Source organism: Nicotiana attenuata, chromosome 10, assembly GCF_001879085.1.
Source record: "Nicotiana attenuata strain UT chromosome 10, NIATTr2, whole genome shotgun sequence".
NCBI classification, from domain to species: domain Eukaryota; kingdom Viridiplantae; phylum Streptophyta; class Magnoliopsida; order Solanales; family Solanaceae; genus Nicotiana; species Nicotiana attenuata.
The window spans coordinates 34,490,328-34,562,416 of record NC_031998.1 but is presented as its reverse complement, the minus strand read 5'-3'; the positions used below and the strand labels follow the sequence as shown (position 1 = coordinate 34,562,416).

Here is a 72,089-nt window from a genome sequence, read left to right as displayed (position 1 = left end):
AGTAAATTCTAGCCCTACATACTTCACGAAATACAAACGAAGCAAATTTTAAGCAAGTAGGCAGGTAGGTCAACTAAACATGCTTCTCTAAACTAACACAGACTATAATTGCATGTAAAATAAAGCAAATAAGAAAGAAACTCAGTCTAAGTATATAAAGTAAAGCCGGATTTTCAACAATTAGATCCAAGTACGCGCTCGTCACCTCACGTACGAGGCTTTCAAATATCAAATATCATGTCCTAAGGGGAAGAGGTCCCCCACACAAGGTTAGACAAGCCACTTACCTCGAACCAGCTCAATATCACTAGAAACTGCGCCTTTGCCACGAGTATCCGACTCCAAATGGCCCAAATCTATTCAATTCAATTACATATCGTAAATAATATTGCAAACAACTGATTCCACTATTAAAGTTAAAGCTAGGGCGCGAAAAAAGATAAAATGACCAAAACGCCCCTCAAGACAACGTCTCGGAATTGAATAATTTTTATATTTTTAGAACCCTCGTACTCTCACGAGTCTAACCATATAAAAATCTCCCAAATCGGAGGTCAAATGCCCGCTCAAAACTCAATAGTCTAGCCAATGAAGTTTTATCCCAAATTATCCAATTTTTGGTCCAAAATTCGAAATCCAATGATGTATTTAGCTATATAATGATGAAATATAATGAAAAGGGATCAAGGAAACGTTACCCAATAATTTTCTCTTCAAAACCCACTCACAATCGCCTTCTCCCGAGCTCTCAATCGATTTTCAAACTTATGAAATTAAACCCTCGAAATTGATATTTCTGAACAGTCATTTCCGCTTCTGCAGGGACCGCTTCTGCGGTCCCGCTTAAGAGGAAAGCCAACCGCTTCTGCGGTTTTCATTAAAAGGGGCAGGACCGCATTTGCGGTAGCTGGGCCGCTTCTGCGGAAGTGGCACCGCTTCTGCGGCTCCTGAGGAAGGGGGCACAAGCCGCTTCTGTGGCTCCGCTTCTGCGGTTCCCAAACCGCAGAAGCGAAAATACCAGAAAGAAAATACTAGCTGCAGCAATTACTTAGAAATTTCTCCGTTAATCACCCGGAATCATCCTGAGGCCCCCGGGACCTCAACCAAAAGCACCAATACCACCTAATACCTTATTCAAACCTGTACCAATCTTTTAAACACCTAAAATAACACCAGAAACTCGATTAAATCAAAGATTCAAGCCTAAGAACTACAAGTTTCTTCCAAATATGCTTTCGATCAAAAGCCTAACCAAAACACGTCCGAATGACCTGAAATTTTGCACACACATCCCAAATGACATGACGGAGCTACTGCAACTTCCGGAATTCCAATCCGGCCCTCGGATCAAAAACTCACTATCGAACCGGAAACTTCAAAAATTTAAACTTCGGCATTTCAAGCCTAAATGAGCTACGAGCTCCCAAAATACATTCCAAACACGCTTCCAACCCCGAAATCACCTAACGGAGCTAACGGAACCATCGGATTTCCATTCCAAGGTCATCTTCATACTGTTCCGACTACGGACCACTTTTCAATACTTAAGCTCTCATTTAGGGACTAAGTGTCCCAAAACTTTCCAAAACTCAACACCGAACGTCCCGGCAAACCAAAATAGCAGAAATGAACTTAGGGGAAGCAGTTAATGGGGATCGGGGCGTAATTTCCAAAAACGACCGGCCGGGTCGTTACATCCTCCTACACTTAAACATTTGTTCGTCCTCGAACGAGCATAGAGAACATACCTGAAGTAGTGAAAAGATGAGGGTACTGGCTGCGCATATCCTGCTCGGCCTCCCAAGTCGCCTCCTCGGCCGGCTGACCCCGCCACTGAACCTTTACTGAAGCTATGTTCTTTGCCCTCAACTTTCTGATTTGCCTGTCCAAAATAGCCACTGGCTCCTCAACATAGGATAGATCCTTATCCAACTGGACTGAACTGAAATCCAACACGTGCGACGGATCACCGTGATACCTCCGGAGCATCGAAACATGAAATACCGGATGAACTCCGGCCAAGATGGGAGGTAAGGCAAGCTCATAAGCAACCTCCCCAACTCGCCTCAAGATCTCAAAAGGGCCAATAAACCTCGGACTCAGCTTCCCTTTCTTTCCAAACCTCATGACGCCCTTCATAGGCGAGACCCGAAGCAGAACCCGCTCACCAACCATATATGAACATCACGACCCTTCCTGTCCGCGTAACTCTTCTGTCTAGATTGGGCTGTACGGAGTCTATCCTGAATCGTCTTAATCTTTTCCAATGCATCCTGTACCAAGTCTGTGCCCAATAGCCTGGCCTCACCCGGATCAAACCAACCCACCGGAGATCTACACCTCCTACCATATAGAGCCTTATACGGCGCCATCTGAATGCTGGATTGATAACTATCGTTGTATGCAAACTCCGCCAGTGGCAAGAAATGATCCCAAGACCCTCCAGTTCTGTGATTCAATGTTTAACTCCTCATGCACCTTACCGTGCTACCACAACTCAGTTGAGCACACCAGCTCGATCAATTCTGAAGATATTCCTTTTTATTCAAGCAAATAAGCCTTAGAGCGCAATTCCAACATCCGGAATTCTATGCCCGACCTGTTTCCAACATAAGATCACCATACCAATCACTACACGCTATACTCAAACATGGCTGCATAACTTTGCTGAAGTTCACACCTCGCATCACTTTACTCACCGGACCACAGTAACATTCCTGATCGGCTTAGTCAAAAATTCCACGAATCTGATGCTCTCATTGCACCCCATGACATACACAGGACTCACTCTAACTCTTACAATGCCGTCACAATGGAGAGAGGTGCGGAAATTCATAATCGACTGCCGAGTCAACTAATCGTTGAGTCTATACTCCTGACAAGAGACATTACCTCATTCTGAACCAATTAATGATCTTTGCCTCTTAATATATTTCACGTAATCAGATTGCACTGATCCTAAATCCAACAATCTCGTCTCACCCAGTACGAATACTCAGACAATAAGCCACCCCAACATAACCAAAAGTCTCATATGACGTCACAATGCGCCAATAGGCTACCAATTAGAATGCGATACAAAAAGGAAAAATGAACTCTGAAAAGAAATTTCAATTACCCCGCTTGCGAATCATACATGCGACACAGGCGCACAGCTAATATGAGCTTCCTCCAGAAAATAGGAAACAGAACACAATAAACAGATATGGGAAACTGTACTGAACATCACACTGCTGCGGCGTGCAACCCGATCCGAGCAATCATAACCATGGCGGCGTGCCACCCGATCCAAATAACATACCCGTGGCGGCGTGCCACCCGATCCAAATAACATAGAGCTCACATAAGGAGATGTACATCGAGCTAAATTGCTCCTTACAACAAGATACTAAACATCAGTCATAAGCATGCTAAGTGTATAACACCATTCCCTGGGGAGAGATATAACGCTATAATCCACAAACTCGGACACAACTGGGTGCAATACAAGATCTGAATCTCGAGAGCCATTCTGCTCATATAACATCATCGCCACGTGGAACTTCAACACATAAAAATTTACCAAGCCGTCTCATAACTCATACGGCGCAATACATCATTTCCTGGAATAGCTGATGACAAAATAACACCCCGACTGTTCCTCCATAAGGAACGCTCGCTGAAACGAACACAACTGGCCTGATATAAAGCCCCGTTCACATATAAATCAATCCACTGATCTCAAACCGATTTCTGATTGCACCAACTTGGCTAATAACCTTTCAAAGGTCCATAGTAATTCCCTTTTCCTCATAACACATAAGAACAACCATCATAACCGGAGCAACCTCCTCAGTTCACAACCCAACAAACAAAGTGCCCTCCCGGCATAAATTCTCAAATTAATGATATTACCACAATCCTCATACTTGGTTTAAATCTTTAGTCAATCAAGTGACTACATGTCGCACTTATACAATCTTCCCGTGGGACACGCTCCCACAATCTTTTGAAATGAATAACGGGTCCGCACATCTAAACCATCGGCCGCACTAACGCTGAAAAGCGATCAAGAACCCTTAACCAGGATGCAAAGCCTCTTTCACAACACATCGATCTCAGGTGACGCTGAAGACAATACCAATTTGTTTTAAACATTCCACCCCTTGTTCTTGCTCATCCGAGCTCGTGACATCTTTGTCCACACCGAGCTGTTACCTTGATCTTTACTTCGAATCCCATACCACTCACTGCACCTAACATGCCACATTTTCCATCATAGCATCGGAACCGCTAATAGGCTAACACCTCATCACTTAAAAGCTTTTCACTTAATTCACTTCAGAAGAACCATAGCTACACTTAGGTGAACTCTCATGACCGTAGAATATGCAAACCTCCAAGTAGTGGCCTGAGCCACCAAGGCCATTCCAGGATCCGCCTACACACTTATCAGAAGAGTGCTTCTGAACAACATTAATTTCAGCGACCGACAAGCCTCACACATGCCGCCACAAATCACACGCATGACTTGATCACGCTGAAGGAATTGACCTCTACCACCAATACGCCAACTCAACTATGTTTAACCAATAAATCTTCCTTCGATTTACCCCGATTGCCTTAGTAATAACAATAACTCCTTCCAACACATAACACACTCCATCCGCACTCACCCCGGGTGACCTGGAACCGCGGGACCATGCTGTCTCAAATCCCATGAACCATTTCATACCTTCCCTGGGCGTACATTTGCACCCTCAACTGACATGCCCATTTCGCTAACCCTTCTACGAATCCGAAGTCCTTTCTCATCCTTCTCTCAAGTCTGAACATGAGCCAATGAGGCCAACTATGGCACCCTTTAACAATTCCTTTCCTCCAATTACCACTTATGTTCTTTTCCCGTCATATCAATTCTCCCGCCGTATAATAGCTCATACTTCTAATTAAATCCATAGACCCCAAATCACCAATCACCAATATTCTCATATCACTCCAAACTCTCCTTAATCGACTACTCGGCCTTTGGCTGCTTATACTCGGACTCCTAGAAATTTTAGCCACCGCCTGACACTTCCCACGTGTCTTTCCTCATCCTTTGCTGCTCAGCCGCTGCCTTAAATAGAGTTTATCTTCGTGGAAATTGAACCCGCAATTGTTGCTGACTTTAAACCTTTCCGAAGGTCATCTTCCTCGAGTAGCACGCGTCCTCACCATCCGTGAGAGAATAGAAGGCAGAAGTTTAGGATTGTGATGTCAAAAATCTCGCACGACAGGGAATCAAATGAAGTGAAATTTTTCCTAACGGTTACATAGCCTCTCGTAGATAAGTACAGACGTCTCCGCACCGATCAGCGAGACTCTAATAAACCGGCCTGTGTTCCGTGACTCCTATGAACCTAGAGCTCTGATACCAACTTGTCACGACCCCAGTTCACCCTCCATGAACATGTCGTGATGGCACCTAGTTCCTACAACTAGGTAAGCCTATCAATGCGGAAATAACAACTTAACTTGTGAAATGGTTAAATAAGGCTAAACATATTAAAATATTAACTGCAATGAAGGCCGCTCGGCCTATACAACCCAAAAGAAATGCGGAAGTCTATAATTCAATCCCAAAACCCGGAAACTTACGGGAACCACAGGCTAACAGAAACATAGTACGCTGCTCTAACTCCAGAATATCTAAACAACTGAGCGAAAAGGGATAAACTAAATACTAAAGCTGGAACAGAATAGAGACTCCTGGTCTGCGGACGCGGCAGATATACCTCGAAGTCTCCGTGTATCTCCTCGCCTCAAGGATAGTACGCCTGAGAAGAGGTACCTGGATCTGCACATGAAGAACATGCACAGGAAGGGCATGAGTACACCACAGCGATACTCAGTAAGTGTCAAGCCTAACCTCGGTCGGGTGGTGACGAGGAAGGTCAGGGCCCTACTAAGATAAAACATAATAAATAATAAGATAACGGAAACAGTTTAAATAAAGTCTACGGCGAGAATCTAAACCAGATAAATAAGGAAGAACAGTAGTAGAAAGCAAAGGTAACAATACAAGGAATACCGCTCTCAACAAGGAATAATAGCCGGGGATCTCTTAGTATCCCGAGGATCTCTTGGTATCCTCATCACATGCACCAGGGATCTCTTGGTATCCTCATCATAAACATTGGGGGTCTCTTGGTATCCTCAACATATACACTAGGGATCTCTTGGTATCCCGAGGATCTCTTGGTATCCTCAACATATACACTAGGGATCTCTTGGTATCCCGTGGATCTCTTGGTATCCTCAATATATATAAATGTGCCAGGGATCTCTTGGTATCCCGAGGATCTCTTGGTATCCTCAATAATATGCCAGGGATCTCTTGGTATCCTCAATAATATGCCAGGGATCTCTTGGTATCCCGAGGATCTGTTGGTATCCTCAATATATATAAATGTGCCAGGGATCTCTTGGTATCCTGCACCTCAGTCCAGATCGTAAACACGTGCAGGGGATCTCCCGGGATTCCATCTCGTAGTCCCAAATTTAAACACACAATAACAGCTCAAGAGTATCGAAATAAATGCTCAACTCATAACAAGTAACAGTAAATTCTAGCCCTACATACTTCACGAAATACAAACGAAGCAAATTTTAAGCAAGTAGGCAGGTAGGTCAACTAAACATGCTTCTCTAAACTAACACAGACTCTAATTGCAAGTGAAATAAAGCAAATAAGAAAGAAACTCAGTCTAAGTATTTAAAGTAAAGCCGGATTTTCAACAATTAGATCAAGTACGCGCTCGTCACCTCACGTACGAGGCTTTCAAATATCAAATATCATGTCCTAAGGGGAAGAGGTCCCCCACACAAGGTTAGACAAGCCACTTACCTTGAACCGGCTCAATATCACTAGAAACTGCGCCTTTGCCACGAGTATCCGACTCCAAATGGCCCAAATCTATTCAATTCAATTACATATCGTAAATAATATTGCAAACAACTGATTCCACTATTAAAGTTAAAGCTAGGGCGCGAAAATAGATAAAATGACCAAAACGCCCCTCAAGACAACGTCTCGGAATTGAATAATTTTCACATTTTTAGAACCCTCGTACTCTCACGAGTCTAACCATATAAAAATCTCCCAAATCAGAGGTCAAATGCCCACTCAAAACTCAATAGTCTAGCCAATGAAGTTTTATCCCAAATTATCCAATTTTTGGTCCAAAATTCGAATTCCAATGATGTATTTAGCTATATAATGATGAAATATAATGAAAAGGGATCAAGGAAACGTTACCCAATGATTTTCTCTTCAAAACCCACTCACAATCGCCTTCTCCCGAGCTCTCAATCGATTTTCAAACTTATGAAATTAAACCCTCGAAATTGATATTTCTGAACAGTCATTTCCGCTTCTGCGGACAAGGGACCGCTTCTGCGGTCCCGCTTAAGCGGAAAGCCAACCGCTTCTGCGGTTTTCATTAAAAGGGACAGGACCGCATCTGCGGTAGCTGGGCCGCTTCTGCGGCTTCGCTTCTGCGGAAGTGGCACCGCTTCTGCGGCTCCTGAGGAAGGGGGCACAAGCCGCTTCTGCGACGTCCAAGGCTGCTTCTGCGGTTCCCAAACCGCAGAAGCGAAAATACCATAAAGAAATACCAGCTGCAGCAATTACTTAGAAATTTCTCCGTTAACCACCCGGAATCATCCCGAGGCCCCCGGGACCTCAACCAAAAGCACCAATACCACCTAATACCTTATTCAAACCTGTACCAATCCTTTAAACACCTAAAACAACACCGGAAACTCGATTAAACAAAGATTCAAGCCTAAGAACTACAAGTTTCTTCCAAATACGCTTTCGATCAAAAACCTAACCAAAACACGTCCGAATGACCTGAAATTTTGCACACACATCCCAAATGACATGACGGAGCTACTGCAACTTCCGGAATTCCAATCCGACCCTCGGATCAAAAACTCACTATCGAACCGGAAACTTCAAAAATTTAAACTTCGGCATTTCAAGCCTAAATGAGCTACGAGCTCCCAAAATATATCTCAAACACGCTCCCAACCCCGAAATAACCTAACGGAGCTAACGGAACCATCGGATTTCCATTCCGAGGTCATCTTCATACTGTTCTGACGACGGACCACTTTTCAACACTTAAGCTCTCATTTAGGGACTAAGTGTCCCAAAACTTTCCAAAACTCAACACCGAACGTCCCGGCAAACCAAAATAGCAGAAATGAACTTAGGGGAAGCAGTTAATGGGGGATCGGGGCGTAATTTCCAAAAACGACCGGCCGGGTCGTTACATTCCATTTCCTTGTGTTGTGTTAGTTTTTGACATTTTTCATACGAAACTCTAAGGATTGGTAATTTTGACCTTCACTAGTTTTCTTTGAGGATTTAGCTATTTTCTTTAGTTAACTGCCTTATTTCGCTCCGTATTTTTCTTTCATGTCTTTATTTTATACTGCGTACAGGTTATAGTGTAAGTGACCCGCCTTAGCCTCGTCACTACTTCATCGAGGTTAGGCTCGACACTTATAGAGTGCGTGGGGCCAGTTGTACTCATATTACACTCTGCACTTCTTGTGCAGATTTTGGAGTTGGTCCCAACGGCGGTTGTTAGCGTGCTCGGGTTGGCTAGCAGTGTGGAGACTTGAGGTACAGCTGCTCGGTATCCGCAGCCCTTGGAGTCCCTTTTCTTTAATTAGCTGTGTATTTTCTCTCATACAACTTTATTTTTTATTCAGACCTTTTATTTATACTGTTCTAGTAGCTCTTGCAATTGTGAGTTGTACTAGATATTTCAGTTGTTATGATTCCGCACTATATGTTAGATTATTGTAGTTATTCAGTTCCTTTCTTATCATTTAAATTGAACTATTAAAAATTGATAAATTGTTTTAACGTTGGCTTGCCTAGCAAGTACAATGTTAGGCACCATCACGATCCCGATACAAATAACTCAACTTTTATAATATTTAAAAATAACAATCCAAACACTAACATTTATAGCATATTTAAAGAAATATTTACATGCCTTTTGTAACTAATTAAAGCAGTCATGTAACGACCCGACCGGTCGTTTTGAGCTCTAGTGCATCGTTCAGCAGTTTGAGGCCATGAGCAGCTTCAATTCAAGCATTATGACTTGTACGCGTGGTCGGAATTGAATTTCGGGAAGTTCGGAGTTGACTTGGGGAGGAAATTCTCATTTCGGAAGCTTTAAGTTGAGAGAATTGACTAAGATTGGATTTCAGAGTAAACAAACTCGGAATCGGGATCTGAAGGTTCCAGTAGGTTCGTATGATGATTTCGGACTTGGGCGTATGCCCGGATCGGGTTTTGGATGACCCGGGAGCGTTTCGGCTCCTATCGTGGAAGTTAGCATTTTGGAAGAAATTTCATAAGTTTAGGTTGAAGTGCATTTCAGTGTTATCGATGTCCGTTTGGATTCCGAGTCTGGGAGTAGCTCCGCACGGTGATTCTGGAGTTGGGAGCGCGATCGGAAGTGAATTCGGATGTCCGTGGAGCATTTTGGAGCCATTTGGCTAAAGATAGAAATTTGAAGGTTTTTTAGAAGTTTGACCGGAGGTGGACTTTTTGATATCGGGTCGCAATCCGATTTTGAAAGTTGGAGTAGGTCCGTAATGTCGAATATGACTTGTGTGCAAAATTTGAAGTCAATCGGACGTGATTTGGTAGGTTTAAACATCAAAAGTAGAAGTTTGAAATTCTAAAGTTCATAAAGCTTGGATTGGGGGTCGATTCGTGGTTTTAGCGTTGTTTGATATGATTTGAGGCCTCGAGCAAGTCCGTAATGTGTTTTGGGACTGTTGATAGTTTTGGTTGAGGTCCCGGGGTCCTCGGGCGTGTTTCTGATGCTCAACGGGTCGATTCTTGCCTTGTGAGGATTGCTGGATTTTTGGTATGAATGCAGCAGGTTTTTACTCTATGCGATCGCGTGAGAGGGCCTGCGATCGCATAGTGCAGGATTTGGAGGCAGCTGGTATTGGCTTATGCGATCCCAAGGCTGTATATGGGATCTCGTAGAGGAAGAAAATTGGAGGGAGCTAGAATTTGGCCTATGCGATCGCAGGAAGTGCAATGCGATCGCGGAGGAGGAAAGGCTGGGGCTACTGGTTGAAGGCTTATGCGATCGCGGGGTTGGAGCTGCGATCGCACAGTGTGCGTTTGGAGGCTATGATGCATTTGGCCTATGCGATGGCGAAGCATGCCATGCGATAGCATTGGAGGGTCGCCTGGGCAGTGCCATGTTTTAAACGAGAAATTTTCACTTCTTCTCCAAATTTCATTTGGTGTGAGCGATTTTGAGGAACTTCAAGAGGGGATTTTCATCACGCATCACTAGGTAACTGATTTCCTTCCATTCCTAAGTTAAATATGTGATCTTACATGGAATTAGACTTGGAGATTTGTATAAAAATTGGGATTTAAAGGGAAGACCTAGAAATTTATATTTTGGATTTTTACCGCGAATTTGAGCATGAAAATTTGAATAAATCATATATTTGAGTTAGTAAGGCTGTGGGTAGAGTATATCTTCGAGAAATTTTAGAATCCGAGAACGTGGGCCCGAGGGCAGTTTGGTCAATTCATTGAGCGAAGTCGGGAATTCATATAGTTCGAATGTTAACAAGTATTAGAGTATATCCTCATTGGTTTGCCGTTATTTGGTTAGTTTTGGGGCGTTGTGCATCAATTTGAGTCTTCGGAAGGGCGTGGAAGGCCGGTTATGGATCTTCGGAGCGAGGTGAGTCTCCTTTCTAATCTTGTAAGAAGGAATTGTCCCCATAGGTGAAATAATTAATTATGTGCTCCTATTTGTGGGGGCTACGTACGCACGAGGTGACGAGAGTCCGTGCGTAGCTACTAATATGTGTAAGTCCGGGTAGTCTAGGACCCGAAAGCATGTTGTACTTGGAATATTCGTGATCTTATTGACAGTTTAATTTCTTAAATCCTATCGAATTGGTAAATGAATTTCTAAAAGGATTAAACTTCATTTTATTAAATTATTAAAAGAGAATTGGCTTTTATTTGGATAAATGTTCCCCGATAAATTCCCAATTTGCTGCTTGAGCATGTATTTCTATGTGTACCTGCGTCGCATGTACGGTACGCGAGCAGGGTGATTGTTTGTTTAAATCTGACCGTGTTGCATGTATGATTCGCGAGCGGGGTAATAGATGCATCTATGGTTCGTGCCGCTCGACTCTCGGCAGTGCACATTTTACATTTATGTTGGATCGGGCCGTACGACCTCGGTATGAGTTGCGCATGTTTGAATTTCTTGTCTTGAGATTTATTGATATTGCCATCTGCTCTCCCCGACTTGAGATAATTGTTAATTAATGGACTATGAATCCGGAAACTTTGAATAAAAAGGAACTTTTACCTGTTTAGTAATTCATCTGAATCTACTGCGGTCCTTAATAAATCCGTGAGTCATTGCTTTAATAATATTATTATTTGACCATTAGTAAGTGTCGAAGTTGCCATCTCGTCTCTACTTCTTCAAGATTAGGCGGGATGCTTACTGAGTACACGTTGTTTTCGTACTCATGCTACACTTGTTGTGCATTTTGTTGCACAGGTATAGGTATTCCTATTGCCCCATTGGGCGTAGCAGCACGGGCGACCCGGAGACTAGATGAGTTGTATTTCCTCGAGGCGACCCGCAGCTAGTATAGTCTCTCTCTCAGAATTGTATTTACTTTCTGTCCAATTGTGTTCCGGACAGCCGTTGTACTTTATTCAAATTCTTAAAAATTGCTCATGCACTTGTGACACCGGGTTCTGGGATGGTTACGAAGTATTTTGTATTAATTGCTTATCATTTAATTTGAATTGAAGCGATTATCTTTTATTTGGTAAATTTGGAGGAAAATCATAGATTTCAAGAGTATTAAAAAAAGAATTTAATTAAGTATTTTGGTTGGCTTGCCGTACAGTGGTATCCGGCGCCATCACGACCCTTAGTGAATTTTGGGTCGTGACAAGTGAAAACCCGCTAAAACATGTCCTATAAATCATTATATCTCCAAGATAATCTCCACATTGTTAATGCAACTTTCATTGGTTGTGTTTATAAATTATGCGAGAATGTAATTTTATGCTGTATAAAATAGGGAAAAAAATATATGTTGTAAACAAGAATATGGTTATCCAAAGACAAAAGTTCTCCAAATTAGAGAATTCATGTTTTTCAACAACCACAGTATAATAACTCACTCGACAACAAAATTTATGTTGTGGTAAGAAATGACAGTAAAATAGAACAATATACTAATTGAGACAAAATAAATATGAGGGAGAATGATTTTGTTATTTCTTTTCTTGGTATATCTTTCATAGGGTCAAAAGTTCTCTATTTATAAAGGTACAAATCCATTCACTGGTTATACGTTAATGTACTTCTTAATTGAGTACATGAATAAAGAGTACGTTAAATGGACATACAATGCATTCATCCATTCACATGCATTCATCTCATTTATAACACTCCTCCTTGGATGTCCATTTAAAAGATAATGTGCCTCGTTAAAACTTTACTAGGAAAACCCAGTTGGAAAAAGCCTAGTGAAGGAAAAAGAGTACACATATCTTGTAATACGCATCGAATGCTGCCTCATTAAAAAACCTTACCAGAAAAACCCAATTGGAACAAAACCTTGGTTAAGGGAAAAAGAGTACAGCGCGTATTATACTCCCCCTGATGAAAGTTTTATTTGATATATCGGAGACGACGCATTCCAATCTTATGTCTCAGCTTCTCAAATGTTGATGTTGGCAATGCCTTAGTGAATAATTCTGCTAGATTGTCACTTGAACGGATTTGTTGAACATGTATCTCACCATTTTGCTGAAGATCGTGTGTGAAAAAGAACTTTGGTGAAATGTGCTTTGTTCTGTCTCCTTTGATATATCCCCCTTTAAGTTGAGCTATGCAAGTAGCATTGTCTTCATACAATATCGTTGGAATCTTCGTTTTTAAAGAAAGATCACACAGTTGTTGAATATGTTGAGTCACTGATCTCAACCATACACATTCTCGACTATCTTCATGAATAGTTATTATCTCTGCATGATTCGAAGATGTAGCAGCTAAAGTCTGTTTTGTTGAACGCCATGAAATAGTTGTACCCCCACAGGTAAATAGATAGCCTGTTTGAGATCGGGCTTTATGTGGGTCAGACAAATAACCTGCATCTGCATAACCAATCAGCTGTGAATCGGATTCATAAGAATAAAAGTCAATAGTCCCTCGGAGGTATCTAAAAATATGCTTAACACCATTCCAGTGTCTTGTTGTTGTAAAGGAACTAAATCTTGCTAATAAACTTACTGCAAAAGTTATATCTGGTCGAGTATTATTTGCAAGATACATTAGTGCCCCAATTGCACTAAGATATGGAGTTTCATCACCAAGAAGCTCTCCATCATTTTCAAGAGGTCGGAATGGATCTTTATTTATATCAAGTGATCTCACAACCATCGTGGTACTCAATGGATGTGCTTTATCCATATAAAAACGCTTTAGGATCTTTTCGGTATAAGTTGATTGATGGACAAAAATTCCCTCTTTCATATGCTCAATTTTTAGACCAAGACAAAATTTTGTCTTTCCAAGATCTTTAATTTCAAACTCTTTCTTCGAACAGTCTACTGCTTTTGGAAGTTCCCCAGGAGTTCCAATGATATTCAGATCATCAACATACGCAGCGATTATAACAAATTCAGATCCAGACCTTCTTATAAATACACAAGGACAAATTGGATCATTATTATACCCTTCTTTCAGCAAATACTCACTCAAGCGATTATACCACATTCGTCCGGACTGTTTCAATCCATATAAGGATTTTTGAAGATTTATTGAATAAGTTTCCAGAAAACTTTTATTAGTTTCAGGAACTTTAAACCCTCCAGGGATTTTCATATAAATTTCGTTGTCTAATGTGCCATACAAATAGGTTGTGACAACATCCATTAGACGCATATCAAGTTTTTCATGGACTGCCAAATTTATAAGATACCTGAAAGTGGTTGCATCTACCACATTAGAATATGTCTCCATATAATCAATGCCAGGTCTTTACGAAAATTCTTGTGCCACAAGTCATGCTTTATATCTAACGACTTCATTTTTATCATTTCGTTTTCGCACAAAAACCCATTTGTATCCCATTGGCTTTATTCCTTCAGGTGTTCGGACTATACGTCCGAATACTTCACGTTTTTCAAGTGACGCTAATTCTGCCTGGATATCGTCTTTCCATTTTGGCCAATCATTTCTTTGTCTACATTCATCGACAGATCTTGGTTCAAGATCCTCATCTTGTTGCATTATCTCAATAGCAACATTATAAGCAAAAATATTGTTGATAATAATATTATTTCGGTTCCATCTTTTTCCCGTAGAGACATAACTTATTGAGATCTCTTCATTCTTTTTTATTTTCAGGTACCTGGACCTCCTCTGAGGTCTTATCATTTTGTTATGTCACGGGGCTCTTTTTGATCAATTGCCTCCATATTATGATCTCCTGCTCCTTTTCATTTTCGAGTATTTTTATCTTTGGAACCAATTGGTCTACCACGTTTCAAGCGTGGCTTAGACTCATTTGTATTATTGATTGTCCAACCGGGACATCAATTCGAATAGGAGCATTAGCAGTTGGAATATGTGATTTAGTTACCCTTGGTAGGTTAGTGAATGCATCTGGCAGTTGATTTGCAATATTTTGCAAATAAATTATCTTTTGAACCTCGTGTTCACATTGCTTTGTTCGAGGATCTAAATAAGATAGTGATAATGCATTACAATCTATCTCTTTTTGCAATCACTTATATTTTTCCCCTAATAATGGGTATACTGATTCATCAAAATGGCAATCAGCAAATCTTGCCGTAAATAAATCTCCAGCCATAGGTTCTAAATATTTTATAATAGAAGGGGATTCGTACCCAACATATATCCCCGACCTTCTTTGGGGTCCCATCTTTGTGCATTGTGGTGGAGCAATTGGAACATATACTGCACATCCAAATATTCTAAGATGGGAAATATTTGGCTCCTGACCAAAAGCCAATTGTATTGGGGAGACTTTATGATAACTTGTAGGTCTGATCCGCACAAGAGCTGCTGCATACGAAATAGCATGGCCCCATGCTGAAATGGGAAGTTTTGTTCTCATAAACATTGGTCTAGCAGTTAATTGGAGGCGTTTGATCAATGATTCTGCTAGACCATTTTGAGTATGAACATGAGCAACTGGGTGCTCAATTGTTATCCCAGTTGATATGCAATAATCATTAAAGGCTTGGGACGCAAATTCACCAGCATTATCAAGACGAAGTGTCTTAATTGCATAATCTGGAAACTGTGCTCTTAATCTTATTAATTGAGCTAGTAACCTCGCAAAGGCCAAATAGCGGGTTGATAACAAGCACACATGTGACCATCTTGTAGATGCATCTATCAAAACCATATAATATCTGAATGGTCCACATGGAGGGTGTATGGGCCCACGTATATCACCCTCTATACATTCCAAAAATGCAGGAGATTCAACTCCAACTTTAATTACTGATGGTTTAATAATCAGTTTTTCTTGAGAACATGCCGCACAAGAGAATTATTTAGTTTGAAGAATCTTTTGGTTCTTCAATGAATGACCATGTGAATTCTCAATTATTTTGCGCATCATATTATAACCGGGATGGCCCAACCGGTCATGACAAATAATAAAATCATTAGTAAACTCCTTGTTTACTATGGCATGTGATTCAACTACACTAATATTAGTGTAGTATAATCCGGAGGAAAATGCGGGAAGCTTTTCAAGCACATACTTCTTTTCCGCTTTTATTGTAGTAATATAAAGGTATTCAACCTTTCCTTCATTGGTAGTCTCAATATGATAGCCATTCTGGCGAATATCTTTGAAACTCAACAAGTTTCTTTGAGACCTACTACAATATAATGCATCATTAACAGCCAATATAGTTCCTCCTGGTAGTAATACAGTCGCTCTTCCAGAGCCCTCAATTAATTTTGAACTACCAGATATTGTAATGATATTGGCTTCTTTCATAATTAAATAAGAGAAATATCTCTTATCTTTTAATATGGTGTGCGTCGTAGCACTATCCAGAAGACATAATTCTTCTTTATTATTCATACGGCCAACTGAAGACTGGGAAGTTTTCATATTCTTCAAGAAGAAAAAAAATACATCATAAGTAATATTAAAAATTTAAGAACAAAAGAAACTACATATATGAAATTAAATACCAACAACATAAAAAGTTTTATTCAAAATATGAACTTCATAAAAAGAAATACATTTATTCTTATAGTTTTTCCCAATAATAAGTCTTCAGTTATGATGCTCAAAGAAGTCTCCAGCTTCTAAATGAGTAATATCTGCAAGACCTTCAAAAATATCATCTTTATAGGCAAGGTTTGCTTCAACTTTATCCTGATTATTCATAGGGCCTGCCTCAACATCATTTTGAAAAGTCAAGTGAGTCTCAACTTTATTTTGTTTCCCTTTTATAGATGCTTGATAAAGTTTGACAAAATGTTCAAGTGTACGACAAATTCGTGCCCAATGATTTTTCATACCACATCGGTGGCAAACGTTACCTTTGCCTTTTGAAGGATTACTCTGAGAACCCTTATTGTTCTCTTGTTTATAACGACCACCACCATGGCGATTATTATTTCGCGCCTTGCCACGCCTACGTATATTCATACGGCCACAAAAATTATTTTGTCTTTTTTCAGAATTTGGATCAATTATTCCCAGATTCACTTCTGGAAATGGAGTTGATCCAGTGGGGCGGGCTTCATGATTTTTCATTAAAAGGGTAATATGTTGTTCAGCTACCAAAAGACATGAAATTAACTCAGAATATTTCTTAAAGCCCTTTTCACGGTATTGCTGTTGTAACACCATATTTGAGGCATGAAAAGTGGAAAGAGTCTTTTCCAGCATGTCCTCATCATTCATAGGTTCCCCACATAATTTTAGTTGGGAAATTATTCTATATATAGCAGAATTATATTCACTTATGGTCTTATAATCTTGTAGCCGTAAGTGCATCCACTCATGACGAGCTCTTGGCAATACCGTGGCCTTTAGGTGGTCATATCGTTCCTTCAAACTAATCCATAATTGAAATGGATCTTTCAAGATTAAATATTCACTTTTTAACCCTTCATCGAGATGATGGCGAAGGAAAATCATGGCTTTCGCCTTATCCTGACTTGATGCTTCATTTCCTTCTTTAATAGTGTCACCAAGACCTTTAGCGTCAAGGTGAATTTCAGCATCAAGTACCCATGGCAAATAGTTATTTCCAGAGATGTCAAGTGCCATAAATTCAATCTTTGACAAATTCGACATAGTGAAAACTGAATCGGAAAAGAAACTGGCTACCTCTTTTAGGAAGAAGATAAAATTTGGATGAAGCAGATAACCTCAGTTGGTTAGAACCACGTGCTGATAACGTGTTAAGAAATGAGAGTAAAATAGAACAATATACTAATTGAGACAAAATAAATATGAGGGAGAATGATTTTGTTATTTCTTTTCTTGGTATATCTTTCATAGAGTCAAAAGTTCCCTATTTATAAAGGTACAAATCCATTCACTAGTTATAAGTTAATGTACTTCTTAATTGAGTACATGAATACAAAGTACGTTAAATGGACATACAAATGCATTCATCTCACTCACATGCATTCATCTCATTTATAACACGTTATTGTTTATTCCATAATACCTATCGTATTATTATTTACTACATTAATAATTATTGCATCATAATTAATGAATAACTAGCCTATGAGTAATTTCATATATTATTATGTGAAATTTGTGATACATAAATTATTAAGTTACTAATTAGTATTTCCATTCACATTTTACTTAAAAATATTATTAAGTGTACCTAGTCATATATAACAAAGATCAAAGTTAGAATTTATTAATAACGAAGGAGCAGAAGTGCTATTATTCCTTATTAATATACATTTCATAATCACACTAAATAACAAAAAGAAATACATAATTCTCTAACTTATCTATCTATATCTATACTATATTAAAAGCACGAAAGCTCTTAGCAAAATGTCGTTCGCCTTTTTAACCCTTTTAAAATAGAATTCATACTAGACAAAATTATCATTTTATTATTTTCCTAAAATTTAGGATTTTAAAAACATTTTCTTCTTTGAATACAATTTCAGGATTTTAAAAAGGCACAAGAGCAATATATTTTAACTAATTTAGACACCTTTAATAAACACATCAGAATTCAATTACTACATTAAGTTTTAGTATTTAACTATCACTATTTAAATATTTGCTTCCAAGGCCTAATATTTAGGACTACTTATTATTTTCCTACATAAAAAGGAACCCTTCCAAGCATAAAAAGGTAACGTAGTGTTGAACACTTTCTTTTTTAACCACTTATATTTATTTTAATTTTTTAAAAACAAATTAAATTTGACAAATTTTATATAACTTTGTCACGATCCCAGTTCGCCCTCCGTGAACCATCGTGACGGCACCTAGTCTCTACGACTAGGTAAGCCTAAATTGCGGAAAAGAAACCAAAAATCTACGGAAGTAAAACAATTTAAAACAGAAATAAGAAATGACCAGTGTATAAATGTGCCGCTCGGCATACACCATATTTAACTCTCAAAACCAACACATAAATCCAAGACCCGGAAACCCATGAACCACAAGCTAAGAAGTACTACACAGCTCTAACTCCAGAATGTCTAACAAGAACTGAAAATACAGAAGGGCTAATACTAAACAGCAAGAATAGAAAGAGACTCCTCGGTCTGCGGACGCGGCAGATATACCTTAAAGTCCCTACAGAAGCGCTCGCCTCAAGGATGATAAGACTGAGCGAAAGTACCTGGAGCTGCACATGAAAAACATGCGCAGAAGGGGCATGAGTACACCACAGCGGTACTCAGTAAGTGCCAAGCCTAACCTCGGTTGGGTAGTGACGAGGAAGGTCAGGGCCCTACTGAGGTTAAATAAGATAGTAGGTTTAACAGTGTGAAATAAACAGTGTAAATAAGTAACACAAGATATAAAGGACAGCAACAACTATCACGGAGGCAAGTAAAACACAGTAAGAGAATACAGCTTAGCTCCAAGACAACAACCGGGGATCTTCCAGGATACCGTCCTGTAGTCCCCAAATATAAATACCATATCCAGTGGATCTCCCGGGTGCAGTCCCGTAGTCCAACTCATAAATGTGCAGGGGATCTCCCGGAATGCAATTCCGTAGTCCCAAAGTAAACATACAAGGGAACTCCCGGGATACCGTCCCGTAGTCCCAAGGTAAAAGTGCAAGGGGATCTCCGGGAATACCGTTCCGTAGTCCCAAAGTAAAAGTGCAGGAGAGCTCTCGGGATACCGTCCCGTAGTCTCAAAATAAATATGCAACAATAACAAGAATTCAATCCAATCAATTTCATATCAAAGTGAAGCAGGTAATCCTAGATTAGCATGGTGCACGTAATACAAATAAGGCAGTTAAGGCAAAAGAGCAATTTAGACAAGTAGACATGCTTTTCTAGGCTACAGCAGGTTTAATTTCCAGACAGTGTAAGCAAGGAAAAGGAAGAACACAATTTTAAGGCTATTTTTAATGAAAAACCGGATTTCCAACAATTAGCACAAGTAAGCGCTCGTCACCTCACGTATGAGGCATTTCAATTACCACAATATCAATCTCTAAGGGGAAAAGGTCCCCCACACAAGGTTAGACAAGCCACTTACCTCGAACCGGCTCAAAATCAACCCGAGATCATGTTCTTGCCACGAGTATTCGACTCCAAATGGCCCCAATCTATTCAATCCAATTTCATAATGTAAATAACACCTCAAGTAACTGATTTCACAATTAAATTCTAAGCTAATACGCGAAATTAGGTAAAATGACCAAAACGCCCCTCAGGCCCACGTCTCGGAATCGGATAAAATTTACGTTTTCAGAACCTCCTACTCTCACGAGTTCATACATACCAAGAACACTGAAATCGGGGTCCAAATGACCCCTCAAATCCTCATTTAAAGACCTCTTAAACTCAAGCCCTAGTTACCCCTTTTTCACAAATTTCTCATCACTAATTAGGTCTTTAATCACATAAAAACGAGTTAGGAAGTCAAAAATATTACCTCCAAGTGATTCCCCTTTGTTTTCCTCAAAGTCTCTCTCAAAAGCTTCAAACCCGGATGAAAAATGGTGAAAGGATGGCTCAATTTTGCAAAGGCAACTAAATATAGGTTCTTCCCAGCGATTCCCGCATTTGCGGCCCTGGGACCGCATCTGCGGTACCTACGTCGCATCTGCGACATTCATTAAATGACCCAGAAACCGCATCTGCGGTTGGCCTTCCGCAGATGCGCCACCGCTTCTGCGGTATTCCTTCCGTATCTGCGGAACCTGAAGGAAAGTCCAAAATCCGCTTCTGCGGTCTTCTTAGCCGCATCTGCGGTTCCCAAACCGCAGATGCGAAAATACCAGAAGCAGCAAAAAAATACAGCAGCTGCAACATTTCTCAAAACTCCCGTCAACCACCCGAAATCATCCCGAGGCCCCCCCGGGACCTCAACCAAAGGCACCAACAAGTCTAATACCACTCCCCAAACTTGTACCAATCCTTAAAACACCTAAAACAACATCGAAACCTCAAATTAACCATGGATTCAAGCCTAAGAACTCCAAATTTCTCAAAATACGCTTTCGATCAAAAAGTCTATCAAACCTCGTCCGAATGACCTGGAATTTTGCACACACGTCCCAAATGACATAACGGAACTATAGCAACTCTCGGAATTCCATTCCGACCCTCAGATCAAAACTCGCTATCGAACCGGAAACCTCAAAATTCGATCTTTCGGCATTTCAAGCCGAAATTAGCTATGGACCTCCAAAACACAATCCGACCACGCCCCTAAACCCGAAATCACCTAACAGAGCTAACGGAACCCTCGGATTTCCATTTCGAGTCCGTCTTCACACTGTTCCAACTACGGTAAACTTTCCAACACTTAAGCTCTCATTTGGGAACTAAGTGTCCCAAAACTCTCCGAAACTCAAAACCGAACGTCCCGACAATTCAAAATAGCAGAAATAAACTTGGAGAAAACAGTTGATAGGGGATCAGGGCGTTAAATTCCTAGGACCACCGGCCGGGTCGTCACATCCTCGTACACTTAAACATTCGTTCGTCCTCGAACGAGCATAGAAACATACCTGAAGTGAAGCTGCTCATGGCCCCAACTGCTGAGCGACGTGCTAGAGCTCAAAACGTCCGGTCGGGTCGTTACATCCTCTCCCACTTAAACATACGTTCGTCCTCGAACGTGCTAAGAACTGTGTTGGGGTTGTCCGAAATCAGTGTTTAACACCTCGAGCACCTACCCTTGCTACCACAACTCAGCTGGGTGCCCTAGCTCGATCAATCTGAATTCACATACCCATGGCGGCGTGCCACCCGATCCACACATAGAATTCACATAAGGAGATATACATCGAGCTAAACTGCTCATTATAACAAAATTTCGAATATCGGTCACAAGCCTCTAAGTGCATAATACCATCCCTGGGAGACATATAGTGCCATAGGCTACAAAACTCAAACACAACTGAGGTGGAATATACGATCTGAATCTCGAGAGCCATCCTGCTCATATAACATCATCTCTTCGCGGAACCTCAACACATAAGAAATTCATCAAGCCGTCTCACAACTCATACGGCGCAATATATCATTACATGAAATAGCTGACGACGAAATAGTACCACTGCTACTTGTCCAAAGGAGCGCATTGCTGAAATGAACACATCTGGCCTGATATAGAGCCCATATTCACATTTAGATCCATCCACAGACCTCAAGCTGATTTTGATCACACTGAACTAGGCTAATAACCTTTTGAAGGTCCATAATAACCCCCTTTTTCTCATAACACACGAGAACTACCATCATAACCGGGGCAAATCCTCCACGGTCCACAACCCAATAAGTCGAGTGCCCCCCAAGCATAAATTCTCAAATTAATGATATCACCACCGTCTTCATACTTGGTTTAAATCTTAAATCAACCAAGTGACTACATGCCACACTTATACAATCTTCCTGTGGGGCACGCTCCCACGACCTTCCGTAACAAAAAACAAATACGCGTATCCATACCACCAGCCGCACTAACTCTGAGAAAGCATTCAAGAATCCATAACCAGGATACAAGGCCTTTTTCATAAAACACCGATCTCAGGTGACGCTGAAGACGATACCCACTTACTTTAAACATCGAAACTTCTTTACTGCTCATCCGAGCTCGCGACATCCTTGTCAACACCGAACTGCAACCTTGATCCTCACTTCAAATTCCATACCACATACTGCACCAACATGCCAATATACGATAGAACACGATTTTCATCATAGCTCCGTAACCACTAATAGATTAACACTTCATCATATAAAACTTTTCACTTAACTCACTTCAGGAGAACCATAGCAACACACAGGTGAATTCTCATAACCGTAGAATATGCAAATCTCTAAGTAGTGGTCTAAGCCGCCATAGCCCTTCCGGGATCCGCCTACACATGACAGGCCATAACAGTGGAATACTTCTGAATAACATCAATTACGGCGGTCGACAAACCTCACACGTGTCGTCACGAATCACTTGCATAACTTGATCACGTTGAAGGAAATGATCACTACCGCCAATATGCCAAGTCAACTATGGCTCACCAATCTATCTCCTTCCAAATTAATTCTTGATTGCCTTAGAATATAATGACTCCATTCAACACATAACATACTGCATCCGCACTCATCCCGAGTGACCTTGAATTCACGAGACCATGCTGTCTCAATCCCACGAACCATTTCATACCTCCCAAATGCTACACTGCGAGTCAAAACATCATAGAACATTCTGTGCCTCTTCTCATAGCTGTTACAAAGCTTGATTCTTAACCGTACCTATAGGCTCGAAATCATTAGGCACCACGCCTTGCCCCTTTGAATCCACTAGGACCGTTGTTGAGAGCCACCCGCTCTGACCTGGCCCCGAATATAATCAACTCCATGAATCCTCTAGCACATGAATACCCTCTCGACGAAGCATCCGGCAGAATCACTTCCCTTGAAATCCGCCTCTATATAAGGCATAAATCCTGAATCCAAGCTCACTCTCTAGCTGCACAAGTCCATTCACCCCTCGTGGACATCAATTAAATATGCGGCAACATCCTTCCAATTCAAAGTTACGTTCTCCTTCGTTTCAAGTAGCTCCTTTCCGTCATATCAAACCTCCTGCCGCATAATAGCCCAATACTTCAAATTAAATGCGTATCCCCCAATCATCAATCACTAAAATTCCCAAGTCGTTCCAAACTCTTCCTTAAGGTGCGTAGTCATCCTAGCACAAAGCCCATATGCAAATCCGCCACTCTCCCACTTTGGCGGAACTTACGCCTCTAATCGACCACTCGACCTTTGCTTCTTATACCTGGCCTTCTAGAAAGTTTAACCACCGCCTGACACTCCCCACATGTCTTTCCTCATCCTTTGTTGCTCAGTAGTTGCCTTAATAGAATCTATCTTCGTAGCACTTGAACCCACAATTCGCTACTAACTTTAAACCTTTTCGGAGATCACCTTTCTCGAGCCGTCGACATTAGAAACACCGATTCAATCCTGAACCACCGCACTCTGCGATATCCAACGGTCTTTTCTCTAATATTATTTCATAATATCTTACCCCAAGGGCGAATTGCAGAAGACCATAACACCGGCGAACTTAACACATACAACCGAGGACGACGACACTACATCGCAAATAAAAATTCCACCATGCTCGAATTTACCAAGTCTCGTTACTCCATCACCCCAAATCTGGACATTCATAGGCCAATTGCTTTTCCTTTACCGGAAGTGAAATATCATATCTCTGAATCGTGCACTAAGTAGATTTCCTTTCAACTCGTTCACCGCCCCAACACATAGGCAAGCCTCCTACCATCAAGTCAATACTGTGTGATGACCAATCGCGAGTATCATAGTAACCTGTGCATAGCCTCCAAGCTCTTAGGAGCACAACTATCGAGCCGAAACGATAGAAAAACCCTTCCGCAAGGCGACGACAATAGTTCACCCAACTATACCGGGAGAAACATCCCGCACCACATCTGTAGTACCATTACAATTCTTTAATTCTCGATTTATAACAAGTGGTTCGCGTCGCGTAAGATTGAGTAGGAAGGAAGCATAAACCTCAAGGAATCAAGTCGCACGATGAGGAAATCAAGAAGAGGAACTTTCCTAACAGTTACATAGCCTCTCGTAGATAAGTACAGACGTCTCCGTACCGATCAGCGAGACTCTAATAAACCGGCTTGTGATCCATGACTCCTATGAACCTAGAGCTCTGATACCAACTTGTCACGATCCCAGTTCGCCCTCCGTGAACCATCGTGACGGCACCTAGTCTCTACGACTAGGTAAGCCTAAATTGCGGAAAAGAAACCAAAAATCTACGGAAGTAAAACAATTTAAAACAGAAATAAGAAATAACCAGTGTATAAATGTGCCGCTCGGCATACACCATATTTAACTCTCAAAACCAACACATAAATCCAAGACCCGGAAACCCATGAACCACAAGCTAAGAAGTACTACACAGCTCTAACTCCAGAATGTCTAACAAGAACTGAAAATACAGAAGGGCTAATACTAAACAGCAAGAATAGAAAGAGACTCCTCGGTCTGCGGACGCGGCAGATATACCTTAAAGTCCCTACAGAAGCGCTCGCCTCAAGGATGATAAGACTGAGCGAAAGTACCTGGAGCTGCACATGAAAAACATGCGCAGAAGGGGCATGAGTACACCACAGCGGTACTCAGTAAGTGCCAAGCCTAACCTCGGTTGGGTAGTGACGAGGAAGGTCAGGGCCCTACTGAGGTTAAATAAGATAGTAGGTTTAACAGTGTGAAATAAACAGTGTAAATAAGTAACACAAGATATAAAGGACAGCAACAACTATCACAGAGGCAAGTAAAACACAGTAAGAGAATACAGCTCAGCTCCAAGACAGCAACCGGGGATCTTCCAGGATACCGTCCTGTAGTCCCCAAATATAAATACCATATCCAGTGGATCTCCCGGGTGCAGTCCCGTAGTCCAACTCATAAATGTGCAGGGAATCTCCCGGAATGCAATTCCGTAGTCCCAAAGTAAACATACAAGGGAGCTCCCGGGATACCGTCCCGTAGTCCCAAGGTAAAAGTGCAGGGGGATCTCCGGGAATACCATTCCGTAGTCCCAAAGTAAAAGTGCAGGGGAGCTCTCGGGATACCGTCCCGTAGTCCCAAAGTAAAAGTGCAGGAGGATCTCCCGGAATATCGTTCCGTAGTCCCAAAGTAAAAGTGCAGGGGATCTCCGGGAATACCTTTCCGTAGTCCCAAAGTAAAAGTGCAGGGGAGCTCTCGGGATACCGTCCCGTAGTCCCAAAGTAAAAGTGCAGGGGATCTCCCGGAATATCGTTCCGTAGTCCCAAACCGCAGATGCGAAAATACCAGAAGCAGCAAAAAAAATACAGCAGTTGCAACAATTCTCAAGACTCCCCGTCAACCACCCGAAATCATCCCGAGGCCCCCCCGGGACCTCAGCCAAAGGCACCAACAAGTCTAATACCACTCCCCAAACTTGTACCAATCCTTAAAACACCTAAAACAACATCGAAACCTCAAATTAACCGTGGATTCAAGCCTAAGAACTCCAAATTTCTCAAAATACGCTTTCGATCAAAAAGTCTATCAAACCTCATCCGAATGACTTGGAATTTTGCACACACGTCCCAAATGACATAACTGAACTACAGTAACTCTCGGAATTCCATTCCGACCCTCGGATCAAAAACTCGCTATCGAACCGGAAACTTCAATATTCGACCTTTCGACATTTCAAGCCTAAATTAGCTACGGACCTCCAAAACACAATCCGACCATGCCCTAAACCCGAAATCACCTAACGGGGCTAACGGAACCCTCGGATTTCCATTCCAAGGCCGCCTTCACACTGTTCCGACTACGGTAAGCTTTCCAACACTTAAGCTCTCATTTGGGAACTAGGTATCCCAAAACTCTCCGAAACTCAAAACCAAACGTCCTGACAATTCAAAATAGTAGAAATAAACTTGGGGATAACAGTTGATAGGGGATCGGGGCGATAAATTCCTAGGACGACCGGCCGGGTCGTCACAAACTTCTTAATAATCGTGTTAGTTATAAGATGGTGATAACAACTAAATTTAGTAGCATTGTTGCAAGAAGATCAAAATAAGATCTCTGTTCTTCTTTATATCCAGTTAATGATATTAAGGATATTATAACTAATGACTTTGAATTGGACGTGATTTTTGATAATTTATCGTTATTTTTTATTGAGCGACGGAGTTTTGCTGCTTAGCTACATAATTTATATGTCGCGATTTTTTTTAGTTGACCTGTCTAGAATGCACAGTACCTAAAACAATTATTTTAATACAATGTTAAAATAAAAGAGGCGGATACGTGATAGATCACGTATCTGAATTATCTGAATTGCTTCCATGCTTAGCTAGGTCATCTATTATTTTTAACTAAATAGAATCAATATATGTCATTTCAAGAGCTAATATTTTTTATTTTTTATTTTATAACTCAAATATATTATTTATTAAAATTTTTAAAAGTTATATTCATATATATACGCGTATCCTAACACTAGTTTACAAAAATTAAAAGTTAATAATAATAACATAGAAATTTTAACTAAACATTATGTCAAGAACAAAAGTGTATGCTTCGCATTTGCAAAAGATCATAGGAGTAGTAGTTGTTACAAGTCGCAAAGTTGTTGGCCTATTTGCTATTTCTATTATTATTAAGACCGTCTTTTATAGCCTTTCATTTTCTAAGACGAATTTCCAAAGGCTAAAGTCAAATAGTACTGCACATACGCAATTAGGCTTTATCCCAAAAAAATTAAAAAGAGTACTATTGCAGATCGTTCCAGAGCGATGACACTGTTGTTAAAATTTCCCAATTTTACAAATTAAAGTTCAGTGCTTTGAACTCTAATTTAAGGATCTGACGCTCTATATTTAGCTAGGTTTCAATATATTTGTAATTTGATAGTACAACTATTAAGTATAACTGACAGTGGTGTTTAGCCCTGGGGAGTCGAAATTGTGGAATTGTGAATTGTAATTGCACCGATTGGATTAGGTCAATGTTCCGAATGGAGATTGACTCATCGCCCGAGTCAAATACGCTCACTTTTCGGGACCGTATTCTTCAGGTAATCATATATTGGTTGTGTTTGAGGCTATTATAATTTACAAGATTCATTTTTTGATTCTATATTTGTTCTCTTTTTTGTTTTCTCGTTTTCGAATTAAGCTCTGCAGCAAGACAATGACCGGGGGTGGGGGGAGCAAAACATTCAAATGGACCTTTTTCATAGTTCTCAGTAAATTGACATGTCAGCTGACCAAATGTGCGAATATTTTTTAAACATTTGCATTGAGGTTATATGTTACTTAGAGTTTGCACCAGCTTATTTATCTGTAAGAAGAGGGAACAGGCAAAGACGAATCCACTATTTGAACTTTATGGGTTTGGGATTCTAGGACAACGACCTCAAGTGCTAGTTACCGGGTTCAAAATTTTAATATTTGTACATATCTAGTGAATGTCCTGACACATATTTAGGATTTGGGGAAAAGCTACTTTACATCCTTCTCTGGGAACAGACCGTGCAATATCATGGTCTACTGGGAGGACCCTATCTAAAGTAGGAGCAGTTTTTCTTAAATCCTATTCTTAAGTTGTTCAATAGAAGATCCAAAAACTGGTGTTGGATGAGAAGAAAATCATTCTCGTGTAGTTGGCCATAACAAATGGAACTTTTTGGCTGAAGCTGATTTACTATTAATCCTATGATTGAGAAAGTAAGGTAGTCTTTTACTTTGGAAATTGAAGGATGGCTACATGGAGGCAGGATTTTTGGTAGCCAAAAAGGAGAGTGTTAACTTAGGAGATTATTCGAAGAGTCTGCGTGCTTTTGAGGCTATATGGAGATTTAAATTGTTTGATGTACGAGTAGTTCTGCTATAAGGGGTCTTGACGTTTGACTAGGAGGAGCTTATGTTGTTGGACAAATGAATCAGATGGTTATCGATGGGCGGTGGAGTTTTCATAATGGTGATTGGTGAGTGGTAAGACAATTAAAGTAAGGATCTGCAGGTGAAAATGGGAGAAGCATATCTGTTATTTGATGATTTGAAGATAGATATAGAAGAAAGATTTTGGTTGGTAAAGTGAAAATGCATGACTCCATTGTCACTATTTAAGGTGTTATGTAAATGGTGATATGGTAAGGCTTAGAACTGATTTTTTAATGTTTGAAATTATTAGGGTCATAAATGGATAATTGTAATGAGGTCAGTAGTGGTCAGAGGCAAAAAAGAAGAAGAGTACCCTTGCTTAGAGACGGTCCTTTTCAGGTTGCATCACGGAGGATTCTAAGTTTTGAGGAAAAGGAACATAGACACAGTTACAGAATTTGCTGCTTTCTTCCCCTCTCTTTTCTCTTTTATGCTTTCATGTATTGAAAGTTCATTTTCCAAGAGATGCAATAATGGCCTACATGTTTTTATTGCGATGGTACTTGTTGCTCTCTTAGTACTTACCAAAAAAAAAGGTACTTGTTGCTCTCATAATATCTGCTGCCTTCTTGTTAGATGATATCGATCAATCGAGCAACTACGCCACAATCCCAAATTAGTTGGGTTCGGCTGTATGAATCCTCTATATTTGTTCCGCTCTATTCTCATTTCATTCCAATAGTTCTTTGTTCTTATTAGATGATATATTTAGGAAAAATAGTTTGGATATGTGTTGTGTATCTCTCGGAAACTGGCTCTTGAAGCACTAATGTTGGGACAACTCAAATGCTTCCTTATGGCTTTTGTGATTTTTATGGTTCAGAACTATGCTCGCCCTCTTCCCATTCTCAGAACTGTGCAGAATATCCCGTCGATCAACTATTGTTTTCCTTTCTTCCTTTGTTTATTGAGGGGGAGGGTGGTAGTTGGTTCTAGTTGGTGCTACTTTATTAACCCTAGTTGACTAGTTATTATATGTTTTAACTGTCGAGATTAAAAGGAAAATCATAAACAATGATGGGTATGTCGCATTTACCCTGATCTTTGATAGTAAATTCTGCCATTTCTAGATATTTTTGTATAGTGTGGAGGAATGACTATAAATAGGATAAGTGAACTGTGAGAATCAGAAAAGAAAAACAGATTTGATCTCTTGTTGATATTTTGTCTATACCCTATTTGTTCTTGGTTTAAGAAGCGGGAATTGTTTCTTTCAAATGGATCTTAACATCTAACCCCTTGTTCTCTTGTCAGAGGCTTGACAGTCTTGGAGTTCCTGCAGAGAATTTGGAACAACTAGAGCCTGGTTTAGTTGCTTATGTGAAGAGTAATAAGTCTCAAATGGGAGAGTTGGTCTCTGCACTTTTGCCTACTAATGAGGAGGCAATGGAGGTTATTACAGAACAGCAAATAGAGTCTCCAAAATCCACGGGCAGCTCAAGCATTAATGTTAAAGATTTATTCGGAGAAAGTATGAATTGGTTACAGTGGTTGATGTTTGACGGCGAACCAAGTAGAGCGCTGGAGCAACTGGCAGACACTGGTCAGCGTGGTGTTTGTGGGGCCGTTTGGGGTAACAATGACATTGCATATCGTTGCCGTACATGTGAGCATGATCCAACATGTGCAATTTGTGTTCCATGTTTCCAGAATGGGAACCACAAGGACCACGATTATTCTATCATTTATACAGGTGGGGGTTGCTGCGATTGTGGTGATGTTACTGCTTGGAAACGTGAAGGGTTCTGTTCCAAGCATAAAGGTGCTGAGCAGATACAACCTCTTCCAGAGGAGTTTGCAAACTCATTGGGGCCTGTACTTGATTTATTACTGTCTTCTTGGAGAAATAGGCTCCTATTTCCAGAAAGCGTCTCTGAGCAAAACCCAAGAGAAAATGATCATACTACTGAGCTCAAAACGGTTACAGATGAGTTGACATCTGCAGTGGTGGAGATGCTATTGAAGTTCTGTAAGCATAGTGAAAGTTTGCTTAGTTTTATCTCTAGGAGAGTATCTTCTTCAGCAGGGTTACTAGATATTCTGGTGAGGGCAGAGAGGTTCATGGTCACTGAAGAAAATGTCAAGAAGATTCATGAATTGCTATTGAAATTATTGGCCGAACCTCAATTTAAATATGAATTTGCAAAAGTATTTATGAGCTATTATCCAACTGTTGTGAATGAGGCAATAAGGGAATGTAATGATACGGTTTTCAACAAATATCCTCTACTATCAACATTCTCTGTGCAGATATTTACGGTGCCTACTTTGACCCCACGCCTTGTGAAGGAAATGAATCTTTTGCCCATGCTGTTGGGATGTTTAGGGGACATACTTGTGTCTTGCGCCGGAGAAGATGGTAAATTGCAGGTAATGCTCTATGCTTTCAATTTATCAATAAGCATGATTTGGATAATTATATTACATTAAGGATCATTGTTATTATTGTGCGAAATCTAAAGTTCTGATATAAGCATATTTAGATACTTGTTTTTTTCCCGATAAAAAACATATTTATATACTTGTTAAAAGATTTTTTTGAATCCTCTTTCCTTCTCCTTTTAGATGTGTGTAAAAATCTCCTTGTGTTGCTTATGTTACTAAGACGGGGAACCTTGGAATAGTAGTAAGAATTGCTGCCATTGACCAGAAGGTTATGGTTCAAGCCGTGGAAAGAGCCTCCTATAGAAATGCAAGAAGGCTGCGTATAATAGATCCAATATGGTCCGATCTTTCCTTGGACCCGCACATAACGGGATCCTGGTGCACTAAGCTGCCCTTTAGCTTATGTTACTAAATATGTTCTTCCTTGTTCTTGGATGGAGATGTATGTATGATTCCTCTGCAAAATTTTGTATATTAGGTGTAGACTTCTTTGGATATCACCTCGTAAATGCTCTAACTTTTCCTATGCATGGATAGATTAAGCTATAAATTACATCGAATATAGGAGTTGAAATGAAGTCATACAACATAACTTTTTTAGTAAGTCGGAATCAGAATACATAAAATTGTTTTAGTTTCTGCGATATGTAGACAAATGCGTGAAATGAAGGCCAATCACTCCTGCACTAGAATCTGTTCTCATCTTATTTGAATAGAATAGCCTTGAATGGCCAAGTTTGGTTTTGAATCTCGTGTGTTTTAGTTGACCTAACGTTCAAAAATAAATTTCTTTGGCCGGCTTTTTTCCTCCGTTGGTGGTTGGATCAACTTGCACAACTCGACTATTCTACTGAGTACCTCATACTCCCACTGGTTAATTGTGATTCTTTCTTTATATAGGGGGTTCCTTTTTCTTTAATGCATTGAACTTTATCCACTACTATCTTACTTAAAGAAATACCTTACGAGTTAAGAGAAGTATAACAGACACAACCATAATCAATAACGTAGAGGGTACTTTATTTATTTATTTACTTATTTATTTATTTAATTTCATCATATTTTGCCTTCTATATCTTTTATATACTTTTAGCATGTAATAGTTACCAATACAAGGAATATCGACTTCGGAGTAACTTTGCTACCAAAGCTTAGGCATATAGAAGAAATCACCTAGCTTTTTGCCTCTGTTGGGATTCGAGATAAGATCTCCCATGATCTTCATTCTAACTTTATCAACCAATAGGGACACTGTTGGCTGCGAAAATTTCTTCTCTGTTTCGACGACATAAGCAAAAAAAGCAATATCAGCTATAGTATTTAAACATATGAACTGCTAGATCATTTTTTCATGGGTCATTATATTTTTCCCAAGGTCAAATGCTCTTTAATGCAGCCATTAATGCTGTGTTTTTGAGTGTGAATAATTATGTATAGTCATAGTTTATTTGGCAATTCATTGTTTAATGAATTTTTGCCGAACACCTTTGTCAGATTATTCACCATTGGGGTTTCTGATGTACCTTGACCGAGTTTTTTTTTTGATAAGGGAAATACTTGACTAATTGATTAAGAGGAATTTCCAAGTGCTTCCGTCTTGGTTCTTTTCTCCTCTGTAGTGGAGTAAATGTTCTCCGTTGATGGCCGTCTTTAGCAGGTCATCTGAGCATAAATTGCGCTGGATGTAGTTTATCTGAAAGTTAATTGACGGTGGTTGGTATGTTGCTTCATAATCCATTTAAAAGAAACAATGAAGGAGAAATGTTCATGCTTGACAAAGGTGCTTGATAAAATTGTGCTCTTTTCTTAGGCTTACTTTTCGCCGATCAAACAAGGATGTCATCTGAAATATATGAACACTCAATATGAGTTTTATTTCTGGTGGACCTTAGGCTCTTTGCAAATGCAGAACTAGTTTGTTTTCTTTTCCTTTTCTTTCTTTTTACAGTTCTGTTCAGTGATGACATACCTAGTCTTGTTTGATTTTCTGCTCGTTTTGCCTAGGTTTTATGATATTGTCAGTTCGCATTTACTATTAGCTGTATTACCATATTTCTGTATTGCCAGCCATTGGTTTGCTGAGGTTGCTTGGTTATTCAGGTCATGAAATGGGCAAATTTGTATGAAACTACTCTCCGTGTGGTTGAAGATATTCGATTTGTCATGAGCCATTCTGCTGTACCCAGATATGTGACTCGTGATCGAAGAGATATATTGAGAACATGGATGAAACTACTGGCTTTTGTGCAAGGAATGAACCCACAAAAAAGAGAAACTGGTGTTCATGTAGAAGAAGAGGATGAGAATATGCATTTGCCTTTTGTTTTGGGTCATTCTATTGCAAATATTCATTCTCTTTTGGCGGGTGGTGCTTTCTCTATGAGTAGTGCAGAAGATGCTGATGATACTTTCTCCAATACACACACAGAAGATTTTGAAGACCAAGATAGCCAAAGACATGCAAAAGTGGGAAGGCTATCACAGGAAAGTTCTGTATGCAGTATGACTGGAAGGAGTCCACTAGAACATGCATCCAGGGCCCCTGAAGTAAAATCTGATAGTTTTCCAGTATCATCATCTGTTTTATGTTTAACATTCGAGTGCATAAAGGCCATTGAAAATTGGCTGGTAGTCGATAACTCTTTGGGACCTCTCCTTCAGATATTATGTCCAAAAACAAGTTCTACTCCTGGCAATAATTTCTCCGTGTTTAAAAAGACACTTTCAAAGTTTAGAAGAGGCAGAGAAATCCTCAAGTCACAGAATCCTCCTTCAAATGGCGTTAGACTCTCGACTTCTGCTGAAGGTTCTAATAAAGAATATTCTTATCCTTCCTGGAATGGTGGCACTACCTTGGATTCTGGCCAAAGTTCCGGCCGAGAAGCAGCTTGCCTTGGTGGTCATGATGCCGGTATGCTGGAAGGAGATCATGCATCTGAATTAGAAGCTCTCCGGTTGCTGAGTTTGTCTGATTGGCCTGATATAGTATATAAAGTTAGTTTGCAGGATATATCTGTTCACATTCCATTGCACCGATTACTTTCGATGGTTTTACAGAAGGCACTAGGAAAATGTTATGGGGAGACTGCACAACCAGCTTCTATCCCTTGTGATTTTTTTGGATATATTCTGGGAGGCTACCACCCACATGGGTTTTCTGCCTTCATTATGGAACACACTCTTCGGATTAGGGTGTTTTGTGCTCAGGTTCATGCTGGAATGTGGCGTAAGAATGGTGATGCGGCCATATTATCCTGTGAGTGCTATCGCTCTGTTCGCTGGTACGTAAATGGTTCAATGTGCATCTTTATACATGGCCGTACAATGTAGAATAAGGAATTTCTTTTGTTATGCTAATCTATATGAGATTTAATCTTTAAAGATTCCTCAGATAGTTTTTAACCATTCTTCTTCTGAACTTTTTGTGCAGGTCTGAGCAGGGTCTGGAACTTGACCTCTTTCTGCTTCAATGCTGTGCTGCACTAGCCCCTGCTGATCTATTTATTAATAGAATCTTAGAACGTTTTGAGCTATCAAATTACTTATCCTTCAATCTTGAACGCCCTAGTGAGTATGTCTCACATTTCCTTTTCTTTCCTAGACGACTTCCATTTTTCATTCACTATGTGTTTGCTTCAGCGGATTAAATATATAGCACTCTTTTCTTTAATTAATGATTTAGTCTTAAAGTACACCATCAGTACATATGGATGATCTTGACACTTAGATTGGTCATTGTCAGAATAATCATATTCCATAATTTGTTCTTAATTGTACAAAAGTAATACTTGTGATTAATACTGGTCCTTTCAATTAGTCTTGTTAAGTGATATACACATTTATCATATGTTTAACAGTGGTTAGATCCTTATAGAAAGAAATGCTTGATTAGTTACATCTTTCCGAACATTTTTTAGCAACAATTCCATTTTGGAAAAGAGGTAGTGAAAAATGTCGATGGTTTTATATATTTTGAGATTTTCTGATGATAGTTTTGCTCTTGAGAATAAATTATTCTGATGGCTTTTTCTATTAAATATTTACATGACATGTGTTACTGAGTCGCATGTAATCTTCCAGATTTTTTGGTATTTCCTTACTATTACTAAAAAGCACAAAAAGAAAATAACCCAAGAAATGATAGAAGAGTCACTGATCTTGTTAAAATTTGTAATTTTTATAGTCTCACTGGAGCCAAAGATGTTAAATTGCGTCTTATTTCATGAATCATGGCAGAGGTGTCTGCACAAATCTGGATATCCTGAAACTTAAACAAATAAGATCAGAAAGAAGATTGGATAATAGCTAGGGACATGTTTTTTATATTTAACTTCTCCCTTGAAGAGAGTGTGTGTGTGTGGGGCGGGGGAGGGGTTAGACATTGTCCCCTACCTTGGATATTAATATCAAAAGATGAAATACATAAAGGAGGGGGAGGCGATAAGGTACCCCGTATGCTATTTTATAGTTGAACCTACTCAACTCTTTTCACTGTGAGTACCTTACAAATATTTCTAAATTCATGCCTATAGTGATCATTATACATGTCGGGAAAAAATGTATAGGGATGTGTCTGACATCTAAGAATAGTGTCATCCTTGCATTCACATGACTTTGACGAGTCAATCAAAAAAGAAACCCCTTTTAAGATCATTAGCTGCAGGATTTTTGGTTGCTTATTAGAGAACAACGGGAGTTTGAGTTTGTATAGGGGTTCTTAGTTGCTATATACTCTTTGAGTTGATTGATGGTCCCTTCATTGAGGCTATTGCTGGACATAAATTGGCTAATATTCGGTTAACTGGACTTGAATTTTGATTGACATGAGATCTGCACCGTATGTTTTTGCTTCATAGTGTATCTTGTTGTATATGTTCTGTATTGATAATGTGTGATGCTTTGGGATCTCACAAGTACTTTTTCCATGCATCTAATACTTGCTCTATCTAATACCATTTGCCATTCTTCTCAGGTATGAACCGGCTTTAGTTCAAGAGATGCTTACTCTAATTATTCAAATAGTGAAAGAACGACGGTTTTGTGGGCTAACCTCGAGTGGGTGTTTGCAAAGAGAGTTGGTGTATAGACTATCAATTGGTGATGCCACTCATAGTCAGTTGGTGAAGTCTCTTCCTCGTGACCTCTCCAAGATTGATAAATTTCAGGAAGTTTTGGACAGAATAGCGATGTATTCAAATCCCTCTGGCATGAATCAGGTTTATGTCTAACATTTTGTTTATTCTTTAACCCTTGTACATTTCCAAAGGAAATCAATCTGATCATTTTGTTATCCTGTGATGTCCACTAATTCCTTATCTATCACAGGGTATGTACAAACTGCGGTTAGCCTATTGGAAGGAACTGGATCTGTACCATCCTCGTTGGAGTTCAAGGGACTTGCAAGTAGCTGAAGAAAGATATATGCGTTTCTGTAATGCATCAGCTTTGACCACTCAGCTTCCAGGATGGAGCATGATTTATCAACCTCTTAGTCGAATAGCTGAAGTAGCTACCTGTAGGACGATCCTCCAAATTATCCGCACAGTTGTATCTTATGCTGCTTTTTCTGATAAATCAAATGCTTCACGTGCTCCAGATGGTGTTCTGTTAACATCACTGCATTTGCTGTCGCTAGCATTGGATATTTGTTATGCACATAGGGAATCTGGTGAACGTTCTTGCTTTGAGGGTGATGTTGTTCCTATTTTAGCACTAGCTTGTGAAGAAATATCAGTGGGTAGATTTGGTGATCAGAGCTTGCTGTCTCTACTTGTTTTCTTAATGAGGAAACATAAGAAAGTAAATGACTTTGTGGAAGCTGGAATGTTTAATCTGTCATCATTGATTGAAAGTCTCCTGAAGAAATTTGCTGAACTACAACCCGAATGCATGGACAAACTGCAAGACCTTGCTCCGGAAGTGGTCAATCAATTATCTCGATCCTTTCCAAGTGATGATACTAATAGCTTCAGATCATTTTCAGACAGTGATAAGCGTAAGGCTAAAGCTCGAGAGAGACAAGCTGCTATACTGGTGAGATTACACAAGAGAAAGTTAATGATATGTTGTTCAATTTGCTAAATATGGCCTGTTCAAAAAATAATTTGGTAGATATGGATAGTCTGTTTTCAGCTCTCTAGGCAATTAGCGGCAAGTTGTTGATTTTGCTGCTCTGTTGTGTCGACTGTTTGCTATGCATGTCAAGACTTGAGAATTGAAAATTCCTTCCTTGGCATACGGGGGAGGGATAGCCTAATGGTAAAGACCCACATCCAACCATAAGGTTTGGGGTTCGAGTCACATGCAACTGTTGGACTTCTAGGTAGGGGGTTTGGGTGGTAGTGGACGGTACCAAATCAAAAAATAATTATCCTTATCTGGCATACAGGTTTTGGCAATCTCCACATTAAATTCTACATGCTTGGTCAAAGCAATTTTCGTTTTTGTCTAATAGCAGTATTTAAAAAAAATACATGTTTGGTATAAAAATCTTTATGTACCAGAAAAGGATAATGTTAGTGGAATGAAAATAATAGGGTAAACTAACATCCCTCTAGTTACAATCACAAAAATACATTCTCTATTGTCTAAAATCACAATCTTCCCCGTTAGTGATTTGGCTGGTGGAGTTAACTTTGAGTCTATTGACTACGTTATGCCTTACCTGGACTATAGGCGTATTATGTTCAGAATAATATTTATTTTTTCAAGTAAAATTATAAGCTAAAAATTCTTCAGTTGATTAGTGAAGGTATCTGTTTTCTTAACTCAGAAAAGTGTATCGACATTTTTTGTGTCAATATGTGTAATTACAATGACCAAATGAAAAATAATACAACTTAGTATTAATGACAAAGCATTCCTACTTAATGTAGGTTATGCTATAATTGCTGCTACTGAGAATATTCTGCCTCACACCTGTTCAGGGCAAGAAACCTATTCCATTCCACATGAAGTAGGAGACCTAACTTTATCCTGCAATACTACAGTGCATATACTCCGGAGGAGGAGGATGGTGACCTAGCAAACTCTACCTTCTTTAGTATTATCACAGCCGCATAATTTAATTAACAAAAGTTCTCCCAAACTGCAAAACATCCTTCTAGGATTCGAAACAGGCAATTGTAATATTTTTTAGATGAACAGGCAATTGTAATTGTTATTATATCCGTGTCTATGACTTGCTGCTTTATACACCGCGAAGGATAACACTGGAACAATACTTTCCTCCATGATATCTTGAACAAGTCATTAGTGTTAAGTCTACCATGGAATGTTGGAGGCCCAAAATTATTTATATCATGGAGGGAATTATTGTTCCAGATAAGAACCTAAGCGTGTGGCTTCATGGTCAATGAAAGGGGAGGAGAACCATGAGTCTCAAGTTCAAGTCCCGCGAAGGCAAAAAGCACTAAGTTTCTACTTTCCATCAGTCCAAGCCTTGGTGGATAGAGTTACCTGGTACCTGTTGGTGGTGGGAGGTAGCAGGTATCTCGTGATATTAATCAAGGTGTGTGCAAGCTGGTCCGGACATCATGATTATAAAAAGGGTAGTTTCTTCCCATTTGCCTAAGTCTTGGTGGCAAGAGTTACCCTGTATCTGTGCTGGTGGGAGATAGCAGGTACCCTGTGAAATTGTCGAGGTGTATGCGCAACTGGCCTGGAAACTAACATCAATTTTAATAAAAGAGAGTATTTCCGAATAAAGGAAGACAGTTGGATACCTGTTTGAACTTACATATTACCAAATATGGTAACAAACATGTACACGTATTTCCTATTTATTAACATGCACTGGCCCCATAAAAAAGCTCCTTGGCGCTAAAAAGAATCAAGTGGTGCAATTTAGTTTTCTCCCTAAAGTTGAAGCTAGCCTTGCTTTTCCTCTATATATGAAACATAGATTTAGAGAATTGCACAACATATCATAGATTTGAATGTTGTTTGTGTCATTGTCATTCTGATGCATACTTCTGTTGCGCTATGTTGCCATACCATAGTAGAACTAGAGAAAACTTAATCTCTCTGTTTTTAGTTAATAGTACAGGGAGAATCTGGTTTGACTCGGTCACTTTCTCAATCTACTCCATGCCTACTTTACAGGAGAAGATGAGGGCCCAACAATCCAAGTTCTTAGCAAGCATTGATACCACAGCAGATGCTGCTGCAGATGATTCTAAACGTGGTAAAGAGTTATGCAATTCGGATGATAGACCTAGATCTGAAGAGGCTACTCCTGTGATTTGCTCTCTTTGCCATGACCCAAATTCTAAAAGCCCTGTATCTTACCTAGTTCTTCTTCAGGTAGGTGGCCCTATTTTATGTGTTGATATCATTGTCTTCTACTTGGATATGACTGGTGATTTATCTGATTATTGAATGTTAATTTATCCTCCTGATAAAGTGAACGATACTCATTTCATCTTGATTCCTGATATAAGAAATCCAGGCTTCTCAGTTTCACCAACAAAGGTCCTCCTTCATGGGAACAAACTCGCCGCTCTGGGAAAGAGCCCATGTCTTGTGCCAAAAAAATGAAAGACATTTTATCTGAAAGGAGCAATCTCTCAAGAAGTTCAGAAATTATTTCATCGACTTGGTTAATGCAATTAATCCAAAATGAAGTAAATGAGCTTGCTTTAGAAGGACAACCTAATGAAGTGGAAGCATTTGTGGAATATATCAAGGCAAAATTCCCCTCAATGAAGAACATTCAACCTCCTTGTGTATCAAGCATTGTAAAGAAAAAGACAGTCTCTTCCTTTGAGATGCTAGAAGAACACATGTACTCGTTGATTCGGGAAGAAATGGATGTTAACTCATGGAACTGGGATCCTTTGAAAAATGATAAGAAGCTCTCAGCATTGGGTGGTAGTAGGCGTGCTGCGTCACTTTTGCTTGGAAGATACATTTCTGCTCTTTCAAGAGAACATAGTCCTTCTGGGTCGGTGAATAGCCACAAAGCACAACTTGAGTCAAGTATGGTGCGTCCAGCATATGATGGATTTGGTCCGTCAGATTGTGACGGGGTATATCTTTCATCCTGTGGTCATGCGGTGCATCAGGGATGTCTTGACCGCTATTTATCTTCGCTAAAGGAAAGGTACTAATTTCCTAACCAAAAAAGTGGGTGGGTGCCTTGTAAGTTTTTTTATTCCTTGCTTTTGTTGTACTTCTGAGGCTGTCTTGTCTGATCATTGAAGTGAATGTCCTAAGCCATTATCAATCTTTGCTGTTCTTTATTTTTCTGATTTGGCGAAATTCAATTTCTCTGTGTCACTGGGTTGTTTTCCTATCACTGATCTTGTATTTTAGTCTACTTTATTCTAGTATTTCCTTCTCAAACTTAAAAAGGTTACTTTATGTTAGACTTACTATGCGGGATGTATTATTGTGCTCCTTAGTTGGCCTTCCGTCCAATTCCTCAAGTTTAGAGCAGTAATTGGCTCATAACTTTTACGCAGGTATACCAGAAGACTAGTTATCGAAGGAGGTCATATTGTAAACCCGGATCAGGTTCGGAAACTCCTTTATATTCTTCTTCTCTGCTCTCTTATGCAGTGAATTGCTAAATTATTGTCATTTATTCATTTTTTCAGGGGGAGTTCCTCTGTCCTGTATGCCGTGGACTTGCCAACTCAGTGCTGCCAGCATTACCTGGAGACACTAAAAGGTCGACACAGTCTGTTTCAACTGGTCCATCAGATGCTGTAGGCCTTTCAGCACTTCGTTTTCAAGAAGCTTTATTTCTCCTGCAAAGCGCAGCTGATGTTGCTGGAAGTAAAGAGATTCTACACAGTTTTCCACTTCAGCAATTTGGGCAGATGAGAATAAATCTTGAATCTGTGGTTGGGGTATTATGTGAAATGTATTTCCCAGACAAGGATAAGATTTCAGAATCTGGTAGGCTTAGTCATTCTCTGATCTTGTTTGACATACTCAAGTACTCGCTTGTATCAACAGAAATTGCTGCTCGATCTGTGAAGACTTCTTTAGCTCCAAACTACAGCCTTGATGCCCTATACAAAGAACTCAAAGCTTCAAACTGTTTTATATTAGCCTTGTTACTAAGTATTGTACAAAGCACACGGACAAAGAATTCACTTACTGTCCTGTTGAGGTTAAGAGGTATTCAGTTGTTTGCAGAGTCTATATGCTCAGGCACTTCTGCAGATGAGCCTCCAGACGGTCCATCTGTTGGAGGTACAGTTCCTGCTCCATAAGTTGCTTTTTATGATTCTATTATTTTGTAAAGGATAAAGCTGAGATTCTGGGAACATGAATATAGTGGTAATTGATGTCGGGGGAATCTAGAAGCAGTTTATGATTGTTGGTGTGCTTTGCAGGTAATATGCAAGACATTTTGGAATATTCTGAAACAGAATTACAGTACCCCGATATTCAGTTCTGGAAACGAGCTTCTGATCCAGTTCTTGCACATGATGCTTTTTCATCATTAATGTGGGTGTTATATTGCCTTCCGAGCCCATTTCTGTCGTGCGAGGAATCATTCTTGTCTCTTGTTCATCTTTTCTATGTTGTCACTATCACTCAGGTTATTGCAAATTTTCTTCGTCCAATCGTTATCTTTGTTACAGATTAGGTCTTTTGTGCTTGATTGGTGCTAAGTCATTTCTTTTCTTTTCAGATTATAATTACCTATTGCAGAAAGCGGCAAACTAGTTTGACCGAGTCAGGAGGCAGTGATTCTCTGGTTACTGACGTCTACAGAATAATGGAGGAATATGGAGTTGCTTATAAATATTTTGATTCTAATCATATTGAAACTTGTGACATCAAAGATGCAATTCGTAGCCAGAGTTTTCCTTATTTAAGAAGATGTGCATTATTGTGGAAACTGATTCGTTCTTCTATATCAGAACCATTTAGTGACGGGAATAACGTATTAGATGGATTACCATATTCCATGGCTGAAACAATGGAATGTGGTGAAAAAATTGCAGATGAGTTCACTGAGATTGAAAAATTGGAAAAGTTATTTAAGATTCCCCAACTTGATGATGTTATTAATGATAACATAATACGTTTTGTGGTTCCAAGATGGTTGCATCGTTTCTCCAAGCAGTTTGACGCTCATAGTCTAAAGAGTGTTTTGTATTCTACCCCTGCTGTCCCATTTAAGCTGATGCTTTTGCCTCATCTTTACCAGGACCTCTTACAGAGGTTGGTATATACATGCTTACATACATTATTTGACTTGTCTAAACTATCTTTTTATAACCCTGGAATGTTCTGCTACTTTCAGGTATATTAAACAGCACTGTCCAGACTGTGGAGTTGTACAGGAGGAGCCTGCATTGTGCTTGCTGTGTGGTAAACTGTGCTCTCCGAATTGGAAGTCATGTTGCGGGTACAAATGCAGTTGCAGTGCATCTTTCTTTTATTCTTCTAGTAGTCCCTGAAATTCTGTTTGACATTTGATTTCGTCAGGGAAAGTGGGTGCCAAACACATGCAATGGTTTGTGGAGCGGGTACTGGGGTGTTCTTATTAGTCAGAGTAAGTGTTATTTCCTTTTTGTCTTGTTTATTTGTCTTGATCTTTCTGATGCAATATACCGTCTTTTAGGGCAAGTAGAATGACTTATGATTGTCCTTTCACTACAGAAAACCACAATATTGCTTCAAAAATCCGCTCATCAGGCATTATGGCCTTCCCCATACTTGGACGCATTTGGTGAAGAGGTAAGTCAGTGGTTTAGCTATCCTTGCATAGTGTAAAAGGACTTGGATTGCACACGGTTAGTGTTTAGTTAACATCAATCTTTTTTTCTTCATCTACATTCTTAAGAATATGGAGGAAGGGAGAAAATAGACTGTTTCACCCAAGGAGAAAGCACTGAAAGTCTCAAGAAAGTCCTCCCAAATTGGAGTCAATTCAGTAAGGCACCAAAGTTATTGACCGTGCTTTTCTCCACAAACTGAAGAAAGTAGAGTTGGAACTGGTCATAAATGGTCGCCTCTTTGTAGCCATCTGCTGACAAGTCACTTTTCATATTGACCAAAAGGATGTTTCCAATCACCATCCCCTTTTTCTTCCGTCTTTCGCAATGCCAAACTCTCTCTCTCTCTCTCTCTCTCTCTCCATACATCCATATATATATATATATGTGTGTGTGTGTGTGTGTGTGTGTATATATATATATGTATATACAACCTGACATCCATCTTCTTCTGCTGCTTCTCTGTGTTGTCGCCAGTGAATATATCAACTTTGGTTTGGGGGTATGGATCCAGCTCATAGCAGAAGAAAGACTTTGCTTCACACGTTGGTAGCAATATCTTCTTTTCACTCGAAGATTTGGAACAGCTATTTTGGGTTCTATTCCTTTATTTCATCTTCCATCTTTTTCTTTTTGGGGCTATGTTGGAGCTTAGATTTAGGTGGTGAAGAACGGGAAAAGTGATTTTTTTATAAGATGATGATAGGATACTCTCCGACCACTCCAAAGAAGTTTCTAAAATCCTGGGGAAAAACTAACATGAATTTGAAACGTGGTATTTGTGTAAAATTGATATATAAAATGTTCTAATTGAGCAGCCCTGAGTTCAGTAATTTTCGAAGGCCTTTTTGTGCTCTCATGGTGGGCTTGGATCAGTGTTGTCAAAGGCGCGCTTAAGCCCTCAAGCGAGGCTCAAAACATGTTGAGCGCTTCCCCTCGCTTTGTGGGCGCTTTAGTGTTGCATCAAGGCTCTAAGGCATACTTTTTTTCCTTGCCAATGAGTAATTCTTAACAGACGACATTAAACTATTGATATTTCACTTTATCGTTTTTTTTTTTTCAATTTCTTTGTCCATATATTTGCTATTCATGCTGATAATTATTTGTCTTGGATTACATATACATATTTTTACTTTTTTCTCCGGTTGCGCCTTTTTTCATTAAAGCCCACGCTTTATTGAGCTTTGCGCTTAAAGCCCCAACGAACCTTAGAGCTTTCTTGCACTGTTCGCCTTTGATAACACTGGCTTGGATATAATTATCTTTCTTTTTATTGCTTCTTACTTGAGATTTTGCTACAAAGTGGGATAGACAATCAAGTAATTCATATCCTTCTTATAACCAGTTTGTTTTGGGCTTTAATTTTTAAAGTTGAATTGTGGGTCATGCATTTATTCAAATTAGAGCTAAATCTTTCAACTGATGGAGCACTAATTGTTAGAGGTTTAAAAGGCCACCTATTGGACCTCTTGCTACCTAATAACCAGTTTTGTAAGAAAAGGTTTTACTTGTCAAAAAAGGGGAGGGGTGTATAAGAATAGTGTTAACACATGGTTTGATGTTCTAATATTGATCAAAGCTTCAAGAACAATGATGTTCCATGGTTCATTCTACCCATTAGTATTCCTCATACAGCTAACTGTAATTTGCTTGTAAAAGATTAGTTCCTATCCTATAGGACATGCTTGGGTACATACTTGGCTTGTTCCCTTTCTTTCCTTTCAGCTCCTTCCCCCTAGTTTATATCATTATTTCCATTCTTCACGTATTTTGTGTTCCACAATGTTTCTGGCACTAATGTCAGAAGCTTTTTAACAGTCATGTATTATGTACACGTAAGTTGCACGGTGCAAATATAACAGTGCAAAAATATAGACATATTATTTTTAAAACTGTGTATACTTCCTTTATGAAATGCTATTGTATTTCCCTCTTGGTGTTGTCCCAAAATGTATCCACTTTTTGATGAATGGCTTTCCTAGCTCCTGTCAATGTTCTTTACCTATGATATTACCGAAACATGGATCCTCTACCTCTCTCCTTGGAATAGCAGCTTATTCTTGCTTGCCTAGGCTCTTATCTCTTTTGACCTATCAAGATAGATAGGCTATCTATAGTATATGAATAAATGTATAAGTTCATCAACAAGCTGTCTTTATCTCCACTTCTATTCACTATTTCCACTTAGAAACCCTCTGTGTTTGTATACGATAAAAATTTGGACTGTTGCCTTGTCAAATTTGCGCAGCTTATTTGGGAAGAAGATTGATCTTTGATATATAAAATATGGCTCACTCTTTCTTCAATCGGGTTTCTGTGGTTCAGTAATAGATGTACTGCAAATAATTGGACTGTTGCTTAGTAGTCATATTAAGATTCAGCTCATCTATCTAGACGTCAATTTTGCAAATCATAGACCAATTGCCAGATGTAAAATAGTATTGTTGAAAGGAAAAATGGAAAGTTCGCAAATAAATAAACATCTGAAACTTCTCTTGAAGGGCCAAACCTTGTAAATACAGTATTAGTCTTTCAGATAAATTCCTTGGGAATTACAGAGTCTGACAGGACTAGTGCATGCTTAAGCACGTTATGAAAATACCATACAACTGAAAATTGACAAACTTAAAAATGTGGAAGTGGAGTACCATGGAAGATGTATAGGAGTAAAAGAACTACACCAAAAAAAAGAAGAAGATGAAAGTCAAAATAGCACAGCACTCAAACATGTGAAGGATTAGAGATGCAAAAGCATCAAGTGGCAGTTTAGGTTCTATTTCAAAGGTTGCCCGCTATTTTGAACCGCCAAGCTCAAAATAAAATCTGGAACAATCTTGTTATGTACTTTTTTTTATGTGAAGAGAAGTTTCTTTCTAAGTTTCTTGTACCCTCAAATCATCTTCAACTTTTTTGTTTTTGTTATGTATTTATTTATTTAGTTCTATATTTTGAGTCAAAAAGTGAGAAGAAATGGGTCTCAGTCAAATTCATGTTAGGAAATGTCTCCAAAGTATCCAATTTGTGACAGTCCAACTTAATCTGTCATAAGATATCTCTAAGGATCTGAAGGATAAGTGGTTTTTTTCCAGCTTGTTTTGTATTTCCTTCTTTTGTGGGTCAATTATTTTCAATCCTTGTCGAGACTAGTGTGGATGGATATACATGTGCAGTGCTATGGAATTTGGTGTTTATCACTTGGATCTTAAACTTTCTCTTTATACTTGCAGGATAGCGAAATGCATCGTGGGAAGCCATTGTATCTAAATGAGGAACGCTATGCTGCCTTAACTCATATGGTATAGAAAGAACTTTGCATAATTTAATGCGGTGACTGAGTTTCTATTGTTGTACTATTTGTTAGGTGGTCTGATTAATGTCCTTGGAGGTAGTTCCTCTTATTGTGCTATTTTTTAGGTGGCCTTTTTTATGTCCTTGGAGATAAAGCAAGACAATGGGTTAAAAAAAAAGACCCGTCTATGGAGGAAAAGAGAAATAGAGAATCTTCCTTCTCTGATTATTATGGATTTAACAGAAAAAACTGTTGAAGGAACCGAAAGTAGTAGTATGGCTTAAGCTAGAGTTAATTATGTACTCCATGTGCACCTCTGAGCTTTTAAATGTCTTAAAGTGCAAACAGTTAGCCACTGCTTAGGGACCTCATTTTGCTTAGACGGTTAAATGCGCTTTCATACATATATAATGTACTGAAATTGAGCAGGTAAGACGTTAAGAGCCATTTTTTCTCGTTTCATAACGTTCATGGTTCTCTACTGCCAAATGTGCCTAAACTAGACTTATAGTAATTGCATGTCTTGTACTGTGTTGTCTTCTAATATTTTTTTACTTTTTCTTATTCCCCTTCTCTCTATCAGTTGTCCTCTTCTTTGATGTTAGTAACTACCATGATTATCTCATCATAGCAAGGAAGTTTTGTCTTGTACTTCTGAGTTCTGAAATCTAAATGAGCATAGCTATTGCTTTAAATCTGGCGCTTTTCTCTGAGAGACATTGGATCATATTTATCTTTATTCCATACCTCTAGTTATAGCAGCTTGCTAATTTATTTGAATCAACTATTTAGGTGGCTTCTCATGGACTGGATCGTAGTTCAAAGGTGCTTCGTCAGACGAATATTGGCACTTTTTTCATGCTTTAGTTCGACTGTTTCGTAAGGTCTGGTAAAGGTCGTTTCATGATCGCCATATTCGGTATATTTGTCTTTACTTACTGACAGGTAGTTTATCTTTATTCTTATCTTGACTCTTGCAGGTTAACTAGGTCCCAGGAATTAGTCAAAGATGGTAAAAAGTTATCAGCTGTCTGGTTCTGAGTTTTGGCTCAGACACAGCATGTCCAATGTTCTGCGGTCTGCTACTGTCTAATATACAGATTATCGAGGTTAGTCTATAATTTTGACGTTTTCCTATTCTGAGAAATGTTCGCTTCAGACGTAATCCAATGTGTGAATAGATCAGTTTCATTTGCTTGTCTTGGAAGCAGGGTTCTCCAGACAGTTCCTTTTTGTGATTATTCGTGATTAATGGTTCTTATATTCCTTTTTTTGGTACAAAGTTAATTTATTTTTCCTGATATTTCAGTTAACACTGTTAATGAAGTGCCTGAGCTAAAAAAACTTAAGGTGAAGTGCCTTAAGCCATGTTAGTGAAGTGGCTGAGATTTTAAAAAATGGTTTCCAACAAATGAACTCCAGACTTGGCACGAAAATTCTAGGTGGAGGCTCAAAATTGGTCAATGAGATTTTACAATAAACAATGCAATCTTGGGCAAGGACAGGCATTCTATTGGGATTTTCTGCATAGTAGGGCATTCTAGGAGCCCTCGTGGAAAAATCAGAGGTCTTAGACCAACTTGATTCTAAGTACAGGGATATTTGGCATCCTTGTCTGTGACTGTTAGGTCCAAGTTTTACATGATTTTAGCGGGTACTGGTTTCAGATAGTGTTTGCCAGAAGTCTTCTTATTTTGGTTTAGTTTGGTTAGAGTTTGCATGTCAATTTAAGGATAAGAGTGAGATTTAGAGAACATTTAATTTTAGAGGCCCCCAGTTTTATCTTAAGAGAGAAATTATTGGGTATTGGGATGAAATGGGCCAAATAGATGTTTTCCTTTTGAGGTTTCATATGAGGACCAAAAGATATGATTAAAAATCTATACAAATAGCTTTATTCCTGGTTTATTTTTACTAATCCACATGGATTTTTTTTTGGGGGGTGGGGTGGGGTTGGGGGTGAGGGTTATTAGATCTTTAAATTTGCAGTTCTCTTGGAAATCTTTAGCCATCCAAAACTCTAGTGTATGAATTAACCTGTGAAATCTGATTAAAATGACTGGACTACGCTGCATCAGCCCCTCTGTTCCTTTTCCTAAACTGATGGTAAAAATTTGAATAGCTTGAAGTAACATATTTCTTTTCATTCCTCCGCACACCACACCCCTCCCCCCAACCCCCCCAACCCCCAACCCCGGTAAGCCAAAAAATATGCTAGCCTTAAGTTCTGTTATGTTAGTTTTTAGTATTTAATCATCTATATAGTTGAGCTAGACGAGTGTCCTCAAATCTGATTTTTTTGTTTGCATCTGGTTTCCAAGGCAGTCCAAGTAAGCATTTAATTCTTTGCCATTTTATTCCCTATGTTCCAAAATCATTATCCAATTTGCTTAGTAATAGTTAAAGAAAACTGAAATTTCTGAATGATAGTTGGACAGGTAATCAAAATGAAGTTGCATAGTTTCCGCGCAGGGTATTGCCCGGCAGGGTAACGATAGCTGATATGTTATGCATTCAAGATGAGTTTGCAATATTACAATCTAATCTGATGTTTCACTAGATTTAATTTAGTTTTCGGAATCTTAATCAAAGCATAATAGTTAAAAATCAGAAAGGTTTAACACGGAAAATTACTAATAGAAGACGTCTAGAATAACTTTGTTAAGTTGAGCTGAACTTGGTGATAGACATGCTGCTAGATAAAAAGAAACAAAAACAACATTGACCTGCTAAGTATCTCTCCACTTTCATTCATGTGTGGGTGGGATGGACCTGTCTCATTGCCATCCCATCCCACATTCATGTTGCAGTCTCTACTGCTGCTTCTGCATTGAGATTTTCTGCTAAAAAATGTTACAAAATGTTGTTGCGAAAAGTTTCTTAGTGCCTCCCTCTGATTCTTCTTTTGTTCTGACTGTCTACCTTACTGCAACTTGCAAGCACCTGATCAATCCAGTCATTATTTTTTCCTGTGTTACTTTGTTCTCGTCTTCTTTTCTTCACAAGGAAATAGAAAAAAATCCCTTGATGGTTCAGATTTGCTAATTTATGGCATGTTTAGCGTAGTTATTTTGCTAACATATAAACATGTGGCAGATAAATAGGCTTGACATCTGCGGCAGAGAAGTAGGATTTGCTTTTACCGGAAAGGGATGGTTTGTAGCCCATGAAAGTGACTTTGGTGGAGCGGCTGATTATCACACATTGCTGTACAGAGATTGTAAATATATGTCGTGTTCTATTGTTGTTTTGATCCATTGAACTGGTTTCCTAAAGGTGTAAATTATAGTCTAAGTAGGTATATGGATTATTAATATGATATCCTTCCCCCTCCTCGCCAACCCCCTTCTGACTACTGTGAAAATGTAGATTCAGACGTAATTAACAATATGTTGAAAAGCGATGATAGGTTTTGAGTTTTTCTTTGATCTTTCTCAGCTTACTTCTGCACTGTCCTCCAGCTTCAACCAATTTATCTGCCTTACCTCTGAACCTTATTAAAAAGATCTCTTTATGTTCCTTGATCCAATGAGCTCTGTCTCAGATACGTTTTGGAGAACTAATTTCACACATGAACACTGAATCTAATTCACTATAATGGAAAATTTAGTCAAATTTTAGTAGTTAATTTTACAACTATAACAGTCAGGTTGTACCTGACCTTTTCTAGATATGGTAAAGGCGGTAGCTGGTGTAAATTTTTTCTGTTTAATTTAATCAGTGAGGTCATATTACTACTTTACGAGAGGCTAGTGATGGAGATAAGTGTGTGTGTACAAAAGTGAAAAATCAGAGAATCGCCCACCGTGGGGCTCGAACCCACGACCACAAGGTTAAGAGCCTTGCGCTCTACCAACTGAGCTAGACGGGCACTTTGCACTGAGTCAACTTTTTTCTTTTATGTTACGATTAACCAAAAGGTACTTTTTGAGATCTAAGATGCTTGGGGCTCAAAGTTATGTTTCATTTCTTTCCCTCATCACTTGAGCCAAAATACAAATTGTTTAATAAAAAAGAAAGAAAGAAAAAAGCTCCATTTAACCACAATAAAGTGCATGTCCAATGATGAAAAAAAGGGAAGTGCACGATCCAATATAATATGGAACTTAATCTTCATAGATATCTATAGATAATTTTTCATTCTTTTCAATTTAGATGGCGTTTACCTTGTGTTGGTCCTTTGGATAAAAACTTATAGTGAATCATACATTAGAAATACTTCATTCACTTACCAATGAGAACTCAGATGAACATCCTTACACAATCATAATCAATAAGTACATAACACAACCATGCATATACAGATCTTCACTTGAACAAGTAACTGATGTCAGTAAGACAAAGCTAATTGCTGATTTTGCTAAGGGTAGCTTGTCCTAGTTACAATTCTTGCTAATACTACGAATCTCAACTGAAACTTCTAATATACTCCCTTAAGCTTAATTTACCATATCTGTACAGTCTGAAAGAATTTTGTTAAAGCCATATTCACTCAGCATTCTTTTTTCCTATTATTAGGTTCTTTGACTAGTGAGTATCACATGACTTGAACCTCGTCACTACTTCACCGAGGTTAATATTGATACTTACTGAGTACATGTTGTCCCGTACTCATACTACAGTTCTGCACATTTTTGTGCAGATCCGGATGTTTGTAGCAGTGGACCTTGGGAGTGTTTCTAAGAAAAGGAAATGTTAAAACACCTACCCCGGAACTAATATTGCACGTACTGAAAGGTATGTTATCTGGCCTTAATAAACGTCGATGAATATTAGCTCATCTAAAAGATCATCAAATATGAGATCCTCGAGCTCCAATCCAACACACTCGGCATCAAACTGCAGGTTCATCCAATTGTCGCGTTTTGCAAGATCATGGCTCATAGCATCATCAAGTGATAGATCATTCTCCAGCTTGAAGCTAAGACACCAGCTTATATCTGTCCATACTTCCTCAAGCAGATGGTATGCCACAGGCGTTGGATGGATAAAAGAACGAGTCGTTAAAGACTTTGGCCAGTATAAAGATGATCTTTCATAAAGTTGTAATAAGACCTCATTGATTAAATCAAACAGAAGAAGTTGATTACAGCTTCCATATTCAGCATATCCTGAGCTCTCGGGTTGAGAAAGCAAACATCCATCCATTTCCTCAAATACTGAAGGGTTCATCATAAATATATTTCCACTAAAGCCAGATAATTCCAACACATCTTTTACATAATTGAATTCAGCTTTATTTCTTTCATCCACTTGAACTTGCAAAAGACTTTTCTTCTGTTCATTGGCCGATAGTCCTTCTTCATCGGTGTCTAATGCATTTTCCGATATACCTGCAAAATCCAAGTAAAGTTCATTCTCTTAGTTAGCTAATGAACAGTGCAGCAGATCTTTTAAAAGTTTGGTTTTTGTTCCAATATGCTTGCAGAGGGACAGAGCTACATGTTTGAAGGGGTTCAATTGAATCCCCTTTGTAAAAAGCAAATGGCAAAAGTGGCAAAAGTAGCTTAAAGATTGCTTCAAGTCATAGGTTTGAAACTGAGATGTTTCATTAACCAGGGTAAGTATAATGCATAGTTTGTTGCTCAATTGAATATCCATTCCACAACTTACGACAACACCATACTAATAAATGTTTGGCTTTCATGTGGACAGCACATGTTTAAGTCCAGGGGCGGATTCAGCTTAGTAGGTGTGGGTTCCCGTGAACCCAGGCACATACCCTGTACATGTATCAAAAAATTCACTAAATACTTAAAGTCGCTGTAGGAACCCATAAACTTCAAATCCTGGATCCGCCTCTGTGTTTAACACAGAGAGAAATGAATTATATCCACTAACACCAAATTATAAGCATGTAAAGTTTCTTTGAGAGAAGCAATACATCATGTTACAGAATGAACCTAGACACTTTAAACAATGAACATAGACTGTTTCTTAGTAGTGTATATAACCCATATATAGATAGCAGATTTGTAGGAATCTCTTTTATTTTCTTTCCTTAGTTAGCACCTGATGTACATGGATATATATGTATCACTACATGGAATAATATACCAATTTGATTCTTCCATACCTTGTTAATTACATGGTATCAGAGCCACATCTGTGGCTTCGCCGGAGTTGAGTTTGTCTCGTCGGAGTTGACCAAAACTTCCCGGCAGACACGTGAGGTGCGCGTGTGGTCCATTCTCTGTCCAGCTTTGTTCTCCGAGATCAGCTTGATATTTTCGATCAATTGTTGGTTATCCTCTGATAACAAAACCTTATTTTCGTGAAGAACAGCCTCGGACAAGGTTGTATTTCACCAATTTTGGCCAGGTTTGAGTTCTTCTACTGTTTGGTTTGTTTTTGGGATACTGAAGTAGTCGTGGAACAATATTCTTGCATCTGATTGCTTGTCTTGTGAATTGATATTTGTTGAGTCTTCCTTGTAAGACGCTTTGTTATAATTTGAGACTTGATATTATCTGTTGGGCCTTCCCTTATCAGAAACTTTGTTGGTCTCTGATTTTATTTGATTTGGGGACAGATTTGTTTGGTTCTTTGATTTGGTTGAGTGGATTATTGGAGTGAAGTTCTGTTAAATAGATTATTAACTTCGTGTTTACCAGAGATCTGTTTTGGTATCTTTTAGTTTTGGGGACCTCTGTTAATTTAATCGGTTTGTTATTCATAGAAAAAAAATGATGGTAAGAATAATAATGCAACAACTCCTAGTCCAGCAATCTTGGTTTCGGATGAGTTTCTACAATTCCTTCAAATCATAAATCAGTTAAGGAATCTTCTTCAGTTACTGCCTTTGCTGGGTCAGATAAAACATGTCTTATCACATTTTTCAATAAATGGGTGGTCGATTCAGGTGCCACAAATCAGATGACAGGTAATCCAAATATTTTTTCTAGCTTTCGCTCGCATAAAGCACCCTCTCCAGTTACTGTAGCCGATGGATCAACTTGTAGCAGTGTTGGATCTGGGACTGTTAAACCAACTTCCTCCATTACCCTGTCATCTGTATTAAGTCTACCAAACTTGGCCTTTAACTTGATTTGTGTTAGTAAAATCACCAAAGACCTTAATTGTTGTGTTGCATTCTTTCCCGATCATTGTTTGTTTCTAAATCTTACAACAAAACAGGTTATTGGTAAAGGATATTTATTTGGTGATCTCTACATCCTTGATGAATGAGAACCACAGTCTATTCATCCTTGATGAATGGGAACCACAGTCTACGGAAGGGTTCATCATAAATATATTTCCACTAAAGCCAGATAATTCCAACACATCTTTTACATATGAGGTTACTCGTACTTTGACAAAACAACGAGATGATGTTCCTCCATCTCCTAGTTCTATCGAGCTGTAAAGACCCGTAAATTTTTCCAGGAATTGGCCGTTATGCGATCGCATAACGTGTATGCGAACCGCATAATGGTCGCATACCTGGGCAGGCCACTGCTCAATTGGAGGACAACTATGCGGTCCAGAATGCGATCGCATTCTGGTTATGCGGACCGCATAGTGGTCGCATACCGACACAATGTGTTTTAATTTTAGCCCATTTTTGAGGACCATTCTGCGACCGGTCTGCGGACCGCATGTCAGGAATGCGATCGCATTCCTGACCGCATTCCGCGTCGGGGCTCCAATTTTTCTAATTTTTCAACCCGACCCATTCTTCAATAAAACACCCCAACCCTTCATTTTAACCCATTTTCTGAACAAAAGTAGAGAGAGGGAAGGGAGGGTTCTTGAGAGAGAAAGTCTCATCTCTATCAATTTGATTTTCAAAGTCACCCAGGCCTGGAAATTTCGAGTAATTATCTTCATCTTCATTCTTGCAGGTAAAATCCCCAACCCTTTTTCATTGGTTTTCAGATTTAGACAAAAAGGGGGTTCTCATGAATTGATTCTTGAAGATATAAGTTGAACCATACATGCATGTTCTTTAATATCTAAAATCTAGTAAGAGGAATTGGGTAGGAGTAAAGATTTGCAAAAAAGAGCGGTTGATCACCTAAATAAGTTTGGATTGTATTTGTGAACTTCAATTCTAAGATATATGTGTTAACTTGTGAACTAGATTGACGGTACTAGGCTGTTTGGTGAATTGAAAGTAGAAGTTAAAAAGGGAAATTCGACTCCAGGTATGTATGGCTAACTTCAACCTTTGTAAAGTCACCTTGTTTGGTGTACGAGTAATCGGTATGCTTTCTTATGTGAACTATTTGTGAATTTTGTTTGCTTCACGGGTGTTAGGGCAAGATGGCCTATTTCATGAATTCTTGTGACTAAATTGCCTTGAACATTGTTGGTTAATGTTCCGATATGACGGTGTGAATAAATGGCAACAAACCAAGTGTGTGTGTGAATGTGTTTATGTGGTAAGGGCTGTGAAATAAATGATGGAAAGAAGTCGTGATTGATGCAATTGAAACAACTGTGGTAACATCATGTGTGGCTTGTCGTGGGCAATTATTGTTGTGACTTAAATTGTTATTGTTGCTGTGAAATGATATTCGGGATGGCCTGAAGCCATGTGATTGAACTGTGAACTATTGTTGTTGTGTTAAATGTGAATGTCCGGTAGGATCGGGTTCCGCGCCGCAACACGAAGTTATAAGGTGTGGGTTGTGGTAATAAGGGTGGCCGAGGTAATAAGGTTGGAAAAGTGATCATATTCACTATTGAAATGAAAATGTATGAGACTCTTGAGTATGAAATGATGTTGAAAGGGAAAAAGGAGAGATTGTGAAACTTGTTGGCTTTGGTTGTTCCTTCATGTGCATTTGATTGTTGATTCTATTACTGTTTGTTATCTGTGTATTGATTGATTTTACTTGGGGTAAAGTTCGTTCATACATACCAGTACAGTTCTAATGTACTGACGTCCCCTTTGCCGGGGGCGCTACATTCTTGTTATGATTGTAGGTAGTTCTATAGCAGGTACTCCAGTCCACCGACAGTAGCACCTCCTCCACTTTCCGTGAGCTGTATTGGTGAGCCCCTTTCCTCTCGGGGCCCTGCGTGGCTCATGCCGCTTTTCTTCCCGGAGTCTTATTTTTGGTATTTGTGTAAGGTATAGCCGGAGCCTTGTTACCCGCAAGTATTGTAAAACTCTTTTGTATCCCTAGAGGCTTCGTAGACAGGAAATGTGGGTTATGTACTTATGTATTTTGTATTTGGGCAGTATAACTTGTAGACCACGTAAAGTAAGAATGTGTTTAATCATAAACGGCTATTTCACTTGAATAATGGGTATAGAAATCACGCGGTAACACGTGGGTTAGGAAAGGCAGCCAGGTCCGCTTGACTGGGGCTACCCGGTCGAGCGCCGGTCGCGCCCCCGGTTTTGGGGCGTGATACGAGCACCAATCCATTATTCTGACTTCAACACCTGCTCCAACTGTGTTAGCAAGACTGCCAATTGTTCAAGTTTACTCGCAGAGGCAACAGACGAATGATACATGTTCTGCACAAGTTCCTTCGTCATCAGATTTGCCTCCACTTGACCCTCCAGAAAAACTTGACCTTCCAATTGCTCTTCGCAAAGGTATACGCACTTGCAAATCCACATATTATATTGCTAATTTTGTTTCCTACGACCACTTGTCCCCTATATCTAGATCTTTGATTGTTTCTCTAGACTCTGTTTCTATACCCAAAACGGTGAAGGAGGCTTTGAATTATCCTGGATGGACTGAAGCAATGCTTGATGAAATACATGCCTTAGAGAAAAACCACACTTGGGATTTAGTGGATTTACTCAGTGGAAAGAAAGCAGTGGGATGCAAGTGGGTCTTCACGGTTAAAGTTAATCCTGATGGCTCTGTGGCGAGACTTAAGGCCAGACTTGTGGCTAAGGGTTATGCTCTGACTTATGGGGTGGATTATTCAGATACCTTCTCTCCGGTGCCAAACTTACTTCTGTCCGATTGTTCATTTCTCTAGCTGCTTCTAAGAATTGGTCTTTGCATCAATTGGAATTAAAAATGCTTTTCTTCATGGTGATCTCCATGAAGAGGTATATATGGAGCAACCACCTGGTTTTGTTGCTCAGGGGGAGTATGGCAAGGTCTGTCATTTGAAGAAATCCTTATATGGCTTGAAGCAGAGTCCCCGAGCTTGGTTTGGTAAATTTAGTGAAGCATTTCAAGAATTTGGGCTGAAAAAGAGCAAATGTGATCATTCTGTCTTCTGCAAGCAATCGACAGCTGGATCTATTCTCCTTGTTGTATATGTGGATGACATTGTTATCACAGGGAGTGATTATGCAGGAATCACTTCTCTCAAGTCTTTCTTGCATACTAAGTTTCATACAAAAGACTTGGGACAACTGAAATACTTCTTGGGAGTAGAAATAACTAGAAGCAAGAAGGGAATTTTTCTATCTCAGAGAAAGTATATTCTTGACTTACTAGCAGAAACTGGTAAGCTGGCTGCCAAGCCTTGCAGTACTCCAATGGTTCATAATTTGCATCTTATGAAAGATGATAGCGATCCATTTAATGATCCAGATAGATACAGGAGGTTAGTTGGGAGATTAAACTATCTCACCGTGACTCGTCCAAATATTGCTTTTGCAGTGAGTATGGTTAGCCACTTCATGTCCGCTCCCATAGTTAAACATTGGGAGGCTTTGGAGAAGATCCTATGTTACTTGAAAGGAGCTCCTGGACTTGGCATATTATACAGGAATCACGGTCATTTCTCGCATTGATTGTTTTGCAAATGCAAATTGGGCTGGATCCAAGATTGATAGAAGATCTACTACTCGTTACTGTGTATTTGTTGTGGAAACTTGGTATCATGGAGAAGTAAGAAACAAAATGTTGTATATAGGTCTAGTGCAGAATCCGAGTATAGAGCTATGGCACAATCAACATGTGAGATAATATGGATACATTACCTTTTAACCGAAATTGGGTTGAAGCATCCTACTCCATCAAAACTCTGGTGTGATAATCAAGCTGCACTCCATATTACCTCAAATCCAGTGTATCATGAAAGAACCAAACATATTGAAGTTGACAGTCATTTTATTCATGAGAAGATTCAGGAGAACTTGATTTCTACTGGCTACGTGAAGACAGGAGAGCAACTAGCTGATTTGTTCACTAAAGCATTGAATGACACTCGAGTTGATTACCTTTGTAACAAGCTGGGCATGATCAATATATATGCTCCAGCTAGAGGGGGAGTGTTACAGAATGAACCTAGACACTTTACACAATGAACATAGACTGTTTCTTAGTAGTGTACATAACCCATATATAGATAGCAGATTTATAGGAATCTCTTTTATTTTCTTTCCTTAGTTAGCACCTGATGTACATGTATATATATGTATCACTACATGGAATAATATACCAATTTGATTCTTCCATACCTTGTTAATTACACATCAAAAGTAAACAGGTATTAGAAAAAAAATTGCGAAAATGAGGACTCGTTGTGGGAAGCATTTGAGTAGTGTATATCTTCCTGTCAAGAAAGATAAATGGGAATGGGGGAAGAAAGTAAAATGTAAGATTGCCTCAAAATAATACCTTCAGTTGCGGAGAGCTCTTCTGGGACAGTATTAGCTTCCTGAAATTTATCCGGCAAAGGAATAGGAATTGGTTTATCTAGTTTGGAATTAGGAGACGAAGTGTCCTCCGTATTGCATTCAACTGAAAAAAAGTTCTCCTCTAAGTCATCGGAAGTCTCATTGACATCAACAAACTCTTCGGGAATCTTGGAGTCTGAACTAAAATCTTGTTTAGTTTGCTTTTCTGAACCTAAAGGAATAAAATCCAGGGACTTCAGTTTTAAGTTGTTGCTCGATTCAGTCGATGCAGCTGTATCTTGTGTTTCTGAATAACTGGCTTCGGGAGTGTCCTCAATTCGGAAAGAAGGGTAATTTCTTAGATCAGGTAAAGACAGAATCCTGTCCAGGACAATGGGTCTACTTCTAGCCGGTGAAGGTGATCTTGACGCTCTTAAACTTGACATTTCAGAGCCGTGCTGTTTTTCTTCTCTACTGAAGCAGGATTCAAGTAATCTATTATATCTGTCTACTGACTCATTGAGCGATGACGTTCTTGAAAAGCATTTCATTTGGCTCTTGCTAAATGGAGAAGAGTAGTGACCAGTGTCATTTCCATCTGCAGTTGGCTTCTCAAGTAAATTGGTTCCCTGTTTAACGTCGTTGGATGAACTACGATCATGTGGAACCTTATGAAGGACAGAATCCATGACAATTCGACGCTTCTCCTTACTGCTCTCCTTAAGCATATGTCTTATTTTCTTCCTCAAGTTCTTGAAACGCTCAAGGACAAGTTTACTTTGATGCCGATTCTGTTTGGCAACAGGTGAACTTAAAGGGATGTTATCAAATGAATCTAGTCTTATCGGCACACCTTTTGCAACTTCATCCTCGCTATCCAAATTTGCCGATATTACTGAGTTATCTTGACTGCTTGACCTGGCAATTTTTCCCAGTGAGAGACGTGAAGGAAATGACACGGACTTGGTTAAGCCTTTGGATGCCTGTGTACCATGTAACTGATGCGCTAACGAAGAATTCGGGTCCTTTAATATTTTTAGGAATACCTCCTCTCTCATGTTTAGTAAATCAAGAGCATCCAAAAATAGCTTTGACTCTTCAATTGAGGCATTTTTAGTCCGCTCTCTAAAATAAAGTGACTGTGTACGACGAAGACTGAAGTCTGTGATTTGTTGCTTCCCATTCTTGTTAGTATCACATTGCTTTAAGTGATTCATATCGAGCATAGCAGCACACAACTTACATCTGTCGTTGGTGGTAACAGCATCCTTTCTTTTCTCAGGCAAGGGTGGATCTAACAAACTGGCAACGGAAGAATACTCGTTCTCACGATGCTGCAAAGTCTCATTGTTTAAAGGAATTTTTGGAGAAGGATCTACATTTGCAGGGTCTAGATAATCAATAGAAGCAGTTTGTTCCAGCGGTGTCCTTGCAGGGTAGGACAAACTTCGGCGATGTCTGACCCTTTTTCTAGATAGTAGCTCTTTTGTCATCAAAGCTTTTAAACGAGATTTTATCGAACTTTTGGGCTGTGTCCCTGCTGTTTTCACTACAATCTGAAAATAGTAAAGTTTGTTAACATATACAATTATGTGCAAATGTTTACACAGGTATGTCTATTTGCACATGTATCAGAAGAAGCAACACATAAAACAAAAGCAGAAATATACCAAACTTTGAAGCAGGTTCAGTTATATGATGCAGAAACTTACACGGGAATCATCCGCTTTGACATCTGAGTTTTCTGGAATTTTAGCAGAATCAGTAGCAGTTGCATTACTTCCAAGATCTCCTGCTGCTGGAAACAAGGAATTAGTTAGTTATAAACACTATGTTATCACTAAGAATAAAAAGATTCAGGAAAATGTGATATCTAGGAAAACATATTCCAAACTATTTTGTGCAACCAAACAGTGGAAAATGAGAAATTCCGGAAAATGTTACAAAAACACCCTAACACTAAAACTGCCGGTACGGGAAAGAAAAAGTAAAACGCTCGACTACTTACTAACCTTCTACTCTAATTCTCAATCACAATCAATAGGCTTAATAACAACAATTGAGGAGTATAGTTACTCTACTCCTATAACATTAAGCCTTAATTCTTGTACACACCCCTTCATTTTGTAAAATGCTATAGTATGAAAATTGATATAGATAAACAACTAGTGTTTGTTCTCACCAGGAAGATGCTTTCCACCACCTTGCCTTATGTGCGGGAGGCGTTTCCGGACTAGATGCCACCGATGGTGATGGTGATTTAAATGATGAAGTATCCCAAACAAGCATCCCGGAGGATTACTTTCTCGCATAAAACTAGAATCTCGAAGGCGCAAACCCTTTCCCATGTGTTGTATACTCTTTGTCAATGATCAGCTACAGGTACTACATCCTAATTGAGTTAAAAGTTTTCCAACATCGTACACCTGATATATACGATAGAAACCAAATTAGCCAAAGGGTGATTAGGGATAGTTAGCAATGGCAATACAACAAGTATCATTGAAACCAATAAAGTTAACAGTTTTAATTTTGGAGAGTCCTCTTTAGATTGAAGTCATTTTCCACTTATGTGCTTGGGGTGATGGAAAATGGTTTCATCAAGGAAAATATAGTGTTTGTCTACCTTAAAATCTAGAAAATGTCTTTTCTAGTGAACATATTTTCTATCAAAATGGAGAAAATAACTTCCCTCACCTATAGACAGTACAAATACCCATCTTATTCAGTCTCACTTCAATCAACACTTAAAACATTATTATCAACTTTTAATACCCAAAAATATCATGAAAACATTACCGTACTATCTATCTTATCTGGTAAGAACTTATCTGCACCCGGTGTTTACACTAACCCAATGAATACATGACATGTTTTGACATACCACCCTTATTATTAAATCATACTAAGTTAATTAATACACATTCTCACCTGACTTTGTAACTTAACCATAGTAAATTAGTATAGTCTAGCGTAAACACTGGGTGCGGGGAATTCTTTACCTATCTCAAACTTGTACAATTATCATGTCACCTACTCTTTATACCCAAACAAACATTGGGAATTTTTTTTTTTCCAGAGAATGATTTCTTAAGGGAACATATTTTCACAGAAAATATTTTTCATACCAAATGCAAATCCGACCTGACGTATAACGGGATATGGCAAGTAAATATCAATTACCATGTTTGATATTCATAACTAAACAATCAATCAACTGATTCAAAAGTATATAGTATAATGCATGCATGAGGTTGTCTTGCCAATAGATAAACTATAGACCTTGCAAAAATTAAACTGTATAAAAATGGAATTTTATAAAAAAAAATGAGACTTTCCAAATATAATTTACTTCTGCAGCGTATGCGATTTGAGATCCATGAAAATAAAATAACAGCGGAAAATGGAAACATAACGAATTGGCATCACTGTATAAAGGAAATTGGACAAAATTGGACATTGAATTATCATTGTTGTACCTTTGTGGATAATAGAGAGTACCACAGGCATTGCACATCCGTAGGAGAAAAATCGAAATTTGCAGAGAAAAAGAGAAAGTGAAAGAAAGAGAGAAACTGCTTGTATTTGTTTTTGACGGGTGGAAAATAATGGAAAAGTCTTGCTTTTTTCTTCTCTGTTTTGGCGCCATTTGTTCGCCAACTGTTTTCCGTATCTCACTCCTATATACTAACCGTTTTTTCTAGTGTGTATACTTCGCATTTCAATTTCTTTCTTACAATTAATAGTGTCAGAGGAAACCCTTACTCTGAGAAAAATAAGAAGTTAACTTGGATCAGATGCATAATCAGATAATGTTAGTTTATCAGGATTAGTCATTAAGTCACAAATAACTATCAAAATAAATAATAATTAATGATAATAAACTTTATGTAAAGACACATGTATTACTTTGACAAGATGACTTAAACTAAATCAGGGAAAATAATTTTTATTTGAATTATTCAAAAAAAAAATAACACTACAATGGAGAGATTATTAATTGGTAGCATTAATAGGAAATTCGAAATCCATTAATCTGACCGAGAGTATAAGAATTTCTCTCTCTACAATTATTTCCTTCCCCCTAGATGGCCTCACCCCCACCTCCACCCCCACCCCCGCACAGGACCAACTATCACTGGCACTAAAACCCCCCGACCCACCGGACGCCAATTCAACTCCGATGGAATTTGAATCTACTCCAAAATAAAAGGTTAACACCTTTAAGGAAATACTAGCGGACAAGAACTTGACAAAGTCAAGCACATACAATTATCAGTACCACCAACTGGAGGCAGCTCTAACACCCACCCCATAAGACACAACCGGGCCCATCATTCTCAGCCAGGAACAAAAGAACAGACTTTACCACCTATGGTGTTTCTCATTAATCATCAAGATCTTTGGGGAAAAAAAATTCCCCATCACCTATTGAAACAGAAACTACAGCACCTATGGCATCTCAGTGAACAACTAACACTGATAGATCTAGGCTGGGATTTCTTTGTGGTGAAATTTGAAAAGGAAGAGAACATGGTTATTGCATTGCACGGAGGCCCATGGTTCGTCATGGGACACTTCCTCTCCGTCATAAGTTGGGAATCGAACTTTATTCTGGCGGAATAAAAAATACACGCCACCGCCATCTAGATCTAACTCCCCCAATTACCCACAAAGTTCTTTGATAGAGAGATCATGGAAAGGGTGGGGAAAAAGGTTGGTAGGCTGCTGAAAATAAATACGTGCACCTCTGCTACCTTAAGAGGCAGGTATGCATGGATCTGCATCCAGGTACCCATCGAGGTACCACTCCAAACGATGGTATTTATTGGGGAACATAAACAACCAATTGAGTATGAAGGTAATGGTATCATGTGCAAGGGGTGTGGGCGACTAAGTCACCTACTCAAGAAATGCCCAAATCAACGGCAGATAGGGGCAAAGGACACAACAGAAATATCGTCGGCATGACACAAAACCAAAGAAAATGATGGCTGGAAAGTGGTGGAATTCCCACGAAAAGCAAAACGGTAAAGGATAACAGAAGGTTTCAAAGCCCGGGTATGACCCGAGGTAACAGAGAACAAATCGGGGAGCGGATAGCGATCATCAGATTCAGGTAAGTTCAACGTCCTTAGTAACTTAGATGATTTTGAGGGCAGCAACAAGGCTACGGAGCATGGCGCGCTAGGGATGCGGGAAATATGGGCCAAACGAAGATTCCAAATCAAGCCACACAGGATTCTTTGGGATAGCCCCCCCAACAAGACAGGCATCTTAGGCCACATGGGCCCATGATGCAACTGTCTGGGCCTCTAGCGCACAGTCCAAACCGACAGCACATTTCACAGCTTATGCCGAGTTTAGAGTACAAGTTGGGCACGTGCCTCCCCACTCACACACCTAACGCCTCTCACGCGGCCGAGGGAGGGAAACACGCTCTCATATCGGGTATGAAAAATACCCAAAGTGCAATCCCAAATCTAATAACCCCCTGCTCTGACACAAATCAAATTCTGGGGCCTACTAATGGGGTTACACCTGATCTCTCTAACAATATTACTAACAATATGCAACGGGAGAAGGATTTAATTAAGCCTTCTCACTCTCCCTCTCACACTATAACCAACACTGTGTCCCATCATCACCCTATTTCTATTGATTTGACTGACGCCTTCGCCTCTAAAGATTTCTAATGATGAGAAATCTTCATGCACGGAAACCCAACGGAGAAGACCCTTGCTTAAAAGGAAATGAAGGCACATTTGTGAGGTAAACTCCACTATCATTTAGACTCTAACAATGGAGGGGGAACAAAACAACCCAACAAACAGTAGCAACATGCAGAACCAAGGGAAAGATCCAAATCAGATAAGGGTCTCTTCTACCCCACTCCCCATGGATTACATTCCAACCTCATGGTTGGAGATGGCACTGAAGGGTATTGCCTTTGCCTTGAACTTCTCGATAGGGACAGTACCCATCTTATTGGTAATTCAAAACCCCCTAATACTTGGCCAAACTAGTCACAGCCAGCCTGAACCATGCCCTTCTGAACTATGGGCACTAACTGTGGTTGGCAACCCTCATGCAAGCTTAGTATGCACTAAGCCAGCAAACAATGACAATAGATCAGCTGAGCCTCCTCATGCAGCAGATAAGCCATGCTCTCCCCTTCTTCCTACTAGTCTCTCCAGCGGAGGGGATCCCCAGCCCTCCCTTCTTCCCATAGACACCAGTGAGGACAAGGACCCCATCTCCAAGGATAGGGTCAAAAAATGTCCACGAGCATCTAGAGGCCACCAACATAGATTTAGAGAAAATGATAACAAGGCTGGAGTGCCAAAGACCAAAGCTATGCTTCTACAGCAAGAGAAAACAATAGAGTTGGGAGGGCATGAGGGAGAAATACTTATCGTACTATGCCCAAGAAGCATAGTAATGTGTGGAGTAAGCCTAAGATCAGCCTTAAAGCCAAACTCGGGAGACTCAGCTGTGAACTTAAAACCAGTAATGGCCCAGTTAACTCCCTAGAATCCTCAGGGGATGGAGAACCCAGAGAGCCAAACAGTGAAGGGGAAATTCAAATTCTTGAAAAGGAAGCCACAAACCAACCCAATGTTGTTGATGAATTTTAGTACCTAGAATGCTAGAGGGGCTAGCAATGGGGAATTTAGGAGACATTGTGCTGAGATGGTTAAGCTGCACAAGCCTGCTATGCTGGTCCTCTTGGAAACAAGGATGACGAGCACAAACACCTCATTCTGGAGCTGGGATTCACAGGGAAAATACATAACCCTGCTATAGGCCTATCAGGAGGCATTGTCATTATGTGGAAGGATGACATGCTGAAGATTGATGAAGTCTCCACCACTCCCCAGGACATCAATGTCATGGTCAAGGTAACTCCCTCTTCCACCCCTTGGCTTTTCACTGCTACTTATACTAGCAACACTTATGCTAACATAAGGGCCCAATGGGATCAACTTAAAACTATCTCTGATGGTTACAAGGGGAGCTGGCTATTGGAGGGGAGGGGGGGAGGGGGGACTTCAATGAAGTCTTAAGGGCTAGAGATAAGCATGGGGGAAACTGCATCTCTGCCCCAAGAGCTCACCTGTTCTGGCACTGCCTTAATCACTGTAAGCTCGTTGACTTAGGTTTTAAGGGGAGTAAATACACTTGGACTAACATGAGGTATTTAAATAGGAGTCAGTTAATCCTCGAGAGACTAGATAGGTGCTTTGCCAATGATGAATGGATCCAGGATTACCCTTCTAGCAATGTGAGCCACCTCCCTAGAAAACACTCTAATCACTGCCCTATGCTGATCAGCTTGTGGCCCAATGCTTTCAATACTACTTCCAAACCTTTTAGGTTTGAACCCATGTGATGTAGTCACCCATCCTTCACCAACATTGTCCAACAGGCATATAAAGGGTGTGGTAGCCTTGAAAGAGGCAATGCCCAGTTCCAGGCCTAGGTGATGACCTGGAACAGGACTATATTTGGTAATATATTCCATAAGAAGAAGCACATTATTGCCGGACTTGAGGGTATATAGAAATCTAATGCCTACCTCTTCAGCACCTTTCTTGAGAGCCTAGAGGGCCAACTTCTGGAGGAATAATCCTCTATTCTCAAATGTGAAGATGTCTTTTGAAAAAACTAAGTCTAGGATTAACTGGCTGATGGAGGGTGATGCTAATACTAGATTCTTCCATACTTCTACCCTCAATAGGAGAAGAAGGAACAAAATCATGGCCCTGTAGGATGAAGTAGGAAATTGGATTGAGGAGTAACAGGAAATCCAGAACACCATTTACCACTAGTACTCCAAGCTGTTCACCACTGAACATCTAGGCTCCCCCACCCCCTGGAAAAGCATAATCTATGATGCCCACACTCTGTCCAATAGGGAGCAAGCTACTTTGAGTGCTCCCCTTAGGAGTAGTGAAATAAAGTTGGCTATGTTCTCTTTCAAACCTACTAAGGCCCCTGGTCCTGATGGTCTACACCCCCTCTTTTACCAAAGATAATGGAATATCCTGGAGAGAAAAGTGACTCAATTCTGTAACTAGACTTTTAACACCCTAGAAATGAATCATAAGTTAATACAACCTACCTATGCCCGATTCCTAAGTGTGCCAATGCCACAATCCTTAAGAATTTCAGACCTACTGGGCTATGCAACACAATGTACATGCCGATTACCAAAATAATTGTTAATATAATCAAGCTTGTCCTTCCTTCCATCATTAGCCCAAGTCAGGCCAGTTTTCTGTCCAATAGAAGGGCAAGTGATAATGCCATCATAGTTCAGGAATACATCAATCACTTTACTAAGATGAAAGGGAAAAATGCTAACATGATCCTCAAAATTGACATAGAAAAAGTATTTGACATTCTAGAATGGTCCTTCAGTAGAGACACCTTGGTGTCCTTTGGCTTTCCCCACAATATGACAAAATTAATCATGTCCTGCATTTCTTCAAGCTCTACTTCTGTCCTTGTAAATGGGAGAAAGACTGATTTCTTCCAGCCTAGCTGGGTTATCAGACAGGGAGACCCTATGTCACCTTACTTTTTCATAATGTGTATGGAAAGGTTATCAAGAAGCATTGAGACTCAGGTGCATCAAGGGGATTGGTTCCCTATAAAAATCAGCCAGTCTGAGCCAAAAATCTCATACCTATTCTTTGGTTATAACCCAACTCTGTTTGCTAGGGCAAACACCAAGAATTGTGCCACAATCATGGATACTCTGCACCATTTCAGTAGCCTATCTGGTCAAAAGGTCAATACCATAAAGTCCAAAGTTGTCTCCTCCAATAACTGCCATCAGGATACTATAGATAGCTTAGCAAGGACTCTGAATATCAAGCCTAACACTTCCTTTGGGAAATACTTAGGCTTTCCAATTCTCCACAAGAGGCCAAACAATAGAGATTTCCAGTTCATCATTGATATCATGCAAAATAAGCTAGCTGGTTGGAAAACCAAATTCATGAACATGCCTGGGAGAACTATTTTAGCTAAGTCATCACAGAGATGCATTCCTAACCATGTCATGCAGTATATAGGTTAATTGCCCAGGTGTGCAACCAAATAGATAGGATTCAGAGGAATTTGTTTTGGGGAACTACTACTGGGAAGAAGAAAATGCACCTGATAAAGTGGGATATCATTACTAAGCCCAGAAGAAATATGGGGGCTTGTGTGCATAAAACTGACCTTAGGAATACTGCCAGCATGCTAGTTTGGCTTCAAGGATGTATAACAACCCTCAGGCCCTGTGGGCCAGAGTGTTGTTCCACAAACACTTCAATAGCAATCACCATAGAAGGCACATTGCCTCTAGAACCTGGACTAGCATCAGAAATGGGTGGAAAGTGTGCATAGATGCTAATAGGTGGATAATTCATAAAGGTGATAGAATCAACCTCTATAATGACAGATGGATCCAAAACTTAGAACCTCTTAGAGCTTTAAATAATGCCCCCCTTAATAGGGAGAAGAGAACAGAACTCCGGCCACCTGTCTCCTAAATGGCTAGCTCATCCCCAACAGCCTTTCCTTCAACCTCCTTGGCAGTGTGCTTTCAATTTTAAACTCCACCAGTTGTAATGCTAACCCACTTAATATAGACAAAATGGTGTTGAACATGACCATAATGGTCTCTTCTCAACTAAATCTGCATACGCCATGATCCTTGACCAATCTAAGAATATGCACCAAAGTCCAGGGCTGACTTTCACTTGGATTTGGTCAAAGAAGGTTCCTAACAAGATAAAATATTTTTTGTGGTTGATGACCCCTGACAGACTACCCACTACAAAACACCTGCAGAACAGGGGGATCAATCTGGACCCCATGTGCTTCTCATATGACAAAGAGGATGAATCAATTGAGCATGTCATAGTCAGCTGTGAGAATGCCAAGCTATTTTGGGATAACCTATCCCACATGAGCTTAAATAATCATAGAATCAACACCATCCTGAATAAGCAGAATAACTAGGGATGCACCAACAATACAATCCACAATAAAAAATTCAACTCACTCCTTAAATGGAGAGAGTTGATCCCTTTCTACCTTTGGGGGATTTGGCTAACCAGAAACAACAACTACTTCAATGGAAAGAGAGAGCATGTTTCCTGTAAGAATGCCATATCTAAAGTTGTTGAGTTCATCCATATGGCTGGGGAAAGCACTGACATCACTACCAATGTCCTATATGTCAAGTGGCATTCCCCAAGGAGAGGTCACTATAAACTCAAAACAGAGAGGGCAATCCTTCAAAATGTCCTTAAAGGGGGAGTAGGAGGGGTAATCCGAAACAACAATGGGGATTGGGTGATGGGATTCATGGGAAAATAAATTATACCAATACTCTTCATTATGAACTCGGCTCTAATGCAGGGTCTAAAAATGGCAGTATCGAATAACTTCACGCCTTTGGAGGTTAACATAGACTCAACAGAGGTAATTCATAGTATCAATAAAGGTAATATGATTTATGAGACTATTGTATGTGAATGCAGGTCACTCCTAGCAGCACTATGGCATCCATCGGTAAACCATAGCTACAGGGAAACCAATAGAGTGGCGGACAAGCTGGCCAAGGAAGCAAGCAAGATGAACGGAGCAAGAACAAACTTTTTGGTAGTTCCTCCGGTGTTTACCAATGAAGCAATATAGGTAGACATCCTAGGAACTATTTTGGAAAGAAAAATAAGGGGTTGTAATATTTATAATGTAGCAATAGACTACAATCTTTTATGGAGGCTGAGACCTCTCCGAATGATGCTGTTGTAACAAACAACCAAGCATATATATATATATATATATATATATATATATATATATATATATATATATATATATATATATATATATATATACATACATATAGTCAATAAAAAAAGCATTAGTAGGAATAAAAAATAATGTGTTGATCATTGGAAGTAGCAATGAGGCCTACTGTAAATTATGATGTAGATTAACCCCTTCTCCTATGAACGAAAACAATTAACTAGAATACCATAAATTTTTTAATGATTTTTATAATTCTCCCCTTTTATATTTGATGAAAAATATTTTATTCGAAATCTATGAAAGGTGTCTATAATTCTCCATTATTTCCACACATGAAAATAGCTAGTAACACCTTTTCTTATAATAGTAATAAACCTACTTGGCCAAAAATTAAAAAGTCTATTCCTATATGAATTTAACTCTAAATCATAGCTAGAGATTATTAATTAACTAAATTAGCAAACAGTGTTTTAAAAGGCGTGGGCATAAGGCGAGGCATTTTAGACATGCCTTAGCGAGGTGTAATTCACGAGGCACAGGGTGTAAGCTTCATGAGTATTTAATTTTTAATATTTTATAAAATAATATAATTACAGTAAATATTTTTAAATAGGTAATGTCACGACCCAAACCGATGGGCCGCGACGGGTGCCCGAGTCCTACCTGTCGAACACCCTTAAGCATGCGACTAAGATATAAACATGAATAACATCTGCTGAATTACGAGAATAACATGCGTGAGGAAAACCTGTCCAAAAGACATATATACATACACGTGTGAAATACGTAGGGCGAGCCGATAAGGCTGCTATAGATAATATATTTAAAACTGAAAGCCGACAAGGCCACATACTACCCAACTGTACATGAATGTCTACAGACCTCTAACAGAATATACAACTATACAAGAACGGGACTGGGCTGTTGTTCTAGACGTCAATACCACACAAGGGGGGGGGGGGTGATTTGTGTGGTACCTAATTTTTGCACTAACTAGAAGAACCTGGTTCTTCTAGATGTACTTATTAAGACTGTTTGCGGAATTAAGAGTGCATAAAATAAAGAACACAGAGATTTTTACGTGGAAAACACCTGGCTCAAAAGGTGAAAAAACCACGACCTACTACTCAGTAGGATTTTCCCAAACTTCCACTATAATCACTGAGCCAAAACAACATTTACAAAACTCTTGTAAACCTAAGGATTAAACTCTAATCCCAGTGTGGCACACAACCTCAACTGCTGCGACACTTTCAAGTTAACTCTAACTTGAATACTCAAAGTACCTAATACAATTGCTTCTATGAAAGCTGAAAGGTACAATTTTAAAACACCTACTACAATTGAACTAGAATAAAAGAAAGACACAATGGAATTGGTTCTTCTATCTTGTCCAAGTAGCTTCAGGTTTGCACACTTGAATCTCACGTAAATTGCTTGCAAAAAGCCTTGCTATTTTGCTCTTCAATTTAGTTTCACTTCTGCGTTTGTGTGCTACCCTTTAAAAGAGAACAATCATTATTATTTATAGAGTTAGTAATCAAAGTTTGATTAAAACTCGAATTGCTGATCCTTTATCAAATTCGAGTCCTAGAACAATTCAAACTCCAATCCTTATTCTTTATCCAGATGTAGTTCTCTTCACATAAGGAGACTTCAACTCCTTATCCTATGCAACCTTTTCGATCAACTCAGAAGATATTGTTGCTGACCCTTGAGACTTATCTTCACACGTATGTCACGTGTATAAGTATATCAACACTGTGTCTGTCTCACATGATGGACCTGGTTCATGACTAAGTTCATTTTGTCAATCTTCAAAACTTCATCTGAACTTGGGCCAACAAATTCCCCCTTTTTGATGATGACAAACTCTGTGCTTTTATTGATCAGAGACCCTGTGGAACTCAGCTTAATTATCACACAGTAATTTAACTTATCATTAAGGACCAGGTTTAATCAGGTTATAAATATCACTTTATTTCAGAATACAAAGTAAGCACAATATCTCTTCCCCCTTTTGGCATCATCGAAAAGTTGCATATTATATGAATCCCAGATGTTAATTATTACTCATGGCCACTGAAAGGGTCAGTTAATCAATAATCAACATCACAAGAAATTTAGCTATTAAGATCAGAAGTTTGATAGAATAAGAGAAAACAAAGCACATTGTCATTGATTAGGAAGTGTTTCTACAAAACAGACCACAAAAAGAAAAACAAACATCCAACCATGAGCCAAAAAAACAGAAAAGTCCCGAATCTGGGTCACTGAGGGAGTTTCTAAACTGGTTCTAGGGCTTGGAGGAACTAGAGGGTTGGGATTGAAGAAGATTGAGCATTGTTTGGAGCATCCCTTCACTATTTTCCTTTTCCTTTGCTAGCTCAGCTTTGAGGCCATTTCTTTCACTTTCTAGTTCAGTAATACGAGCCTGGAGCCTAGCAATTTCTGCATCTTTTGTTTCACACTCTAGAACCAATGCCCTAACTTTGCTGTTCACAGGAGTCTTCAAGGATGAACCAGGTTCAACTGGGGTTACACTTAGCAGATAGTCACAAGCCTGCAGAGTTTTGATTCCAAAGTGCTCTTTGCTGGAGGCCATCTCCCACTTTTTCAATGGCACATCTAACTTGGCCAAGACAGTTGTCAGTGTAAACCCATAAGGTGTGGCATAAGCCTTGGAGCCATTGATGACTCTGTCCAGCAGCTTGACAATGAAAGCAGGCCAGTTAATCTGCTTTCCTCTCACAAGACACTCCAGAAGGACCCAGTCCATATAATTCGCAGTGTGCCTTCTCTCCTATCTGGGCAGCAAACACTTGTTCACAAACTCAAAGAGCACCTTGTGCTCAGGCTTCATCTCACTCTTTTGCACAAACCTAGCCTTAGGCACTTCTTCAACAGACTTGGTATCACAAAAATTTCTGGTGATTTGGAGAGCAGAAGGGAGTGAATCTAGACAAGGCCACCTTTGCCTAGTATAGTCATCATAGCCCTCACAGGGTATGTCTAGAATTCTGCCCAATTTAGGTGCATCAAACTGCACCTCCACTCCCTTCACCAAGCTTGTAACAACCCCATTCACCACAGTGGCATTTGCCATAAACTCGATCAGCTCTTTCCTTGCTTGCCTGCCATCTAGTTGAAGAACCATGTCTTTCCACCCCTGTGCATCAACCAATCTTTTCATGCCTGGCTCCTCCAGATCTTTCAGAATTCTTCCTTTCAGTATTTTTCTCCTGCCAAAAAGGACAAATCTGTCCTGTTCCTTTTCAGATTCCTCTTCTTCGTCCTCTCCACTCCATGCTTTTTCTTCTTCAGGAACTTTCACTTGTTTTCCTTTGACTGCAGACCTGGTTCTTTTTGCCAGGGAGGGTTCAGCAGATACAGATTCTGAAGACTTCTTGGTAGAAGTCTTGGATCTCTTTGGTGTAGGAGTGGGAACCTCCTCAGTTGTACCTCTTTCCTGATGGACCAATTCCATCTCCTCCTCCTCTTCTTCTGCAGCCACAAAACTTTCCACAACTTTTGCTTTTCGCTTTTCCTTCTTCTTTTTCTTGCTTGCCTTTAAGGCTTTCTGCAACTCAGCCTCACTTTGATTTACCCTGCTTCTAGTAGCTTTCACCTTTGGTACTGAAGGTACAGTAGACTTAGGAGATGACACCTTGCTCTTCTTTGTTGGCTTAGAGGCAGTTGGAGCCTTTTGAGAAGAAGCTTTGCGCTTCTTGGGATCATAGCTTGCCCCAACCTTCTTCAGAATGTCAGCCAAGGTTTCTTCCACAGATGAACCAGGTTCATCTTGTTGTTCACTCAGGTGTACAAGGCCTTCAGCAGCCTCCCCAGTTTCACTTCCCCCTGGCTTGTTGCCACTCACCTCTATTCCTCCACAAATAGCAAGAATGTTATCTTTCTTTTTCTTTCCCTTTCTACTCGACTCTCCATCATTTACATCTCTCACAGAACCCACCAACACAAACCTATTGTCCACCTTCTCAACTACATCAGAAA

General features: G+C 39.5%; 3 protein-coding genes and 1 non-coding gene across 8 annotated transcripts; 1 reads left to right on the top strand and 3 right to left on the bottom strand.

The window, feature by feature from the left end:
- LOC109233702 lies at positions 16,402 to 17,433 on the bottom strand. The gene has a single exon (XM_019399570.1). The coding sequence runs from the start codon at positions 17,431 to 17,433 to the stop codon at positions 16,402 to 16,404; it is 1,032 nt and encodes a 343-aa protein (XP_019255115.1).
- On the top strand, positions 27,031 to 49,140 carry LOC109233269 (E3 ubiquitin-protein ligase PRT6-like). Of its 4 annotated transcripts, none has more exons than XM_019399078.1 (19): positions 27,032 to 27,429; positions 29,552 to 30,667; positions 32,783 to 33,963; positions 34,113 to 34,253; positions 35,655 to 35,898; positions 36,008 to 36,715; positions 38,786 to 38,986; positions 39,124 to 39,785; positions 40,147 to 40,198; positions 40,282 to 40,885; positions 41,029 to 41,237; positions 41,331 to 41,866; positions 41,949 to 42,053; positions 42,134 to 42,200; positions 42,308 to 42,385; positions 45,651 to 45,719; positions 46,505 to 46,596; positions 46,693 to 46,821; positions 48,809 to 49,140. In XM_019399078.1, exons 1-17 carry the CDS (start codon positions 27,361 to 27,363, stop codon positions 46,577 to 46,579), a joined length of 6,117 nt encoding a protein of 2,038 aa, XP_019254623.1. In that variant the 5' UTR covers positions 27,032 to 27,360; the 3' UTR covers positions 46,580 to 46,596; positions 46,693 to 46,821; positions 48,809 to 49,140. The 4 variants fall into 4 exon arrangements, with proteins under 4 accessions (XP_019254626.1, XP_019254625.1, XP_019254623.1 ...); XM_019399079.1 differs by having other exon boundaries at positions 46,505 to 46,601; XM_019399081.1 differs by lacking the exons at positions 46,505 to 46,596; positions 46,693 to 46,821; positions 48,809 to 49,140 and adding an exon at positions 42,901 to 42,972 and having other exon boundaries at positions 27,031 to 27,429.
- Positions 49,511 to 49,583, bottom strand: TRNAK-CUU. Its single transcript has one exon. It is a non-coding gene; the product is annotated as a tRNA-Lys (tRNA).
- Positions 49,983 to 60,823, bottom strand: LOC109233268. Of its 2 annotated transcripts, none has more exons than XM_019399076.1 (5): positions 60,740 to 60,823; positions 59,443 to 59,686; positions 58,973 to 59,058; positions 57,262 to 58,816; positions 49,983 to 51,045 (listed from the first exon to the last, which is right to left on the bottom strand). In XM_019399076.1, exons 2-5 carry the CDS (start codon positions 59,606 to 59,608, stop codon positions 50,465 to 50,467), a joined length of 2,388 nt encoding a protein of 795 aa, XP_019254621.1. In that variant the 5' UTR covers positions 59,609 to 59,686; positions 60,740 to 60,823; the 3' UTR covers positions 49,983 to 50,464. The 2 variants fall into 2 exon arrangements, with proteins under 2 accessions (XP_019254621.1, XP_019254622.1); XM_019399077.1 differs by having other exon boundaries at positions 58,973 to 59,055.

Bases quoted from the DNA above. Each gene is read 5' to 3' on its own strand.
- LOC109233702 (XM_019399570.1), bottom strand. From the start codon at position 17,433: ATGTCGAATTTGTCAAAGATTGAATTTATGGCACTTGACATCTCTGGA.
- LOC109233268 (XM_019399076.1), bottom strand. From the start codon at position 59,608: ATGGGAAAGGGTTTGCGCCTTCGAGATTCTAGTTTTATGCGAGAAAGT. The intron at 58,817-58,972 runs GTAAGTTTCTGC...TACTATTTTCAG, and splicing joins TCAAAGCGGATGATTCCCGT to ATTGTAGTGAAAACAGCAGG. The intron at 51,046-57,261 runs GTATTATTTTGA...TGGATTTTGCAG, and splicing joins AGAGCTCTCCGCAACTGAAG to GTATATCGGAAAATGCATTA.
- LOC109233269 (XM_019399078.1), top strand. From the start codon at position 27,361: ATGTTCCGAATGGAGATTGACTCATCGCCCGAGTCAAATACGCTCACT. The intron at 42,386-45,650 runs GTAAGTCAGTGG...TTATACTTGCAG, and splicing joins TGGACGCATTTGGTGAAGAG to GATAGCGAAATGCATCGTGG. The intron at 45,720-46,504 runs GTATAGAAAGAA...TCAACTATTTAG, and splicing joins ATGCTGCCTTAACTCATATG to GTGGCTTCTCATGGACTGGA.